Raw genomic sequence first — 69,860 nt, forward strand, 5'->3', positions numbered from 1 at the left:
TGCCCGACCCGGATCATTTACCTGTGCACAAAAAATAGTGCAAACCGGAGATAATATTAATAATAATACATTAAAAAAATATTGCATAATAAATAATTTATGCAAAGTGAGTAATAAAAAAAATGGCATGTGCGTCGAACACTCGATGAGGTAGAGCTCTCTCGGCGATGCCGAAGTCCCCGAGGCAACCGAACACGTCGGTATGGCAACTCGACCAACAAGGTGATCACGCGAGCCGATTGGGACGACGACGTCGGCTTGCTGAAGAGACCACGTGACGCAGTCGAAGTCCATTACCTGCACATGTAAAATAGTGCAGGCCAACAATAATAATATAAATATATAAAAATCCTCGCGTAATTAATTTATGCAAAATAATTTATTTAAAGATATGCGGCCTGGCGCCGAAGTCAATGTCGATGGAGGGCGTCGGTGTGATGCGGTAAAGGCGTGGCAAAACCTGAATTCACAGGTCGGTCCGAGTTCCGATTGCGGCATTCGTCGAACTATGTAGGGTGACTGACCGAACCACCACGCGACCGTCGTTAATGCGGCCACCATTTGATAGACCTATGTACAGATGATGGAACAAACCAGAGTGATAATTCCTTGGAAAAAATAAACCCAAACAAGCAAAAATTGCTAGGATTAATAGCACCTGGTTTATTTGTTGTAGCAGTCCGAAGAAAAGTGACTCCCAAAATTGGGACTCGACCCGCACACCCATTGCCTGATGGGTGGTGAAGCAATGGCATGGTGATGCTGGTAAAGGTTGGCTCGTCGAGGCAAAGCCCCCGGTCCAGCTAACGTGACGAAGCTGGTCGGCTGACGATGCCGAAGTCTCCGGACTAGGTTGATGAAGGGATGGCGAAGCCCCCGGTCCAGACGAGGTGACGGAGCAGGTTGGTAAGGAGACGTTGCAGCTGCCATGTCAGCCGAGGTGTTGAAGTAGTTCAGTGTGATGGACATCGGCTCGAAGAAGCAACAGTGCGGCCATGCCGGTGCAGGTCGTAACTCGTGACGTGGTCAATGCCGGCTTGATGAAGTAAACGTGCGGCGATGCCGGTGTGCCGGCTCCGTGTAATCCGTGGGGCGGTGATGTTGGTGATGATTTATCCTTCGCGATGCCGAACTCTTGTTCGGCTTGCCGAGATGATGATCCGAAGAATTTGAGCTCGGCTCAACAAAGCAACGACGTGTCTAGCGCAGGTCGGCAGCCGTGGAGCAACGTTGTCGGGCTGGTTTGACACCGGGGCGATGATGAAGATCATATTGGAAAAGACTTTGAAATTAGTGTGGGATGTGTTTGGGAACAAAACACAATACCCCATACAAAACTTCCTTCAAAAAGGATGTCCGAAATCCCGTTCATAAAAAAGATGAACTCGGGTCGGATTCGTTCTCGCGCAGAAAACATATCTAAAAAGTGATGCACTAATCGAAAGGTTCCCGGAGTTTGGACAGTCGGGTCGAGCTAAAATTTTGAGGGGTGGTAGATATAGGAATTCCGCAGCCGATCAACGGTGGGATCTTCCAAAGGACGTCCGAGCTAGATGCTGCACACCACGCTCCAAACTCGTCCAGATTCCCATCCAGATTTGATGGGGCTCCGTTATATCGGAGACCGACGGAGATTGCTCCATCAGAACGCGATGAAATTTTACAGTGTTCTTGTAGACTCAATTCCGCACAATTCCACCGAAGGAATCGTCAAAGCGATGCTCGAGGAGGTGGTGGTAATGGATACAAGTTTGCTGTTCGAAAAAACAGCACGGTCGCCCGAGGGCAATGTTGACGTTGAGCCCCCGAGCTCCATGGATGATTCCTCCATGATCTTGATAGAGATCGGAGTTGATGTTGATGAAGGCCCTCGTCTGAACATGATGATTGGAGGTAGGGCACAGTCCTCGGTCAAGCCAAGGTGACCAGTCGAGGCCGCGACGAAGACACCGATGTCACAGTTGATCTGCAGGCGAGCCATTGATCCTTTTGCCGACCACACAGCGGAACTCTCAATGAAAGCACCATTGTGGGTGTCAAAACTGGCAGATATCGGGTAGGAGGTCCCAAACTGTGTGTCTTAGGATCGATGGTAACATGGACACAGGATTTTACCCAGCTTTGGGCTCTCTCAAAGAGATAATACCCTACATGCTGCTTTTGATTGTATTCGATGTGTATGATTACAAAGTTGATCTACCTCGAGATCATATGTTGTGGTCTTCCTAGAGGTATGATGAGTAATGTCCTGATCCTCTATCGACTAGCCTGGCCTCGGCTTATATAATGTACCAGAGGCCTAGGATAACAAGAGTCCTAGTCGAATACGCCGATGGAGAGGAGTCCTTGTCTTGATCACCAAGTCTTGTGGAATCTTCCTCGTTTATACATCGGCTGTCCGAACTGGCCCATGAGTAAACGGCCATGGGGGTCCTTGGCCCAATCCAACTGACCGGGAGACGACGTGGTGAGTACCCCCTAGTCCAGGACACCGTCAGGGGGATAATATGAAAATTCAACGTTGTATCATACGGGCAAATAGAAAAATTAAAACTCAAATGAACCAATATGTTTAGAGTCTTCTACTTAAAAATTCAGAGAAAATGGAGGGGACCTAGATGGGGAGGGTCATTGCTGGTTGTCGGAATCATCTACCATCTGTAGATTCCCCTGATTGCAGTAGATATCATAACAAACAAATTGACTTTGCATGTCCCGCAAGCTTTTGTTCTCTGTCATTTACCTGAGTGTTTGATGAGCATAGAAGGAGATGACAATTTTGCTAGCGGGAAATGGAAAGCGGTAATTTAAATACCACAAAATGTTGAGATTGAGAAGATCAGGATGTCTGATTCGATAGCTGCTAATGAGGTTTTGGAGCTTTTTGTTCCTGAATTTAATCTGGAGGGTAATCCGAAGGTTGATGACAGTGGTGTAGGGGGAGGCAACAAGTCTAGTTTGGGAAAAAATGATGAGGGTTATGGGCCTGGGTGTGCTGGGCCTGGCAGAATGATATGGAATGGGGGCCCGAACAGAGCTAGATAGCTGGTGGTATTTAACACCTGGGATCCATTCCCAATCCTGCTAGAACCAGATATCCTCTCCTCACCAAACCCTAGCGAGCGGGCGATGGCTGGCAGTGCTGAGGAGGAAGATTTGTTGACAAAAGAGGGGAAGATGGCAAGAAGGCAAGACAATTGGCGCCCCAGACCAAGCAGAGGTGGCTTTGGGGGACAGGGAACTCATCTGGTAGATTTGGGAGCAACTACGATAGAGATTTCAACATGCAAGATCATAGAGAATTAGATAATTTTGATCGCAGAGGTGTACAGGGTGGTTTCAGAGGTGGATCTCGAACCAACAGTAGCAGATCTTGAAGTGAGGGGGCACCAAGTGGACAAGGTAATGAGTTTGCTGGCCAGATAGGTGGACAAAACCCTGTCAGGTACATGGGTCAATAAGATAGTTTGCAATTTGGGCCAAATGCAGCTAGGAGTGGTAGTGGTTTTTTGCCAGGGGTTACAAATTTTCAACATCCTAGTGGTCAGGGGAACAATTTGCGGATGTAAGGAGGTGTTTTTTTGTTATGCCTAACCAAAACTTCCCTCAAATTGTCCCTGTGGGTCTGGGTTTGAGTCAATTGGGATCAATGCCTCAGGACCAGATAGCTCAGCAATATCAATACTTGCTTGCAAATGTGCCCAACAAGACTGTTCTGCAAACTCAAGGTGATGGTAAAGAAAGTGGAGGCAAAGAAACAAACAAGAAAAATGATGCAAGTGGATCAAAAAAATGTTTTGTGCAAAGTGTAAGGGACGGGGGCATCTCAAAAGTCACTGTAAAATCAAAGTTTCCTGTGTGGTTTGTGAAAGGCCCTCACACAGTAAAGAGGTATCTACTATTCTGAAACAAAGTAAACCTGTTGTGAAATATGTGGGATATGGTGCTAGGGGGCTTGGTTGCTTGTTGGTGCAAAATACTAAAGACATTGCTACTACATAACATGCTAATCCTATGGCACTGATAACATTCTCTCAGGTCAACTAAATGGAACTACTGTGGCTCAAGGCTTCAACAAGATGTTTGAGTGGGGGTGGACATGAGGAGCTAAGTTTTAGAGTCCAAAAATTTTCTTAATGAGATTTCCTTGCAAGGCCAAGCTGGTAGAATTAAGGAATTTTGAGAAATTTACTTTACTAGGAATAGGAGCTATAGTGGAGGTTGTCTTCTGGAGCCCTAATGACAAGGCCAAAGGGAAACTACACTCTATTTGGATTAAAATGTTGGGAGTGCCTAATACCTTGAGAAATTACTTAGGGATATGTGAGATTGGCTTGGCCTTGGGGCCTATTGTGGAGGTTGATGTAGAGCACATTCACTCACAAGAAGAAATCAGGTTTAAGGTTGGAGTGACAAACCTACATAAGATTCGAGCTGGGAATGAGATCACCACGAAAGATCTGTCGTTGTATGATATTGGCTTTGAATTTGAGTCCATTGTAGAACAGTGGTGGTATAATTGTGATGATGGAAACAAAAGGAAAGTATTTGATTTCTTATCTTTGGAAGATATACCTGAGCAACAGGACAATGTTGTGCAAAAGAAGAACGAACAATCTGATCCTGGTAAAAATAATGCGAGTTTAGGGAGCATGGGATTGAAACAATATGAACAAGTTGTAAATAATGATGGGCAAAACAAACTCCTGATGTAAGGAGGTAGCAATGATATAGAGAAAAGGGTGGGGGAGGATAAGAGAGAGGAGCAGAATTTGCTTGTGAGGCTCCAATTGGCAGAAGAGATGGCTATCAGACAGGTTGCTCAGCTGATATTGGAAGAGAAGAAGAGGAAGGAAATGGAAATCATTAAGAGAGGCTCGGAGAGAGAGGTTAAAAGATAGCATGAACTATTACAAATCAATTTTAAACAGTTGATGAAGTGAGAGAATCTCAGTGTGATGAAAAAAAACCTGGAGAAGGATAATAGATCCGTGGATGGTGATGAGCTTGAAGGAGAAGGGGCAACTGAAGGCGAAAATATGACAGAGCTAGAAATGCTAGAAAAGGAGATAGGAATGGGATACTTGGAGCCAGTAGATTATTCTATTAATCAAGATCAGGAGTCCTTTGAGACCAAAATTAAGAAAGCTGAGAGCTGGGACTTGACCTAAAAGAGGAAGAGAGGCTTAGAAGATGTGAAAGACTCAAAGGAAAAGAAGATTGCAACGTCACTGATTTAGCAAAAGAAAGGGCCGCTAAGAAGGATAACTATGGTAACAATGATTCCCCTGATTTGTTTCTTGCATCACATAATTATTTACAGAATGTTGCAGATAGTGTGGGTGTTAGTTTAGGTGCAAATATTGATGTGATTGAACACAATATCAAGCTTATTAAGTGAGTGGAACAAGCTAAAGAAAGGGCCGCTAAGAAGGATAACTATAAAAAGCGGAGTATTATATAAATACAATGTGGTGAAGTACGCCAAGGAGTGGGGCATATGCCCGTGTCTAGCCGAGGATATTGTCCTGAGTGTCATTACTTACCTCTTGTAGCAGTTTGTGAAGGAAATATGCCCTAGAGGCAATAATAAAGTTGTTATTTATATTTCCTTATATCATGATAAATGTTTATTATTCATGCTATAATTGTACATGTGTGAATACATAGACAAACAGAGTGTCACTAGTATGCCTCTACTTGACTAGCTCGTTGAATCAAAGATGGTTAAGTTTCCTAGCCATAGACATGAGTTGTCATTTGATTAACGGGATCACATCATTAGAGAATGATGTGATTGACTTGACCCATTCCGTCAGCTTAGCACTTGATCGTTTAGTATGTTGCTATTGCTTTCTTCATGACTTATACATGTTCCTATGACTATGAGATTATGCAACTCCCGAATACCGGAGGAACACTTTGTGTGCTATCAAACGTCACAACGTAACTGGGTGATTATAAAGATGCTCTACAGGTGTCTCCGATGGTGTTTGTTGAGTTGGCATAGATCGAGATTAGGATTTATCACTCCGTGTATCGGAGAGGTATCTCTGGGCCCTCTCGGTAATGCACATCACTATAAACCTTGCAAGCATTGTGACTAATGAGTTAGTTGCGGGATGATGCATTACGGAACGAGTAAAGAGACTTGCCGGTAACGAGATTGAACTAGGTATTGAGATACTGACGATCGAATCTCGGGCAAGTAATATACCGATGACAAAGGGAACAACGTATGTTGTTATGCGGTTTGACCGATAAAGATCTTCGTAGAATATGTAGGAACCAATATGAGCATCCAGGTTCCGCTATTGGTTATTGACCGGAGATGAATCTCAGTCATGTCTACATAGTTCTCGAACCCGTAGGGTCCGCACGCTTAACGTTCTGTGACGATTTGTATTATGAGTTATGTGATTTGATGACCGAAGTTTGTTCGAGTCCCGGATGAGATCGGGGACATGACGAGGAGTCTCGAAATGGTCGAGACGTAAAGATCGATATATTGGAAGGCTATATTCGGAGATTGGAAAGGTTCCGAGTGATTCGGGTATTTTTCGGAGTACTGGAGAGTTACGGGAGTTCGTATTGGGCCTTAATGGGACATACAGGAAAGGAGAGAAAGGCCTCAAAGGTGGCCGCGCCCCTTCCCCATGGACTGGTCCGAGTTGGACTAGGGAAAGGGGGCACCCCCTTCCTTCCTTCTCCCTTCCCTTTTTCCTATTCCATGTGGGAGGTGGAATCCTACTAGGACTAGGAAGTCCTAGTAGGACTCCACACTTTGGGCGCGCCCTATGAGGGCCGGCCTCCTCCTCCCTCCATCCTTTATATACGTGGCTAGGGGGCACCCCATAAACATACAAGTTGATCATTGATCTTTTAGCCGTGTGCGGTGCCCCCCTTCACCATAATCCACCTCGGCCATATCGTTGCAGTGCTTAGGCGAAGCCCTGCGCCGGTAGCTTCATCATCACCGTCATCACGCCGTCATGCTGACGAAGCTCTCACTCGACACTCTGCTGGATCGTGAGTTCGTGGGACGTCACCGAGCCTAACGTCTGCAGATCGTGAAGGTGTCGTACTTTCGGTACTAGGATCGGTTGATCGTGAAGACGTACGGCTACATCAACCGCGTTGTCATAACGCTTCCGCTTATGGTCTACAAGGGTACGTGGACAACACTCTCCCCTCTCGTTGCTATGCATCACCATGATCTTGCGTGTGCGTAGAATTTTCTTTTTAAAATTACTACGTTCCCCAACAGTTTGTACATTGGATTTTTTGTAGTTTTTCCCCAGTTTACCTACACACATAGAAGGGGAGAAGTTAAAATTAGCAACTCATCGGAATTTTGAAGCTTGTTCTTCCTCTTTGTAATAAAAGATTGCAACTTGTTGGTTGAATCTGTTAGAGTATATAGGCATATCACTGTATATGGTAGACTATGATTTGTAATCATCTCCTGCCTTATCTCTAGAAGTGCCTTCTTGCCCTCCAAGCCATTTACTCTATATAAACCGTCCGAGAGGCTCAATACAACAACGATCGATTCCACAAAACCCTCTCTATCCCTTCTAACAGAATCAGTCATCTGCTAGACCACTGCCACATGTTGCTTATGTCTATTTATTTGTTAACTGATTTCTCCGTCTTGGAGATTGATAGATGGTTTTGATCTTCATTTCCATCTATCTACGCTATGGATGATTTTGCTACAACAAAGACATCGTGTATCTTTTTATTTTGAGTAAGTTCTTTGTCACTTAGTTCTTTGGTTCCGCAATTTTTGGATATATTCTATGGTCACTTTATTCATTGTCATGTTTTTCAATTTTGGCTTGCCTGGCTCTTGTAGAACGACAATCCCCTATTTTTAGGATTTTCACATATAGCGCGTTTTCCTGTACATAGTTCAAAACTAAGCACTTATAATCACTTTAGCATCAATGCTCTCTACCATATGCTTTCGTATATCTTCTCCAGCGTTTTATCGGTCTCATCAATAGTGTTTTAGTTTTTCTTTCATTTATCATTCTTCATTTTTTTAGTAAGCTAGCACAACTCTTGTAGGACGAGACCCCCCCCCCCCCCCCCCCTTTATTTTTAGTATCTCTTTTTTTCGACCATTTATCATTCTTCAGTTAGTCAGTAACTCAGTATGCTGGCACAACTCTCGTAGGACGAGAACCCACTATTTCCAGTATCTTCTTTTGCGCTAAGTCCTTGGTGTTTCGTTGTCACTCTATTTTTTGAGTCTTTGAGTTCTGTTTCAGTTCATTACAGTTTCTGTTTAGATTTTTGTTTCATTCTTCAGTCCATCAGTTTTTTACTTATTCCTTCTATCTTCAGTATTTTTGTGTGTTATAATTTTCTCTTATTTGGATAATCTTTGTGTATCATCATTGTTTTAATATTTAGTTTTAAGATTTTTTTTGTGTATTCTTCTGTGTTTACTTATTTAGTTTGAAGTTTTTATTCTTTCTTTTATGCGGGAGTGTTCAAGATTTTATTCATCTTCAGTAATCTCTGTGTATTACCATTGTTCATATTTTAGTATCTTCAATTTTGTTTAGTATTCTCATTTATCAGTTCATAAGCATGCAGTCCCTCGGTATGTATGTGTTTAGTCTTTCGGTCGTTCAGTGTCCTTCCTCGTTCCCAAGTGTTTGTATGTATGTCTTACTAAGCCACCTTATCTTGCGCGAACTAATCTTGTATTATTATTAGTTAAGCCGTATCAGTCTTCAATGCATTTGTTTCTAGTCGATCAGTTCAATCATGTTTCTACGAGCACAGAAATATGCTATGGCCCATGGAGACCATGCACAGTGGTTCATCTAGTTGTAGTTGCTTGTAAATCGTATTTTTCTTTGTCTTCCAACAGTTTAAACTCTTTAGTTCTTCGCCTTTTTCTTTCATTTTTCATTTTTTTACCTTAAGCTTGTCGTTCTTCTTTATTTCCGACAAAGTATGGTGAACTTTCTGGATCATTTTTTTTAAAGACCGTCAGATAATAGAGTAGATAGATAATGCGTAATTGACAGTCATATGAAGCCATCTTCATGGCTTATATCAATACAGAGATCACGGATGCAAATGAAATGCTTTGGAGCTACTCCTCCGTTCAAAATATAAGACGTTCTAACATTTTTTAGAATCGAACGCAGATAAACACGTTTTAGTATTTTTGATCACTCATTTCAGTATGTATCTAGTCTTTTCTTTGTTTGTTTTTTGCGAAAAAAGTATATATAGTCCATATTAAAATATTCAAAAATATCTTATATTCATGAACGGAGTAGTATGTAACTATCACATGAGGCATATAACTTTTTGTTTGATGGGACATAATGCATAGAACCTGGTGGGAGAAGTATGCAACACTCTGTTATAATAATTAAACATATAAGCAGCGTACATTTAGGTTCACTTGTTACCCAAAGGATCTTGTATCCAACAGTCAACAAATACACCTTCCACTGTCGGAAATTACTTCAACTGCTGACCTAATGTTGAAGTAACTGCTCCATAATCACCAAAATCCATCATCTCTTAAGCTAAAGTAAACCAAATTAAACCCCACATTACTAAGATCACTAGAAGACTAAACTTGTGGAATCATTTAGGATGAGGTCTTGTCGATACGAATGCGGAGCGAAACCATCCTGGACCTGGACGGCCCATCCCAAGCAAGCATCTTGGGCGGCACCGCCAAGAAGGTCATCAGCTCCTCCACGGCGAGGACGTCGGGCTCCTTGGTGCTCGTCACCTCGATTTCGGCCCTGACGGTGTTGACCCTACCGTTAACCGCCGACGGCGGCCCATTCACCCACACCTTGGCCGTGTAGTGCGGCGGTGGGGAGGCCCCGGCCCTGATGCAAACGACCGACACAGCTATAGGTGCGCTCGGACCGAGAGCGCCGCCGACCACGAGGAAAACGTGATTGTCCTCCTCCGCGAACAGCAGGCGCCGCGGCTCCAACACCGGCACCTGCAGCTGGAGAACCTTGCCATAGTGGATCGTTTGCACGGGCATGGGGTGGACGGCGGTGAGGTGGCGGGGGAGCGTCCGCGGCATGCATTCAAAGCCGCAGCCGGGGACGGGGCACTTGCAGGGCGCGAACCGGCACGCGTCCTGGTGGTCTTGGAGCTTGTGGTAGGTGATGAAGAGCCCGCAGCAGGTGTGCGCGCACCCTACCCTGGCCGCGGAGACCACGGCGTCCATCGCCGTGTTATGGACGTCGAAGCCGCCGCCGTGCTCGCACTTTTCACACTGCCGCTCGTTACCGGGGCGCTCGCCGCGGCAGTCGCCACAGGCCAGGTGCCCGCCATTGCACTGCACAGATTAATCAAACAACACCGCATCAAGAAACCGGCGCATTCCTCGGTCAAGTGAACGGAACAAATAGGGGAATCGACCGGGACGGGATATGGTGGAACCTGGTGGACGGGCGGCTTCAAGGGGCGGAAGCAGAAGTGGCAGTCGAGCACCGTGAGGTCCAGATGGACCTCCTTGGTCGGGGCCTGTACCGCGGGCACCATCTCGCCGGCATCGTGCACGACCACGACCATCTCTTGCTTCACCGGGGCCAGGCTGGCCAGCACCAGCTCCAGCCTCTGCTTCTTGGCGCTCTGGTCGCCGCCCGTCTCCATGGCCGACGGCGAGCCCCTGACCCTTTCCGACGAACTACCACTAGCAGCCTGCATGCTCAACCTCTCTGCTCGGCTCTTAAAGTTGCCAAGTAAGGAACTGGCTATACGCTGGACTGTGCAACTATGGAGGTACACTGGTACTACTAGTACTAGCTGATGAGAGCCAGGTCAGGCAAGCTATCAGTAGAACTGAAATCTTTAACACCTTGCCAAGAATAGAACCAGCTGGATCATCAAAAATACTTATGCAACTCCAGCTCCTAAGATGGACGTACTAGTATTTATCAGTGGACGCGTCTGCGGCCACTGATATGGAGCCGATCATTCAACACTTGTCTCGAACCTTCATCTGCAATTAAAAAAAATGACAGCAAACACCACGGAATTCATGCAAACGGACATAATTTGATATAATTTACATAAACTAAATGGTATTTCTTCCGTTGAAATAAAACATAAAAAATAAACTAATTTGTAGCGGGCGGTGACCTCGTATGCCTGATCAGACTAGCCGACAGCACCTCCAGCGTCGTCCGTCTCGTCGTCGACGGAGTGATCCTTGTAGCAGGGGAAAGGAGCGGGGGCGCAACAGGCCTACCATGCCGCCACCTGGTGCTCGCGGAGGAGCCGCACAACTACTTCTTGTGTCGTGCACAGGGCCCGCCTTGGCCAATGCCCAACATAGTTGGGGAGCCCTGACCTTACCCTTGTCGGGACGCGATAGTGTTGTCGCTCGGTGACCACTCCTCCTCGATCATAGCGAGCTCCCCCGTCGAGGCGACGCAATCGTCGCGAACGTCTCCGCGGTGGTCATGGACATGTCCCGGTCCAGAACATTTCTCCTTTTGATCGAGCTCTTAAAGTTGAGAATGTGCTCCACCTCCCAGTCCTTTTCCTGTTGGATGCTCATGGGCATCATCATCTCGGCTTCTTCGTCTGTATTCAGCGAATCAAAAAACTCATTTTGAATCATTTCATTAAGCTCTTTGTCCGACGAACCATCCGATCCCATCGGTTTGCCTATGAATAAATCACAAAAAACTGGTCGGGCAGTGTGTTGAACACGTACACAAGGTGAGGTCGAGAGTTGCTGGACATACCGCGGTCACTTCAGGACCGGTGACGATGTCCGCGATGGAGAGAACGGATGGGAGAACCGTTGTAGCAGGGCTAGCGGCGCTAAGAGCTCAGAATGGCGGTGGAGCAACCGTGGCGACGGAGCTAGGAGATGGTCGGCGCGGAGTAAGAAGAAGAGAGGAAAGGAGCAAATGGAATCAACTAGGTTGGGTGATTTGGTGCAATTTGTGGTGGCCTCGGGCTGTCTGGTCCGACGTGGCGGACGCCTTTCCATATCCGTCATTTATTTGGACTGGTTATGAGGGGTGTTGTACAGCCCGGTCGTTTAAGGCCGGTTCGAAGCGCAGGTTGGGTTCCTTTTTTACTTGTAAGTGATCGAGTAGTCTGACTGGGCATTTGAGACGGATATGAGGAGTCCGGCTGTAGATGCTCTTAGCGTACTACAGAAAAAATCAGACGTTCTATTTCGGGGTAAAAGAATTCATCGTTGAAACAGTTTTTGTGTAATTGCATTTTGTCCTTACTTAGCGTGTTTCTAAAACTTCTCTGTTTGTTTTTACATCAAAAAGTAAACAGACACGTCAGAAAGATTGTATCTCGTGGTTGCCCAAAGTTAAAATATATTAGTAGTACTATCTCCGTCTCGGTGAATAAGTCATTCGTGTGGTTCTTTTTTTTTGAAAAGAAGGATGACCCCCGGCCTCTGCATCCGGGAGATGTGTGTGGCTATTTTATTGATTATTCTCGAGGACTTTACAAAGTAGAACAACAAAATGCCTGAATCCGCCATCTTGAAAACATTTGCCGCTACTCCTATCCAAATGATGAAGGGGTGCAAGCTGGGCCACATACCCAGACCTCTAACCTAAGCCTAACATCTAAAGCCGGAGGCCCCGATCGAGCCATCTGCCGGGTCCGGGGCTCAAACCGGCCCGACGCAGTCACATGTGCTGTCGCCGCCATCTTCCACTTGTCCATCTTCAGAGCAGATTGAGGTGACAACCTTGGCAGGTCCTCCGCCATCGACGTCACCACGACGCCAAACGACAACCTCCACCTACGCGAGCCTTGGCAGGTCCTTCGTCATTGACGCCACCACAACGCCAGCCGACGACCTCTACCTATGCGAGTCCATCTCCAAGCAACGGACGTAAATCCATGCTAGGATAGGGCCGCACCACCGCCGTCGCCCACCACCCACAAGCGCCACCCAACTCCAAGGTTCCCAAAGCGGCGCCTTCAAGAAGGGAACGGCGCCGTGAGCGCCGCCGCCGCCCAACAAAGTTAGGGCTTTCGCTCGGGAGACCTAGGGGAAGGGGAAGTGAGGATATCAGTCCATACCGACGCCTCCAAGGAGGGGAACAGCGCCCTCAGGCGTCGCCGTCGGCGCGACCAGTCATGGCCGGCCAGGGATTTCGCCCGAACTAGATCCCCATCACCAGCAGCACCTCCTGTACAGAACCGGTGACCAAGAGGAAGCACGGCCCGACCAGGCTGACCCGCACGCCGAACATGGGACGAGGGGAGGCGCCAGATCACGTGCACCGACCGCCGCAGAAGCCGCCGTCGGCCGCCAACGACCACCGGATCCCACCGCCCGCACGACCGGGATGCCAGATCCATCGCACGCACGGCTGCCAGCCGGCCGTGCCTTGCCAATGGAGCCACCGCTCCAGATCCAGAGTTCCCCACGCAGAGGCAGGGCAACCGAAGCCCCGCCGCCGCCATCCTTGGCGCCCCGGGCTTGCCCGGCGACTGCCTCAGGCGGCGGCGAGGAAGGGAAGAGGGGGGGAGGGGTGGCTAGGGTTGAGACCCAAGTTCAACGCCTTAGGCGAATGGCGGAGCTTAAAATTTGGGGAGAATTTCACTTCCTCGGCCTCTGCACCAACTAGGGATGCGTACGGCCTTTTATGTATGAGTATTAGGATTTTTAATCTCGGTTACGCACTGAGCCTAGTCCTCAATAAATACATGAGTACTAGGAAAGCCCGGTCCTCACGAATAAATAGGAACCTCAATTTGCCTCCGTGAGGATTTGAACCTAGGTGTTGGGTTTGTACATCCACTCCCCCAATCAATTCGCGTAGTTCTAGGTCGACGATTTAACTACTCCCTCCATTTTTATATACAAGGCCACTATGGAATATACGTTTTGCATCTATACAAGGCCACTAACAGTAATCAAGGCAAAATTAATGATATTTCTCGTAAGCAATCTGTTTAATAGTTGCATGCATGTAGTCATAATGACAATCAACTGCTTTCTCCACTCAGATGTCTTGCATGCATGTGGGGTATTAATGATCCCAGTAAACGAAAAGAAAAGCTGACTTGCAAAGCAGGCATTAAATTTTACATTGGTATCTGTAATTTGAGTTTGTGGGCTTGTATATAAAAATGGAGGGAGTATCTAAATATGTATTGTATGTGACAAAAAATATATGTTTAGAAACTACATCCGTGTATAAATCTAGTGATATACTTTTCAGTGAAAATGAACAAATCTGGCCCTTATCTGAAACTTCAACACAAAATGACCCAAATCTGAAAATATTTCATGAAATGACCCTCTTTTCCATGACGCCCGGGGTTAGGGCGCCATGGTAGAGAGCATGACGGCCCGGGCTAGGGCGCCATGGTAGCAACATGAAGCATGGCGAGTATGATGCCCTAGCCCCGGGCATCATGCAAAATGGGTCATTTCGTGAATTGTTTTTAGATTTGGGCCATTTTGTGTTGAAGTTTCAGATAAGTGCCAGTTTTATCATTTTCACCACTTTTCATGACACATAACACATATTTAATTGCTTAAATCGATGACCTGAAACTACGCGAATGACTTATTCACCGGAGGTAGTACTAACTTTTGCCCGGATCTTAAATTTGGCTGCATCTTTGGGCTGAACAGTCAACCACAAATTTACCTTGTTACTAACAGATTTTTCTTTCTTCTTTTGCAATTACTTCTAGACCTTCAATGCAAGGGCGTGCGTCGCAAGGCGTGCCTGCCACCTGCCATAGCTGCACGGCGCAGCCATAGCCTCTCATGGGGGACTGTGTACGACTTTGACGCTGCGTTGACTACGGTAGAACCAGCTGAACTATAGACAAACTTGCTTGGACGGCCAGGATAATGATGCCGACGGCTACTTTCAGTACATAAAATATGATTGCTATGTTTCACAACCTTAGATCACGTAGGAGTAATAAGTTAAGTTTCGTTAGCCAAAGCATTAGTTTAGCTTCACTGCCTATAGCAATATGATCAAAGTTCACCGTACCATCAAACCTAGAAAAACTCCCGTATCACTTCGGTCAGTCGGATGTCTCCCTGTCCACCGGTTGTCCACGACACGATGACACCAAGCTGCACTGGGAAACAGCAAAATGAAGCGCAATAAATGTGGCGTGGCGTGCTTGCCTGGCCCTTGGGCAGTAAAGGCATTGGAGCAGTTGGGGAAAGAGATTCGGCGAACAGAGCAAATCTGTGAATTTACAGCCCAGTTCAAAGCACAAATAAACAACACGATAATAAAAAGCATGCTATGGTAATACAGTAAAAATGCAAACACATAATGGAAGTTAATTTATAAAACAAAATAAAGGAAGACCGTTTCAAAACCCACAAGTATGCAAAAATGTCTCGATTGTACAACAACTGCACTGAAAAAATAAAATGGTTGGAGTAGATGATCAGAATCGTGTGAAATTATAAGTTGTGTACACTCATGAAATCATAAAAGAGCGTCCAAAACTTTGTTCAAGTGCGATAAATATCTTGTATTCCAAAATTTGGGTTGTTGGATCAAAATGTAGCCTCTATTAACGGAAAAAGATTTCCCCGCTTTATATATGAAGCAACTATCATCAAGTTACCAATACAAACACACCGACACAACACACACCCGAGACATGATACAAATACGCTGAAACAGCCACACTACCCCATACAACTCCAAGCCAACAAACAGGTGAACAATATGCATCACTATGGAGTGTCGGGGCACACAACCATCGACATGACATCACAATGAGACGAAGCCTTGCATGACGAACCATGGGCTCCAAGGTGGCGCCCTCAAGAAGGGAACGACAACGAAGCGCCACCACCTCCCAATCCGAAGACCAGGGTTTTCTCGGAGGACCACAACGAACAGTGAGTACCCACGACGACGCATAGAAGAAGGGGACGACGCGAGGACACCGCCCCACTGGCCGACAAGTCAGGACAGTTTTTTCATTCCGGACGGCACTCACCGTCACCGAATTGATCTATGGTCTACCGCACCACCGCCACCGAACATCACACGCTGGCTACCATGCCGCCCACACGACCTAGTCACCAAACAACGGCTAAGCTGCATGCTCCGCCCCTAGCAACAGGGCTCCCAGCACCAAGGTCGCCACCCCGACAACCATGGCACCAACTCCATCCCCGCCCAGGCTCGTAACCAAGACGGCAGAAGAGACGGGCGGGAAGGCACATCCTTCCACACCCTTGAACAGCGCCTGGCCAGAGCTAGCCTGCACCGCCCAACCTTGCCCCACCCGGGAAAAGGCGAGCTCACCGGTGGCACGCCGCCACTAGACGGGAGGCAAGGATGACGTCGTGCCCCACACCCCCTTGACGACAGATCATCCCTCAATGGTGGATAGAATTGGGAAAAGTCCAACCCTTCAGTGCCTCCAGTACAAACACAACTTCATAATTGAGTGGAGACCACCACATGAACTGCTCACCAACAGACTAACGCTCGATCATGCCCTGCGGATGCAAACCGAACCGGAGCACCACCATGGGCTACCACCACGCCATCACAAAACCCACACCCGGAGGGTCCTTGTCACCATCCCGCGCCGCCCTTTGGCCACAAGTGGTCAAATCCGGACGGTTCTGATCAAACCGGCGCCCATCACGCAAGCTCCAACAGAGCCCCATCGCGCCGCCCTTTTTTGTTTTTCGATGTATGTTTCGAATTTTGATCTGAATTTTTTAGGGGTTATCTTAATATGTGCTGTGAACATGCATAATTTTTTCCAGATTTTCTCGCAATGTTTAGATTTGAATTCCGGCCGCAAGGCACACGGTGACATGCAAAACGTGCATGTCACCTGATCCCTGTGCCCCAACCACCCGCGCTCGCTATTAAAATGTACCTTTGATTGTAGAGGTAAACATGAAAAGACTCGATGGAAATGCATACTAAACATAATATTTTTTAGTAAGACTTCATGATTTCTCCTTTTTGGGATAACAAATAACAACACAACATTATCAGATAGTTGATAATGCATTTTTTAACTGAGCGACATTTGCCTTCATAAACTGCCACACAGCATTTTTAGGTCATCTAGCATCCATTAGATCGCATTATGCTACAAATAAAAATCGTCTCTAAACTGTCGTGTGTAGAGTAGTTCCGATCACCAAAATATACTACTACTACTTTTGATCACCAAAATACTAGTCATTTGTTCGAACACTAAACCTACATCTTCCATCATTAGATTTGGATTTGGATCGAGCGAAGAGCGTTAAATCTTGTCAATGCGGACATTGAGAGGCACTAGCTTGGAGTTGGAAACCCCAGCAGCCCCAACCCGATAATACCTCGGCGGCACCGTCAAGAAGGACGCGGCGGCCACCGCGCCGGGCGATGTGCTGCTCGTCACCTTGGTTTTCACCACGACGAGGTCCTGGCTGGGCGGCATGATCGACCACATCTTGCACAAGTACTGCGGCCGCAGGACGGCGCTGGCACGGACGCACACGACCGACACCGCGGTGGCCGCGCCGAGCGCGCCCGCGGAGAGGAGGAACGCGCGCCCGTCGTCTCCGCCGATGAGCAGCCGCCGTGACGGCTCCGACGCCGGCACCAGGAGCCGGAAGTCCTCGCCGTACTGGAATTTGTGCGCCGGCATTGAGTGCCGGACGAAGAGATGGACGAGGAGCACCCGCGGCGGGGCGGCGAAGCTGCAGCCGAGCTCCGGGCAGGAGCAGGGCGCGTGCCCGCACGCGCTCCGGTGGTCGCCGAGCTCGTGGTACGCGACGTAGGTCAGGCAGCCGTCGTGGGGGCACTGGACCCTGGCCGCGGAGACGACGGCGTCCATCGCCGTGCTGCGGACATCGAAGCCGCCGCCGTGCTCGCACCTCCGGCACGGCTCGGCCAGGCAGCCGCCGCAGGCCACGTGCCCGCCCTTGCACTGCACAGACCGGAGAAATTTGTACGGGTGGGATGGAACGGGCGGAAGATCGACCGAGTGCCGACTGCCGAGAAGAAAAGAAGGGAACCTGCAAGACGGGCGGCTTGAGGGGGAGGGTGCAGAGGGGGCACTGGACCACGCGCATGTCCATCTTTACGGCTGGCCAGGTGCCTGCCGCCGGCACGACGACCGAGCCGCCACTTGCTCCGCCTCCGGTTGCTTCGTGCATAGCTAGTTTGTCCACCGTCGCCGGCGAACCCCTGTCCCGTGCCCGTCCATCAGAGGAAGAGCAAGCAGCAACCTGCCGCATCCTCATCAACCACTGACACAGACGCAACCGCAGGATGGAGGAGGATACACACTGAAGATTGAAGAAGAAGAAGAAGATAATCTTTTGGTTTGAGATCCTAACCTTCTTTCCTGCCCAAATCACACCAGTTGTGGAACAGTGGAAGAGAAGAAGAGCGCCTGGGGAAAATGAGCGCTGTAAACTAAGCGGCTGAGTTAATGCCTGCTTCATTGATTGATTGACAGTGGTCACTGGTATGTGTAAGATTGTGGCGTGCGTCCCTTGCCCTGACGGAATGACAAGGCATGACTTGGAAGGGAAATTACACCTTTGTATTGCATGTGTATTTTTTAAGATGTTTTAAACATAATTGCTAAAACACATCTAGATGAAATTTAGTTATCTCACAACTAAGCTCAAAACCGTCTGGTCAGTTTTTTTGGGTATTCGCGCAATGCTCATCGCGACGTGTGTGTCTGTGGAGCCATCTAGCAGGTACCCTCGGGAATGTATCCAGTGCACCTGCACTTGTGGTGCTACCGGTGCACCGGATGCCATAGAATATTTTTTAAATCTAAAAAAAAATCTAGCACGTCAACGCAACATCAATGTATGATGTCATAAATTTTCGTACAAAAATATGAAATATTTTTTGAGATACAAAAATGACAAATCTGACATCAGTGTGATAATTGGCCAAATCAAAAGCCCAAGTTATGTTATGTACTATTTAGTGTTGAATTGTCATATTTGTTTTCTGAGTTATGTTTCGAATTTTGACTTGAAATTTTGTGACAACTTGCATTGATGTCGTGTGAGTGTGCTGATTTTTTTAGATTTTTTTGAACATTTTAAAAGCACAATGTGAGTTCGGTGTACTGGTAGCACCACAAGCTCCGGTGCACCAGATATTTTCCCGCGTACCCCCCTCTCCAGATCGTTCACACGGTGGGGCAGCCCATATTTCAGGATTTAGAAGCACCGGTTTTGGGAAGGTTTGAGAACCTTCCCTGAACCTAGTTTTTTTTCTGGATTTTTTTCTTTTCTTTTCTCCTTTTTCTTCTTTACCTTTTCACTTTTTTGTGAATATTCTTTTAAAATTCGTGAATGTTTTTTGTTCATCGAATTCAATTTTGGAATCGGATTTAAAAATGTTAATAAATTAAAATTTTGTTCATCAAATTTAAAATTTGCTCTTTCAATTTCAAAAAATGTTCATCAAATTTAAAATTTATTGACCCATTTAAAAAAATCTCGAATATAAATTTTGTTTCCAAGTTCTAAAAATGTTCATCCAATTCAAAATTTATTTATCAAATACAAAAAATATCGGTCGTCATTTAAAAATGCTCATAAAAATTGTTCATCAACAACAACAAAGCCTTTAGTCCCAAACAAGTTGGGGTAGGCTAGAGGTGAAATCCATAAGATCTCGCAACAAACTCATGGTTCTGCCATATGGACAGAAAGCTTCAACACACTCCTGTCTGTGGTTAGTTCGCTGATGCTGAGAAGGTTACGCTCCAACATTAATCTTTCGTGTTTCATCTTCATAAGAGTGGCTAAGTTTTGATGTTGGCTCGCCAAGCCTATCACAACATTCCTCCATTACCGGCGCTTGGGACTGGCTATGTTGAGACAACATAGACGAAGTTCAGAAAATGTTCATCAAAATAAAAAAAACATTAGAATTGAAAAAATCATTCTTTAAAATCGTGAACATTTTGAATTCAAGAAATATTTTTTAAATTCGGTGAACATTTTTCTGAATCCGTGATGTTTTTTGGAAGTCGGAACTTTTTCCGAAATCTCGAAAAACAAATAGGGTCACCTCGCCCCCACATGGGCCGGCTCAGAAGGGCGCGCAGGGGAGGGGTGCACACGCGGGTTGCGGAATAGGATTTTTCTAATGCCTCCCATGCGAGGCCTCCTTCAAATATCGACCCGCCTCACAACTTTGGGGTTTTTCTTTCCTTTTTCCTTTTTTTTTTTTTCATGAATATGATTTTTTGAATATTTTTATATAATTTGGAAACTAAATTTTAGTTTTGGTGAACACCTTCTAAATTCGCGCAAATGTTTTGTACATGATTGCTAAATCACATCTATATAATTTTTAATGATGTCTCATCTAAGTTGTGTGACTAGGATGTACGGTCTGGAAACATGAACGCTAAAAAGAAAAGATCAGAGAGTGGGCGATCGAATTCATACGTGATTACATGCATATAAAAGTAACCCGTGTGAATTTTTAGCATCAACCATACCATTGAAAACGAGCTTTTTTACAGTACAAAGTTTTATAGTATAAAAAAAACATACAATTCAGAGCCCGAGCTCATCTACACCGTATGAACAGTACAATCAAAATAAATACTAGCGAAGTTCAACAATTTTCTTTTTTTTAAGTGAAAGATGCTTGAGTGCGTAATGTCCGTGCCAAGTTTCAGTGCATTCGAACATCTAAGTAGCTCTGAGCGGAAAAAAAATCAGCTCAAAACAGTCAATTTTTCACAGACCCGAAATTTGTCTTTTTTGCTGAGAGCTACTCATATTTCCAAATGCTCTGATATTTGGCACGAACATTATGCAGTCAAGCATCTTTCATCACAAAAACATGCGGATTTTTTTTATTTTTTTAATGAATTTACAGTTCACTCCCGGGCTCATCTCAGCCGGGGAGCAAAAACGCCTCGTCCGCTTTCTTTACATGGAAACTGTACATAGTTGTACATTTGGTCGAAACTTTGTAAATAACTTGTGTCGCTTGAATCAAATGTTTACTGCAAATTTTGAGACCAAACGTGCCATCACCGGATTGGCCAAATGATATGCATATTCATATGAAAATTTTGATAACTTTTCTGGTTTACAAATTCATATGATGATGTTGTGCATACAGACTTTGTAAAGAACTCATCTCGCTTGAATCAAACAGGTGGGAGTCTACATATGAATCTTATTTCGCCATCGCAAGATGATATGCTTACATACATGCGCAAAAATGTTGACTCCTACTTACTACGTATTTGAGTCTGCTCATCTGGTTGGCATATCACATTGTGTATCCACCGGTGGGTCATCCATTTTTACCCTACGAGTGACCTAAACGTCGGAGATAAGGCGACGTCTGAAGCTCAAGTCCCCCAGAAGGTATCCAAGATTAAGCATATCTCCCATGAGTTCTCCAGTTCTCAGTCACAGTCCGGCTATCAAGTGGCTATCTGACAACTTATCAAACCACCCAGTGCAAACAGCACCTACCAAATACTCATTGCCCATGATTTTTATTTGTTTGCGATGGAAATAGGGTGTTTTATTCCAAGTTCACGGAATTACAATCCTTAGCAACAAGTTGAGAAATAAAAGGAGGGGATTGGTACTTTGCTTGATGTGTTTGCTTGCCCATGATTGGCCAATTTTGACTAGCAAAATGAAATATGGAGGGCAAGTTGGCATGTGCATACAAATAATGTTTTGCAACCATCCAAATATGGAGTAGTAGTGTAATAACTTTTCTGGTTCTGAATTTGAAAATTTGACATGATTGGTTTTGGACACAGGCCAAACATGCCCTAGCGGCCTACACAAACGCATACTGATAACAGGCCATTTAAAGCCAAAACATACACAACATCATCAAGAAGAAGAGCAGAGTTGTCACTGGAGCCTCCTGGTTGTTGTCCTAGCATTAGCATGGGGTGGTGGTGGTGGCGCTGGTGCCCTGGCCGCGACAGCAGTGGAAGCAGGAGGAGGAGGAGGCTGGAGCTGATCAATGCGGACGCTGATGGCGAGCACGTCGCCGGACATCAGCTCGTGCGGCACCGCCAAGAACATCCCCTGCCCCGGCACCGGCGGGCCGGCGGACAGGGGGCTGCTGCCCACGGCGGACGCCATCATGACCATCTCGTCCTTGTCGCCGCGCGGGTGCTCCACCGAGAGCTTGCACCAGAAGTGGGGCGCCGAGGGCAGCGCCGCGGCGCCGTCGGGCCTAACGCAGAGCAGCGACACCGCGGTGGCCGCCACGCCCAGGTCGGCCAGGGAGACGAGGAAGACGCTCCGGTCCTCCTGCCCGACCACCACGTGCCAGCGCTGCGCCAGCGGCAGGCTGAGGGTCCACGGCCGGCCGTAGCGCACCTGGATGATGGGCCGGGAGTGCTCGGCGGAGCAGTGGTCCAGTAGCGCCGCCGGGGGGCCGAGGAAGGCGCAGCCGGGCTGCGGGCAGGAGCAGGGCATCCACGGGCACACGCGCTTGTGCTCCGCGGCGCCGTGGTACACGAGGAACCGGTCGCAGCCGAAGTCCCGGTACGCGCACGGCACCTTGGTGGCGCCCACGACGGCGTCCAGCTCGGGGCAGTGCGTGTCGGCGCGGCCGCAGGCCTCGCCGTGCGCGCCGCGGCAGTAGCCGCACACCACGTGCCCGGCCTCGCACTGCGATCGGCAACGGCAAGATCGTCGGGAAAAATGCCAAGATTGCTCATGCCTTGTACAACTAATCTGGAAAGAAATCCATGCCGTACCTTGAACACGCGGGGCTTGAGGGGGAGGAAGCAGGCATGGCAGTGGAGCAGCGCCATGTCCATCCTCACGTCGATCTGCGGCGGCGCGGGCGCGGGCGCCGCCCCCACCAGGGCCTCCGACGCAGCCGCCGATCCCGAGCTGCCGCCATGGGACGTCAGCTCCCCCTCCTCCCACTCCTCCTCCTCCTCCTCCTCCTCCTCCTGCCGCGGCTCCTGCTTCACCACGGGCACCAGGGCCTGGTGCCGCGCCTTCTTGCCGCCGTGCTCGCCGTTGCACGCCGGCATCGACGGCAAACACCTCTTGTCCTGCCCGGCCATGTCTCCCTCGATCCAACTAACCTCCCCCCTGCGACCGAGCACACGCCCCCAACAAGATCCCACCGGTTTGCACGGAGTGGAGTACAGTGAAACGGCTTCCGCTACGAGAGATTGCGTCGTGCTATACTTATACTTGCACAGTACTCCCTCCTTCCCAAAAATATATAAGGCGCCGATTGAGATGTGACTGTTGAGCATTCGATGTCCGATCAAACAAACGGCAAGAAACAGGTTCTCTAACGGAAGGGGGGCTGTGATACCACCTAGGTTTAGCTACTCATCGATTGCTTAGCTGGACGAAACGCGGGACAGCCCACGTGTTGCTACCCCCTCCGTTCGGGTTTGTAATAAGACAAACGCGGAGCGAATTCAATTTCAACCCCCTTTCCAACTTTAGAGGAAAGTTAATGGCTCTTTGGCGCTCGAGCCGTTACTCTTGATTCGATTGGCAAGTAATTACTCGCCGTGGAGCGACCTCATGTATAATTCAAAATTCTATTGTCGATGTCGATTTTTGTCCTACCACGACACTTTATGTTTTTTTTTTCAATTTCAATCCCCTTCCCAACTTTAGTGGAAAGTTAATGACCCTTTGCGAGTGAGTCATTACTTGTGATTCAGTCGGTCTGATATTACACATTGTGTCATATATAGATTCTAGATAAAAACATGTTGATATGCACAACACGCTAATCCTATCAACACCACATGGATATATAAAACCCAACGGTGAAATGGTAGGAAATGGATCATGTGGTGGCAAGGCACGCTTCAGAACATTCAACTAGTAGTTTTTCGTTGATGATGTACCCAACATGACAATTTGCCCATTTTAATTACTTCAATGTATTTTAAGTTTCCAAGCAGAATATTATCAGCAAAAATGAAACTCCTATTGCATTTTTTCGCAATTTTTGAAACTTTCCCTTTCGTGCTAACCAGATGAAATTATAATTTTGAAATATAGATAATTTAAAGTTTGTATTTGCAAGGTGCTCGCTAAGGTGGGCTAATTTATAGCGTGCCACGTGCCCCCCCCGTTCCCTCTGCACATATTCACGATGCTCGATGTTGTGTAGCCGTCCCGAAATAGGCAAGGGTGGGCTTGGTTCTTGGTTTTCTCTTTGCTTTAAAATGTTGGCTAGTGACCCTTGAAATTGGTGGAAAGCTTGTATTCTTCGAGCTGAAATCGTCTCAACAATTTGAACCTGTTTTTTTTTCGTAATCTCCCTTTTAGTTGAGAAACCTGTAACATCCAACCTTTTGTGGTTGGGGGGGAGGTGGGGGGGGGGGGGGGGGGGGTAAACTTCAAATAATAAAACTTTCGCATTGCACATCAACGATCGCCAAATTTAATTTTAAGTGTGTGCTAACCGGCGGGTGAACCTTCCATTCGTGGGAATTCAATGCGTTGATTTGATTTCCCCCCTTTTTAGCAACTTTCGAAATTTGAAGAATGAACTTTCTGAAAACTTATTGAAGGTTTCCAACCTGAAACTTGTACAATCTCAAACTCAGGAGATGAGCCCAGAGACGGCGTCACAAGGCCGAAAGAGAGAGGGGGGGGGGGGGGGGGGGGGGGGGGGGTGCATGCAGCGTGAGCCACTGAGCCCCTTGTCCGGGTCCGGTGCTGCATGCAGCAGCGGCTACGTAGGCGTACAGCCCGTGGCTAGCAAAATTAAGATGCGCGCACGTACGCATGCTCGGCCAGAAGATGGTCGAAACACACGCATGTAAGTGAATTAGTGGCTGTAGACGAATGAAGATCGTGGGAATATCAAATATCCGCTCATGCATGCCTCCGGCTCCGGTGTATATCTGGTACGGAACTAGTGTGCATACAGAACGGATACTTCGGTGTACGATTTTCATGGCACCACCCTCCGATCGATGGCTCCAGCCCACACAACAGATGTGCTCGAGGGATGCCATTTGAGCTCGAGCGACTCCCATGTCCACAACACTCGAGTCATATCCCTGACTTGGATATAGTAATATAGGCTATTGTCATATGCATGACACTAGTCTACGCTAATCCCTAGTAGTCTCGAGAGTCGTATCATCAGTCTAAGATAATTCCTAGTAGTCCCGTGTATATCTTGGAAGAATCAAACATGTAAACACATGACCAAGTATTGGATCCAAACAGATCCACCGAAGACTAGCACTGACTAAATCCCTCGAGATCCGATGAAAACACACCTCTACACGCCCTCCAACATCGCTAGACGCACCATCGAAACAAGGTCGAACGTGAGAGATGTTATTCTTACAGAGGTACATCGCCGCCAGGGACAAAGCTCCCTTGTAGGCATTGGGGTCAATTGACCCCAATGAAATTAGAAAATGCTTCATTAATTTAGTACTAAGCACTATCTATTTATTAAGGATGACCCCACTGCCATAGACATGACCCCATTAAACTTTTTTCCTAGCTTCGTCCCTGTTCGCCGCCGCTTCACAACCTCAACCAAGATGTTAAACCTCACAAGAATGAGAGCGGGGTCCCTCCCGTCGGCAGAGGCCGAGGTCCTCCGCACCTCAATGGCCGATACTTTGCACCACAAGATAATAATATAGGCTATTGTCATATGCATGACACTAGTCTAAGCTACTCCCTAGTAGTCTCAGGAGTGGTATCATCAGTTGAATAAATAATGGAGCAGCTGTCCCCGTGATAAAAGAGTTTAGTGGAGGGCCGTTTTGGCTGTGGGGAGCATATGCTTTCGGATGAATAGTAAATTTTATGATAATAGTAAAGTAGTCTAACAAGGGTGCTTGAGAATTTCCATGTGGAACGGAATAGCAGTGCTTTGTCGGTGAAAAACCAAAACTTAGTGTAACATCTGATTTGATTTTTTGCACAGATCGAAATGGTTAAGCTTTTCCACTAGAAATTTACAGGTATCATTTGGGTGTGACAATGAACAAATCTAGTTTTTCTATAATTACTTGAACATTTGTGAAATCATTTTTGAGGAGCAGGAGCATATGCTCAGGCTCAGCCGTGAGTCCTGAATGTCGGGCGAAGGTGCGGGCCCAGCCGAAGCGCCACTACTGGCCGCGGGCGGAGGCATGGTGGGTAGGGGCGATGGAGGACGTTAGATTGTCAATCTGGTATTTCCGGATCAGGATGCTCTCTTTTTTTCATCGTGTGTTTCATGGCGTAAAACTTTATTTATCAATGTAAATATATATTGTTGCGAGGGTGCATAATGAGTTTTATTCATCTATTTTTTATTAGATTAGTTTGGATTGCTTACCGCATATTTCACGTTATAATCTGATGGTTCACCTCACATTCTGGTGGTTCATGCAACCACCATGATCATGTGTAGAACAATGGTGCACCCAGCGGCTAGAGATGATCCCGTCGAGAGCGAATTTCTAGTTCCTCATCCGGGTTGGCTTCTTCTAATAACGCTCAGCTCTTTCAACAGTCAAAAGAAAAGGGAAACACCCAAGGCTGCGTGCACGGCCTCAAATTATTGTCCTGTTTCTTTCCGTTTTGGGGTATGCTCTGCTGGGTCGCAGTGGCAGCCATGGCCCCTCCAGTTTCCCTCCCTTTCTTTCCATTTTTATTTCATCGTCATCTAACACACACGCTGCACCCAGAAATGAAATAATAACAATGGAGTGTGCGGAGAGCTGCGGCAAGAGCGTGACGAGTGAGCAGGAGGAGGTGAAGCCGGAGTGCGAGGAAGGCGAGGTGATGATGATGCAGGAGCAGGAGCCAGGAGCAGGAGCAGGACGGAGGTGCTGCGGCGGCGGCGGGGGAAGCCATGGCGCCGGCGCAGATCGACGTGAGGATGGACGTGGCGCTGCTCCACTGCCAGGCCTGCCTCCTCCCCCTCAAGCCCCCCGTCTTCAAGGTGATTTCTCCCCTCCTCTCCTCTTCTCTTACCAGAGAGTCATCCAATGATTCTGTTTGTTTGCCAGGATCACGAATTTGTTTGGAAGAACCAAACAACCCTCGTCCCATCTCACTTTTTGATTTGATGCGGCCGTGAGAGGATTTCTTAGTGTATTTATCTGGAAGAAATTCGTCATGTTTTCCCTATCCTCTTGCAAGCAGAATTATGGGAGTTGAATTTTTTTCAGCAAGAACCAGAAAACCCTCTTTCCATCTCCTCTTTTTGAGAGGAAGGATTTCTTTGCAAGCACAAGAAAGAAATTTGGGAGGAAGCTGATGGATGATTTGGGGGTGGTTGTTGCGTTTGTGGTCGCAGTGCGAGGCCGCCGGGCACGTGGTGTGCTGCTTCTGCCACGCCGGCCACGCCGCGCTCTGCAGCCGCGCCAGCGCCCACTGCGGCGAGCTGGACGCCGTGGTCGGCGCCGTCAAGGTGCCCTGCCCCTACAGGGCGTTCGGCTGCGAGCGCTACGTGGTGTACCACGAGGCCGCGGACCACCAGCGCGCGTGCCGGTGCGCGCCCTGCTCCTGCCCGGAGCCCGGCTGCGCCTTCGTGGGCTCCCGCGCCATGCTCCTCGGCCACTTCGCCGCCGGCCACCAGCGCCCCGCCGTGACGGTCCGCTACGGGCGGGCCTGGAACCTCGGCTTCTCCCTGGCGCACCGCTGGCACGTGCTCGTCGGGGACGAGGACCGCAGCCTGTTCCTCGTGTCCCTCGGCCCGCTCGGCGCGGCCACCGCCGTGTCGCTGCTCTGCGTCCGGCCGGACGGCGAGGCCGGGGCGGCGCCCCGGTTCCGGTGCAAGCTCTCCGTGGAGCGCCCGGCGGGCGACGACAAGGACAACCTGGTCCTCATGGCCTCGGCGGTGAGCAGCAGCGCGCTGTCCACCGGCGCGCCGGCGCCGGGGCAGGGGATGTTCTTGGCGGTACCCCATGAGCTGATCTCCGGCGACACGCTCACGCTCAGCCTCCGGATTGACCTGATCCAGCCTGCCGCTGCCGGCGGCGCTCCCAAGTCCGCTACACCGCAGGCCAGGACGCCGAGGAGGATGCAGTGACTCAAGTATCTGCACCTTAAGTTAGATGCTTCTGATGCAATAACAGTTAGTAGTATGGTGAACAGTTTAATTCAGTACTAGTGCAGCTCAGCTATGGATTATTGGTATGAGTTTATGAGACTATGAAATACTGTATGAATTTAGTAGGCTTGTTAAGCTACATGACTTCTGATCAGTACCAATGCAGCTAACAAGTGAGGATATGCTGTGTGAAAGTTTCAGGTTATGTTCATGGTTAGAGCTTCATGCAAGTAGCGTGCACCACAAAGCTAGGTTTCTTTTTAACGATGGAAAACCCACTTCATCTCCTCCGTTCTTATTTGGAGGCGTCGGTGAGGTTAAATTCTCTAAAATGACCCAGATTTTAGGCATGTTGAGTGGGTTTGACCAGGTTTGACACATGAACAATAAATTCAAAAAAAAAATAGCAAAATAAATCTGAAATTTTGTGACAACCAAGATGCTTGGGTTGCGCTAGGTGTGTGAAAATTTATGTGGTATTTCGACATCCGAGGAGCTCCTGGCAAAAAAAAAAAACAAGCTTTGGCTCACAAAAAAAGCCAAAATTTGTTTTTTGCTAGAGCTCCTCCGATGTTATTTGACCACAAAAATTTACACGCACCTAGCGCACTCAAGCATGTTGGTTGTCACGAAAGTTCAGTTTTTCTTATTTGTTTGCTATTTTTCTGAATTTACTGTTCATCGGTCGAACCTGGTCAACCAGGTCAACGTGCTCAAAATCCAGTTTTAGGCCAAACTTATCCGGTTTTGAGACTTGAAAGACCAAATATATACCCAAAAAATTCGAGGGACCAAGTCTATATTTTTGGGGAACTTGTGATGCCAAAAACATACTTTTCTCAAAAATCAAGTATGTACAAGCTCTACTGCCCATAACATATTAAACTGAACTCCATAATCTTAAGAGATACGCAAGAAGGTGTGAACACAGTGCTCAGAGTAGAGAGACAAGAGAGACAAGGCGTGCTCGCTCCGAACAAGCAAACAACACAGCCACACCCCCTAGCTTGAGGGGCATTCCGAACCTACATGACGTCCTACATCTACAAGTCCGACATCGGGGATGCTGCGAGCACACAAGATGACGCCAGGCGCCTGCCGCCGTCCGATCTGACGAATGAAACCTAGGGTTTCCCCTGGTGCTCAAAGAGGGGCTCAAGGAGAGTCCATGACAATGCTTCCAAGATGTGGACGACACTCGTGAGCGTCGCTGCTGCCAGCATCGGCAAGCCAAGCAGGGATTTCTCCCTGGCCTGGGTCTGAGGAATCCCATAGCCACCGAATCAGAAATCAGGAGTCGAAAGTAAAACGTAGGTCGAAAAACCACCACCAAGAAGGGGAGCCACACCAGACACGCGGGCCTTGACATGACAGGCGCAGGGCAACAAGGCGTCCTGGGTTGGGGAGGCGGCGGGGCGAGGGGCCAAAGCAGGGGACGTGACGACCGATGACGCCAGCAAGCCAGGAACTAGAGGGGGTGCATCACAATTTTGAGGGAATTCGTTAAGCAGGAAGAGTGGATGCAGTTCACAAGGAAAACCAGATCAAAAACATCAGATAGCAGCGATGTTTTTAATTACAAAATTGGGCTAAAAGCGGGTGTCGCAGCTCAATTATTTTCGCTACATCGCACGCGCATCTACGGCAGGTGTAGCGGCGTAAAAAATCTCACCAAGCAAACGCTCGAGGGCGAGAGCGTCCGAGACAACACCAAGGTGAGACATATTGGCAATCCTGATGGACCTGTAGTGCTCCTGCCTCGGGTCTCCACCCATCACCGTGTCCAGCGCAAGTATGCTCGCCAAGTTCACGACGCCGTCGCCGTCTCCGTACACCACCTCCGGGGCCGCGCCGAGGCCGCCAGGCCCCCGGTAGACGAGCTTCTCCACGGTCGGCACGCCACCGCCGTTGATGCACGTCATGGGCACTAGCGGCGGTCCGAGGCTCAGCGCCACGGGAAGGGCCCGCGTCTCGTAGAGCCATACCGCTTGTGGCGGCAGCCCCGCCGCCGCGAGGAACGCCGGCATGTCACGCGCGGCGTAGCTCCGGTTCGCCGTGACCACCAGCGGCGTGTCGTCGCCGAAAGCGACGGGAGACGGTAGTGCCGAGAAAGTGCCGGGGAAGATCATCCTGACTTGCGGCGGCGAGAGGACGTCGGCGGGCGAGGCTGAGGTGGAGGTGCCGCTTGAGGGGAGGAGGGTCTGCATTAACAGCACGAACCCGCCGGCGCCCGTGGAGGCCATGACGAAGTGCTTCACGAACCTCCTGCGCCACGGCAGCGGGCTCCGGTTGAGGAAGTCGAGTGCGAAGTAGCCACCCTGGCTGTGCGAGACGAGGATGACCGGCTTGTCACCGTTTGTCCTGCTCGCGCGCTCCACCAGCTCCCGGAGCCGCTGCCGGAACCGGGACACCACCCTGTTCGCCGTCCCCGGCGGGGCGGGCGCGTACCGGAAGTCGTAGGGAGCGCCGAAGAGGGTCTCGCCGTCGCGGTACCCCGCTCGCTCCAACACCTCCACCAACTTCCCCATGCACAGCTCCCTGGCAGGTTAACCAAGTTGCCGTTTATTGATGTGAATATGTGATGTCGTATGTGAGAGCATAGTTTGGGATACTACTTCCATCCTAATTTGTTGGTCCTTTTAGTATTTGATGCATAGATTTAATAACTAAAAAATAGTAATGCATGTAACCAAAAATTACATTGTTGAATTTCATATTTAAACTTAGTTTTGAATTATATTTTTTTCTACATACATTAATATTTTTTAGTTAAATCTAAGATTAAAATTTAGCATAAAATGTGAAGCGGACCAATAAACCATGACGGAGGCAGTACTTACTTCTCGGCAGAGTCGTCGGCAAGGAAGCCGCGGGTGGAGCCGAAGGAGACGGCGCGGGTTTCGACGCCGGGCGCGTTGTGGTAATCGCCGGCGGCATCGTCGTAGACCAAACTAAACTGATCGGCGAAGCACGTGGCGTCGGCATCGGGAGCAGCCGCGTTCTTCCATAGCCGGTGCCACTGGCCGTCGCCCTTGTGCACGGCGCAGAGCGGCGACGGCGGCTCGTAGGCGTCCGTGAGGCGGGCCTCGATCTGGCTGCACGTGCTGCCGGGCAGCAGCACGACTGGGTGGAGGCCGGAGGCATGGTCGAGTGTCAAGGCGGTGGTGTGGCAGACGAGGAAGAAGGTAGAGTGGATGAGCAGGAGCCATGGTAGACATTGGAGCTTCGTGGCCATGGCCATGGCGAGAGATACGTGGCCTGTTGCTCAGAAAGAGCGAGGGTGGATAGGGCTCCTGCTTTATCGGCACCTCACACCACACGTCTCCCTCCTATCAAACTCCTGCGCTGTGAGTGAGCTTCTGCGCGGTGCAGCCGGATCCAACGCGTCGGGGCCCTGGAACTTTTGTTGGAAATGTCACTAAAAATTAAAAAGAAATACCACCAAAAATTGTTGAACGTGGCCCTGGACTTTTCATTGCGAGTATGACACTGATTTTTCTTTTTGGAAATGCCACTATTTTTTAAAGGGTGTGGCTAGGTCTTAGTCGACTAAGACTTAATCAGTCAAGTGATATAGTGTATAAAAAGGAAAAACAAACTGAAAAGAAATTTTTTGTACGAATCTTCATGCAAGATCAAAGGAATATAGTATCGACTGAGACATAACGAAGTCTCGGCTATACAACGTGGAGCGAATGAATGAATTAACCAACATGTAGAGCAACAAGAAGCAAAACTTACGATCTTCATGGTTGACAAGCTCAATGGCCACATTGTCTCCACTCGGTGAATCGTACTGCAACACTTCATGACAGAGTTGCAGATGGTGTACCACCAACCACCAACGCGATAACGACTTTATATTGTGTTCATGAATGACGTGCATGTTGTGGGGTGTGAAGTTCTTTTGCTCATGAAACGAAGGATGCACATTGTGCCCAAAGGCCGAACCCCTTGCCTCATGCCTACAAACTCCGCATATATGAAATCCTTAAACTGTTTGATTTCTAATCTGGGCAGCCTGAATGCCACGTCGGATGACACGTCATCGACGGGTGGCGTCTTCTGGTGGTGGTGCTAGGTTAGGCTCGGTCGCCTCCAAGTCGCCTCGGGCGAAAGTGACACAGGGGGTGCATATTTTGCAAAAAGAAAAAAACTTACCTGTGTGATTGTGTCGTTGGATAGCTTTTATTTGTAATAAATACAATGATCTGCGCCGGCGCGTGTGCCGCCCCCACCAGGGCCTCCGTCGCAGCCGCCGATCCCAGGCTGCCGCCATGGGACGTCAGCTCACCCTCCTCCTCATGCGCCTCCTATCGCGGCGATGGATCACAAGCCGGCCACAGGAGTGCAGAGGCGTTAGCGAGAACCAGTGGCGTAGCCAGAATTTTGTATTAGGGTGGTCCAATTAAATTTTTACAAACTAGCAAATGCCAGGCTATTTAGCTAAGGGGGCAATTGCTCCCCCACTCTCCCGTTTGACCAAACAAATTTTGATATTTTTTGAAGTTTGTAAAAAATAAAAATAAAATGAAAAAGGGGGAAAATAAGAAAAGTAAAATAAAAAGGAAAGAAGGAGGAAAAGGAAAAATAGTAGACCAGAAAACCCGGTTCAGGAACCTTCTAAAAGGTTCCCAGAACCGGTAAAAAATGCAAAGTGAGCTACCCCATGTAGCATCGAAGGTGTGCGATACGTCTACAACTTAACGCATAATGTGTTTCTGTAGGAAATGGGCCCGAACATTGAAGAAACTCATCATACAGAAGAAAACACCAAATGTGGGAGCAAACATCACTCAAATGGAGGTGTCCCAAGGACAACAGATTGACTCAAGTATGAATTTTGACATGACCTTTGCTCATTTTTTAGTATTTGGTTCACAATTCAAATAGGATATAGGTTAAGGACCTAAGTGCATAAGTACAACTCCATATTACAGTTGAAGTAGAATTAAACAAATAAAGAATAGGATGAGAATTAATAATGAAATTCTTTTTACAAAGTTATATGACAAAAGTTTGCTCCAAAAAGGAATAAAAACTTTATTAATAAGTAAATTAGTACAAAGTAATATTATGAATCCTACAATCTGGATAATGAAACAATAAGCTTTACTTATATAAATACAATTACAAAATCATTATATTGAATAAAAAGAAAGGAAATAGAAGTCCTAAACTACATCTTCATCTTCATTTCTTCTTCTTTTTGATCAAGACCTGCAAAGCAATCAGGAAACAAAAGGGGTGTTGATGATTAAAATGTTGGAAATTCTCCAAAAGCCTTTGAAAACCGAAACACTTTTTGAAAACTTCGGACAATTTTTGCAAAAAACAATTTTGTTTAAAACTTCGAACAAATTTTGTAAAATCTTAACATATTTGGCAACGCAAGCAAATTTTGAATATTTTGAACATTTTTTGAAATTTGTAAAAAAATAAGAAATAAATAGAAAAAGGAACTAAAAGGGTAAAATAGGAAAAGGAAAAAGAAAAAGAAAATAAGAAGGAAAAAGAAAAAAAATAAACCAGAAAAACTGGTTCAAGAACCTTCTGAAAGGTTGAAAGATGTGAGATACGTTGACAACTTATCCCAGAATGTAGCAATTATGGTTTCTGGCAACCGATCATTGTCCGTGGACACGTCCAGACACGTCCGTGGATGTTTTAAGAGGCTTGATTAATTAGATCTGATATGTAAATTCTAGGTTTATAGTCCATCATCATACTTGCGCGCAACCCAAATTAATGTGCTCCAGTATCCACAGTTAAACGCGGAAATTGCTTTTGGAGGCCGAGCTATGTGTAGGCCTCCAAATGCAAAATATAAAATTCGTGAAAATTCATATATTTAAATTTCAAAAAATTCTGAAAAAAAAATCCAGAGATAGATGAAGGCATAATGCACAAGTGTGTAAATTTTCAGGACGAAATACGTTGGACAAAAAGGACAAATCTGATACTTTTTAACACATGATACTATTGATCCTCCTAAACCCTGAATTTGTCTTTTTTGTACAGGTCACATTTCAACGTATTTCATCCTGAAATTTTGCACACGCACGCCTCACATCCTTGTTTACTTGCACAGACTTTTTCAGATTTTTTTGAAATCAAATTTTTTGAAATTTTTCAAAAAAAAAACCGGTCTTCATGGTGGCAGAGAGCCAAAACGACATTATCATCTAAACGCTTTTATATTAGTTTATAGAGGGAGTACTAATACTGTTGCGAGCGGAAGCAGCATGTGCTAGGGCAAAAGAGGACCACGTAGGAGCTGAGATCCAACGGCTGTAATTGGCCTGTTGGCCTAATCGTGCAGTGCCGAAGCTGACCGATCGGAGCTCGCGCCGGTTGGCCGAGGGAGAGCGTCGTCCAAATTAATTTTTTCGAGACATGGCAATTTCTGCCTTCGCCACGAACCCTCGCTCTTCTTCCCCCCTTTTCTTCCCCAGCCGCGCCGCTCCACTCCACTCCAGTCGCCGGCGGCCGGCGCCGCAGCCCGCCGCTGCCTGCCAGACGGCGGATCCATTAACTGGTAGCGAGAATCCGCTCCTTTCCTGCTGGATTCCCCCCCGTTTGGCCGCGCACAATCTCGATCTCGAACCCTACCTAGCTACGCAGGCAGCAATGCGCTCCAATCCCGCCACGCCTGCGAATCCCAGCGGGAGCAGAAAGCGTGGGCATTACAATTCCGCCAACAAGTCCCGCCGGAAGGTAAATCCCTCCCCTTTTCTTCTTCCCGCATCTAAATGGGCTGGACTGGATTCAGCTCAGTTCAGTTCAGTAAATCCCTCTGCTTTATTCAGTTCAGCTCAGCTCACATCTCGAGTAAATCCCTTCAGTCAGTCGCTTGTTTAATCCACTCACTCATACTACCTTGTGTGCAGGGAGACACGGCGTACAGGTGCTCGCCTCACCTCATCCCACCGATGATGAAGCTTCTCAGCGACGAGCAGAGAGGCTTTGTGAGAAAGATTGGGTTTGGGAGCCTGCTGTCCATGGCAGACTTCGAGATGGACAGGGCCCTCACCCTGTGGCTGATCGACAGGTTCAGCTGCGACACCGAGGCGCTCGAGTTCGAAGGCGACGTGTCGGTTCCGGTAAGGCCGCTCGTGGCGTCCGTCCTCGGGATCCCTTCGGGCCCCATCCAGGTCGTGGCGGGCCTCCACGTCGGCGACGCTCTCCGCACTCGGCACCGCTGTCTTAAAGGGAAGAACGCCGAGAAACTGGCCGAAGAAATGCGCGGCATGACCGAGGAGGAACCCTTCTGTATGGCCTTCATGATGGTGATACTTGCGATCTATCTCGCGCCGAACACGACCAAGCTTGTCAACCGGTACTTGTTTGGAGCCGCTCAACAGGTCGGCAGCCTCAAGCAGATGGACTGGTGCGGCTTCGTTGCTGACTATCTCTTCAGAGGAATCAGGAAGTTCAAGGAATCGGAAGCACCCTTTGTTTTTGTAAAGGGCTGTGTGCACATCCTGAACGTAAGATACATTCCGGCCGCACTTGTGGAAATTACAAACTGCTTGAATGTGCTGATGTCGCTTGTTTATTTATAAATTTTGTTTCCATTCATTGTCCTTGAAATGCAGGTCATTTACGTTGATCTTGTGAAACACGCTGCATTTGAAGTGCCAAACGGCTTTCCACGCTTGGGCGTTGTCACCACAGAGCATAACAAATGGGTAGCTTCACATCCCTTTGGTAGCTTGCTGGTAATTACTCATGTACTAAATTCTGCAATCAAACTCACTGTGATACACTATTTTTTATTATGTGACATATGCCTTGTTCAAAATAATGGCATGCTATATGCTGCTACAAGCATTACCAGTCTTGTAACCCACATTCATCCAGCGAGTAGCATTTATTTACCAAATCTTGACCGATCAAGTTTATTACTCATACGGAATTACATTTGAGTGACCTCTTTCAGAAGTATTTTTCTTTTTATGAAATGGCATATAATGTTTGCTCAATCAGTAACTTAATGCGCATTCTGATGCAAATAGGTGCGTCGTATAGAAGAGTCTGTCTATGCTCCCGTGCTCAATAACATGGGAAATGGTAGCATTGTTGAAGGCGGAACATGTGCTGATTCTGATACAAATACTGACGCTCTGGCCAATCAGTTTGCTATCACTGTCACCCATCAAAATAACCCGCATCCGATTTCAGCATACCCTGGCCCTGCCAGAACAACCCCTGATGTAACAAGCTTGGCCGGTGTTGAACATGTAGCTTTAGAGACATCAGCTCGATCTGCAGGTACGAACCAGATACTTACTCCTATTACATTATCTATAGCCAGGTTATAACAGATATTACACAAGCATTTTCAACCATTAATTGGCAAGGCTTGTTCCGGACAACATGTATGTAACATGCTGTAAACTCTGTATTCTTCAACTTTGTTACCCTTGTACAAGATCTCTACATATTCATGAAATGGAAACAGCTGTTTTCTTTAACATTATGTTTGCATATCTCAGACAAAATTGTAACATGTATTCTTTTTTTCTTTTGCACATAATTCTACAGTGTATTCATTTAACACTCACAGAGTTGAGGGGTGCGTTTTCTTGGAAGAACGCGTAGGTTTTCCAAGAAGCCGCGAGCAATTGCAGTCTGCTGGGCCTTCTTCACCGTGTTCTGCACAAGTTTGTTGACACTTCACTTCTGTGACATTATTATTTTTAATTACGCTACGTTATGGGTTCCAATTCCACACGGCATGGCATGGCATGGCAGTAATTCAAATAATGTGTTTCCCTCTGATACCCTTGCAGATTGCGGAGAAGACGCAGCTTGCGCCAGAAGCCACTTTGGGAAGGAACAGGGGTTCGCCGAAGGACGATCGGACGCCCGAGAGGGCGAGGGTGGAGCTGCCCAACAGTGGGCAAGTAAAGCGAGCCGGAGAAGGCACCATAAGGATGGACATGAGTTTGCTTAGTTGTCGCGTCTGCTACCACCCCGTCAAGCCCCCTGTCTTCCAGGTTAATTTCTTTCCTCAAAGAATGCTCGAATAATTTCCTGTTCCATTCAGCTGAGGTCTGAGCATGGCAGTATCTGATACAATTTTGCGCAGTGCAATGTCGGGCATTTAGCTTGCGGCACATGCCTCGCGGAGCTCCCCGGCGAACAGTGCCCGATCTGCGAGCATGGCGGTGGCTTTAGCCGCTGTCCAGTGATGGACGACGTCGTCTTGTCGAGCGAGATGAAGTGCTCCTACGACGGCTGCCAGAGCTACGTCCCCTACCACGAGCTCGACGGCCACCAGAGAGTGTGCCCACACGCGCCCTGCTTCTGCATGGAGCCCGGTTGCGGCTTCTGCGGCCCTCCACCGGCGCTCCTTGGCCACCTCAGTGTGGTGCACTCGGTGCCAGTGCAGAAGGTCCAGTACGGCAATGTTCACCGGCTCCGGTTGTCGGAGGCGCAGTGCCTGCTCCATGCGGAAGAGGACGACAGCGTGTTCCTCCTGGCCGTGGGCGCGCTCGGCATGGCCACCGTCGTGTCTGCGGTGTGCATCTGTGCGGGAGCGTCACTGGAGCCGCGACACGCGGTCAAGCTCCGGGCGAACGGTCCGCCGCCACCGAGCAGCGCGGCGGGCAGCATTCTGTTGGACACGAAGGCGGTGACGAACAGCAACAGACCCGGCGAGGTGGCCGTGGAGGAGCTGCCGTCTTTCTTGATGGTGCCGCCTGCATATCTGGCTGGATCTGGCGCGTCCGAGGTGTCCCTCGACGTTCGCATTGACAGGGTGTGATATGGTCCATGCTGATGCAAGTGTTTTGCATAATTTCTTCATGCTGGTGTAATGTAATCGCTGCTAGCTGCTACTCCTGATGGAAGATATGCACCGAACTTGCCGAGTGGATGGAAAAACGCGGTGAAGGTGTTATCTTTTCACCATCGGTGCAAGGGAGATTCACCATGAAATATCTTCTTTTTAGAGAACCATGGGGCCAACAAGCTTCCACCAAAACGGGGCTGCGCGCGCCACCCACACGAAAAGGGGAACCTTCTCCCCCTTCAAGGAACATTGTGTTTTGGCGCAAGAGGCGTCCCCTCCCCTCCGGAAAATTTCGGGATGTTCCAAAACTTTTTTGACACCCCACCAAAAACTAGGGATGCATTTCGAAACTTTTCTGCCTTTATGGTTTACTCCGAAACGATTCTAATTCTTGGTTTCTTCAATACATTTTCTGTTTTCTCTCTGAAACATTTCCAGTGTCTTCGAAATTTTTCCGTTCACTTTCTCTCAGACTCCTTTTCTATTACTCAGCAGATATATGACACTTGTGCCAAAACACAGGTTTGGAACAAAATAGGGAAAATGGAAAGGAAGTGAGATGCAAAACAGCGGAAAATAAAACTTTGTAGGAATCTACACAGTCGTGTCCGGAATGCAGGACAAGAAACCCACGAAATCAACATATGTGGGTCCCCTGCATTGATTTTTAAATGCTTGCTGCATGCTGCCTGTGTGGCCTCGATGTGTACAGATCAATAATTTTTATAGCCGATGTGGGTCCTAGGATGCATGGTTCGGTGCCCTTTTCCTTCCACTGTCTCGGGCCTCCGCGAAAAATTTGGCTGCCCAGAAACCTTTCCTGCGGATCGGTAACAAAAGTATCCTTTATTCTCAACGGTTGAAAAGGGAGCAGTTCTTTAGGAATAGCTTTCCTTTGGTTTTCCTACGTTTTTTCTCTATCCCGAACAGGCCCTAAGCGTGTGATCATGTAGGTACGGTGAAATATATACATGAGCGAAACTCTTTTTGATCAATGATCAATAGTGAAACCGTGAACATATATATTGACCTTTATACCCACACAAATATATATTCAAATGAACCTTTAGTTACCGTGTGCTATTCCTGTTGCTTAGCGATATGTTACAAAAACCTGAGGTGAGATTTATCAGCATCCCCGTGAATCGACAAGTTGCTCAGTATGCGAGTTTTCTCGTTACTGGTTTTGCTCTTTCTTCTCGTCCCGTGCTCTGGCATCCACGTAATCAAATCACGATGTGTCTGGCTAGCCGATGATATATACCGTAACACAGAGAGGGCCCCAAGAATATATCTTCATCGTCGGAGGAGCAAATCACAATTTTAACCTATCTAGTCCTTTGTCATACTTTTTCATGAACCCGTAAGCTGCCGTAATAGCCACCCAATTACAAATGATGTTAAGAAAGTCGATGATTTAAGGAATATGCAAACGTTTAACTTTCTTTGTCTTATAAACCATTGACGAAAGGATCTCATAGCATAACAATAAGTTAGTCGGTTCAACACAAATGTTCTTCTAACATTGCGTCCTCAAAGTTGCTGGCATTCTCATGCCCATGATTAGGAAAACGTGATCATCATATAACACTTGAGCTAGTCTTAAAGGCATGACTAAGAACCTATATTACCATTTATTATTTCACACATGCACATAAGGTTTTCTCCGAGCCTCTTTGATATACAGACTTAAGGACCATTGCAATTATAACACAGAACATAAACATAACTATGAACATGGAAATGAATAATAAAATTTATTATTTGCCACTAGGTCATATTTCCAACACAGACTACCAGAAAGAGGAGAACAGCGACGGGTCAGACGGCTCCGACGATAAGCAGATCTGGCTTGATCCATTTTGCGGTTTAGAGCGCTGCTTCCGCGAGAAAGACGGCAAGGGCAAGGGCAGGGCAGCCTAATCTTTGTCCATAGCTAGTATATGTAGGTAGACATGCCAATTTTTGGTAATCCAATTCCAATGGCACGTGCTGTAATCTTTGTCCATAGGTAGTACATAGGTAGAACATGCCATTTTTTGTAATCTAATTCCAATGACACGTGCTGATGTAGTAGCCAAACGATTGTTGTTGCACCGTAGAGATAGTTTATGTCGCACGAGTTTATATGGATTTGAGGTTTACTAGTTAGCAAAATTTCAAATGTGAACGCTTGAGGGGCCAGATTAGGTGTATCCGGTTGTAGATGCTCTTAGCATTAGAGAAAAGATTCTTGTTCCAAGAGAGAAGGCACACAGGCGTGCGCTTAAGCTTGTGGAAGAGGAAGAGGCACTATTCTACTCCCTCCGCCCGAAAAATCTTGTCTTCCAAATGGATGTATCTAACACCAAGTTTGAAGAATAAGCTTGGGACAAGTTTTTTCGGGAGGGAGTATTTGACAATGGATGGCGGCAATAGTGGCACTAATAGTTTTCCGGTCAGGACAATTCAGGCCTCTCACGTTCCAGCACAGACATCAACATTTTGAGCATGCATTGGGAAACCAGACGACAAGTCACCTACAGGCTAGGAAGTTTAATTAGTGTCACCTACTCCCATCAGCAATGGCATCTAAGCAGCGATTACAACCCAAGTTACGCCATGAAGAAACGATGCAAAATACTTGCATCAGCAATGAACCATGTCACATCCTGTCAATGCGAACGTCGAGGGACACCTCCTTGTACGCCCCACAGTCAACCAGGTATGCCGGCGGCACCATCAGGAACGACGGCAGCTCCTCCACCGCCACCTCGCCGGGCCTGCTGATGCTCGTCACCGCCTGCATGTCCAGCAGAATGCTGCCCGCCGCGCTGCTCGGCAGCGGCGGACCGTTCGCCCAGAGCTTGACCGCGTATCGCGGCTCTGGGTATGCTCCCGCTCTGAGGCACACCACGGACACGACGGTGGCCATGCCGAGCACGCCCACGGCCAGGAGGAACGCGCTGTCGTCCTCTTCCGCGTGGAGCAGGAACCGTGGCTCCGACACCCGGAGCTGATGGACACTGCCGTAGTGTACCTTGTGCACTGGCACTGAGTGCAGGGCGGCGAGGTGGCCGAGGAGCGCCGCCGGTGCGCCCGCGAAGCTGCAGCCGGTCTCCGTGCAGAAGCAGGGCCCGTGCGGGCACGTGCTCTGGTGGTCGTCGAGCTCGTGGTAGGGGACGTAAATGTGGCAGCCGTCGTGGGAGCACTTCATCGTGCTCGACAGGACGACGTCGTCCATCACTGGACAGCGGCTAAAGTCACCGCCGTGCTCACACATCTGGCACTGTTCGTCGGGGAGCTCGGCAAGGCATCTGCCGCAAGCTAAATGCCCGACATTGCACTGCACAAAATTGTATCAGATACTGCCATCCTCAGACCTCAGCTGCAAGAAATTAATTGAGCATATTGGAGAAAGAAATTAACCTGGAAGACAGGGGGCTTGACGGGGTGGGAGCAGACGCGGCAACTGAACAAACTCATGTCCATCCTTATGGTGGCTTCTCCATCTCGCACCATTTGCCCATTATTGGGCAGCTCCACCCTTGCCCTTTTGGCGCTCCGATCATGCTTCTCCATCGTCGACGGTGAATCCTGGTTCCTGCTCTCGGCGGCAGCCGCAAGAACCTCCAGCCCGTTCAGAATCTGCAAAGGAAAAACATCACATCATGAATTGGTACCCATAATCTACAGATGTTTCTTCTGCGCAATTCAAAGAATAAGGCATAGACAAACTTGTGCAGAAAACGGTTCAGAAGAAGGCCCAGCAGACTGCAATTGTTCGCCGCTTCTTGGAAAAATAATGTGTTCTGCAAAAGTTACATCAAATACATGGAAGAATTTTGTCTCAGATACATATAACCAATGTTGAAGAAAAAGAATTGCTTTCGATTAATGGCTACGTGCTTTACATCTTTTAGGCAAGCTTCTGAATGTAGAGATTTGTACAAGGATAACAGAGTCAGGAGAATACAATACATAATTTATAGCATGTTACATACATGACATGTCAATTAACGGTTGAAAATGCTTGTGTAATATCTTTTATAACCTGGCTATAGACAATGTAATAGGAGTCAGTTATAATGGTTTGTACCTGCAGATCGAGCTGATGTCTCTAACCCTGTAACAATGAGCAAGCTGCCAGGACCTGGTGAAACCGGATGCTGGTTATTTTGATCATTGTCGGTAGCAGACTGATTGGACAGAGCATCAGTATCTGTATCAGAATCAGCACATTCTCCGACTTGAACAATGTTACCATTTCCATTATTAAGCACAGGAGCATAGACAGACTCTTCTAGACGACGTACCTATATGAATGAGAATACGCGTAAAGTTACTGATTGTAGCAATCGTTATATGCAACTTAGGAAAAAGAAAATTACTTCTGAAAGAGGTCACTCCAATGTAATTCCGTGTAAGTAATAAACTTGATTGGTCAAGATTTGGTAAATAAATGCTACTCATTGGATGGGTGTGGGTTACAAGACTGGTAATGCTTGTAGCAGCATAGAGCATGCCATTATTTTGAACAAGGCATGTCACATAATAACGAATAGTGTACAACAACAACCACAAATCCTTTCAGTCCCAAACAAGTTAGGGTGGGCTAGAGTTCAAACCAACAAGATCTCGAAACCCATAATAATGAATGGTGTGTTTCAAATAAAAATAGCGTATCACAGTTTGCTTGCAGAATTTAGTGCATGAGTAATTACCAGCAAGCTACCAAAGGGATGTGAAGCTACCCATTTGTTATGCTCTGTAGTGACAAAGCCCAAGCGTGGAAAGCCGTTTGGTACTTCGAATGCAGCATGTTTCACAAGATCAATGAAAATGACCTGCATTTCAAGGACAGTGAATGGAAATAAATTTATAAATAAATAAGCGACATCAGCACATTCAAACAGTTTGTAATTTCCGTAAGTGCAGTCGGAATGTTTCTTACGCTCAGAATGTGCACACAGCCCTTTAGACAACCAAAGGGTGCATCTGATTCCTTGAACTCCCTGATTCCTTTGAAGAGATAGTCAGCAACGAAACCGCACCAATCCATCTGTTTGAGACTACCGACCTGTTGAGCAGCTCCAAGAAAGGACCTGTTGACAAGCACGGTTGTATTTGGTGCTAGATAAATCGCGAGTATCGTCATCATGAAGGCTATACAGAAGGGTTCCTCCTCGGTTATGCTGCACATTTCCTCGGCCAATTTCCTGGCGTTCTTGAATTTAACAGTGCAGTACTGACTGAAGAGACCATAGTCAACATGGAGACCCTGCACGACTTGGATGGGGCCCGAAGGGATCCCAAGGACAGACTTGACGAGTGGCCTCACCGGAATCGATAAGCCGCCTCCAAACTCAAGCGCATTGGTGTCACAACTGAACTTACCAACCAACCAGAGGGTAAGGGCCTTGTTCATCTCGAAATCCGCCATGGACAGCAGGCTCCCAAACCCGATTTTTCTGACGAAGCCCTTCTGCTCCTCACTGAGAAGCTCCACAATCTGCGGAATGAGGCGAGGGGAACATCTGTAAACCGCGCTCCCGCTCTACAAGGTATGAGCGGATCAACTCAGGAGATTCAGGCGTAATGTAAACTGAAAAACGCAGAGCAGAGGAGTGGAGGGATTCCGGGATCGTACCTTCCGGGGCCTCTTGGCAGATCTACTTGGTGGACTACCACCATCCATGGCACTCCCCTGTTTTCCATTACTGCTGGGATTAGCATGCGCAGCAGGAATGGAACCCATGGCCCCGTGAAGATGGTTTGTACCTGCAGATTGAGCTGATGTCTCTAACGCTACAACAATGGACAAGCTGGCAGGACCTGCTGAAACCGGATGCTGGTTATTTTGATCGTTGTCGGTAGCAGGCAGATTGGCTAGAGCATCAGTATTTGTATCAGAATCAGCACATTCTCCGCCTTCAACAATGTTACCATTTCCATTATTAAGCACAGGAGCATAGACAGACTCTTCTAGACGACGTACCTATATGAATGAGAATACGCGTAAAGTTACTGACTGTAGCAATCATTATATGCAACTTAAGAAAAAGAAAAATACTTCTGAAAGAGGTCACTCAAATGTAATTGCGTGTAAGTAATAAACTTGATTGGTCAAGATTTGGTAAATAAATGCTACTCATTGGATGGGTGTGGGTTACAAGACTGGTAATGCTTGTAGCAGCATAGAGCATGCCATTATTTTGAACAAGGCATATGTCACATAATATCAAATAGTGTACAACAACAACAAAGCCTTTCAGTCCCAAACAAGTTGGGGTAGGCTAGAGTTGAAACCCATCAGATCTCGAAACCCATAATAATGAATGGTGTGTTTCAAATAAATAGCGTATCACAGTTTGATTGCAGGATTTAGTGCATGGGTAATTACCAGCAAGCTACCAAAGGGATGTGAAGCTACCCATTTGTTATGCGCTGTAGTGACAACGCGCAAGCGTGGAAAGCCGTTTGGTACTTGGAATTCCGCGTGTTTCACATGATCAATGAAAATGACCTGCATTTCAAGGACAGTGAATGGAAATAGATTTATAAATAAACAAGCAACATCAGCACATTCAAACAGTCTGTAATTTCCATAAGTGCGGTCGGAATGTTTCTTACGCTCAGAATGTGCACACAGCCCTTCAGAAGAACAAAGGGTGCATCCGATTCCTTGAATTCCATGAGTCCTTTGATGAGGTAGTCAGCAACGAAACCGCACCAGTCCATCTGTCTGAGGCTACCAACCTTCTGAGCAGCTCCAAGCAAGGACCTGTTGACAAGCATGGTTGTGTTTGGTGCTAGATAAATCGCGAGTATCACCATCATGAAGGCTGTACAGAAGGGTTCCTCCTCGGTTATGCCACACATTTCTTCGGCCAGTTCCTTGGCCTTCCTCACTTTAGTAGAAGAGAAGTGACTGTAGGGAGACTGCACGACTGGGATGGGGCCTGAAGGGATCCCAAGGACAGACTTGACGAGCGGCCTCACCGGAATCGACACGCCGCCTTCAAACTCGAGCGCCTCGGTCTCGCAACTGAACCTGCCAACCAGCCACAAGGTAAGGGCCTTGTTAATCTCGAAGTCTGCCATGGACAGCAGGCTCCCAAACCCGATTTTTCTGACGAAGCCCTTCTGCTCCTCGCTGAGAAGCCCCACAATCCGCGGGATGAGGTGCGGGGAACATCTGTACGACGCCGTCCCGCTCTGCAAGGTATGAGCGGATTCAGCTGAGGAGACTCGGATGTAATATGAATGAACTGAATGAATAAAGCAGAGCAGAGGAGTTCCTACCCAGCCCTTTGGGAGAAGAGCAGAGGACTTCTTGGCAGATCTGCTTGGTGGATTGCCACCATCCATGGCATCCCCCCGCTTTCCGGTCCTGCTGGGATTGGAACGCGCAGCAGGACTGGAACCCATGGCCGTGTGGCTAGGGTTTGAGATGGAGACGGTGACCAGCCAAATAGGCGGGGAAATCGATCAGAAAAGGAGCAGATTCTCGCTACCAGTTAGTGGATCCGCCGTCTGGCAGGCATGGGCGAGCTGCGGCGCCGGTCGCCGGCGGGGTACGCCGGCTGGAGTGGAGCGGAGCGGCGGCGGCGGGGGCGGGGTTGTGGGGGGAAAGAGGAGAAAGGGGGGAAGAAGAGCGAAGCCAAAAAATGCCAATGCCTCGAAATATTTGGACGACGCTCTGGCGCGAGATGGACTGCTTCGGCACAGCAGGCCAACTCGAACCCCAACGCACGACGCCGATACACGACCCTAAATGGTTGGTCGTTTGAGGCTCAACGGACGTAAAACGCAACCCAACACGCGGAAGTAAACAGACAAATGTTTGATTTTTGTCTGCTTTCGACTTATTTCTGGTTTAAATTTGGGTTGCGTTTGCGTCGAAATGGATAGAGCGTCTGTGGCACAGACGCCCCTTTTCTCTTCCCCTGCCCCTCCCTCTGCCCCCGTCATCGCCACATCACCCGTCGGCGCCCATTTTCCCGGCCGCCTTCCTCGCTTTCCTGTCAGGCCGCCCAAATCACCACCACGCCATGCCATAGCCGGCTCAAGCCCGCGACTCGGAGGGCTTTTTGGCGGTGTTCGTGGTTCTTTGTTGCTGCAGCCCGTGGGAGAGAAGTTGCGCCCGCTGACGACGCCCATCAACCTCAACACCTCCCGGCAGGCGCTGCATAGCCGCAGGGTGCCGCCCGCTGATACGTCCATTTTGCATCATGTTTTTATATCAATATTTATTGCATTATGGGCTGTTATTTCACATTATGGTACAATACTTATGCCTTTTCTCTCTTATTTTGCAAGATTTACATGAAGAGGGAGAATGCCGGCAGCTGGAATTCTGGACCGAAAATGAGCAAATCTGATATACCTATTCTGAACAACTCTAAATGTCCTGAAACTTTATGGAGAATTATTTTGGAATAAATAAAAAATATTGGGCGAAGAAAATACCAAAGGGGACCCACCAGGCAGCCCCAAGCCTGGGGGCGGCCTACCCCCCTGGGCGCGCCTCCAGGGCTTGTGGGCCCCCTGGCAGGTCTCTGGTGCCCATCTTTGGCTATATGGAGGGTTTTGACCTAGAAAAAAAACAGACGATAGCTTTCAGGACGAAGCGCCGCCGTCTCGAGGCGGAACCTGAGCAGGAGCAATCTAGAGCTCCGGCAGAGCGATTCTGCCGGGGAAACTTCCCTCCCAAAGGGGGAAATCAAAGCCATCGTCATCACCAACGATCCTCTCATCGAGGGGGGGGGGGTAAATCTCCATCAACATCTTCATCAGCACCATCTCCTCTCAAACCCTAGTTCATCTCTTGTATTCAATCTTTGTCTCAGAACCTCAGATTGGTACTTGTGGGTTGCTAGTAGTGTTGATTACTCCTTGTAGTTGATGCTAGTTGGTTTATTCGGTGGAAAATCAAATGTTCAGATCCTTAATGATATTCAATACCCCTCTGATCTTGAACATGAACATGCTTTGTGAGTAGTTACTTTTGTTCCCGAGGACATGGGAGAAGTCTTGTTATAAGTAATCATGTGAATTTGGTATTCGTTCGATATTTTGATGAGATGTATGTTGTCTTTCTTCTAGTGGTGTTATTTGAACGTCGACTACATGACACTTCACCATGATTTGGGCCTAGGGAAAGGCATTGGGAAGTAATAAGTAATAATGGGTTGCTAGAGTGACAGAAGCTTAAACCCTAGTTTATGGTTGCTTCGTAAGGAACTGATTTGGATCCATATGTTTCATTCTATAGTTAGATTTATCTTAATTCTTCTTTCATAGTTGCGGATGCTTGCGGGAGGGGTTAATCATAAGTGGGAGGCTTGTCCAAGTAAGGACAACACCCAAGCACCGGTCCACCCACATATCAAATTATCAAAGTAACGAACACGAATCACATGAGCATGATGAAAACTAACTTGACAATAATTCCCATGTGTCCTCGGGAGCGCTTTACTTTATATAAGAGTTCGTCCAGGCTTGTCCTTTGCTATAAAAAGGATTGGGCCACCTTGCTGCACCTTTGCTACGGTTATTACTTGTTACCCGTTACGATTATCTTATCACAAAACTATCTGTTACCAACAATTTCAGTGCCTGCAGAAAATACCTTGCTGAAAACTGCTTGTCATTTCCTTCTGCTCCTTGTTGGGTTCGACACTCTTACTTATCGAAAGGACTACGATAGATACCCTATACTTGTGGGTCATCGAGACTCTTTTCTGGCATCGTTGCCGGGGAGTGAAGCGCCTTTGGTGAGTGGAATTTGGTAAGGAAAAACTTATATTGTGTGCTGAAATTGACTGTCAATTGTTACTATGGAAAATAATCCTTTGAGGGGCTTGTTCGGGGTATCTTCACCCCGACCGGAAGAACAAAGAGTTGCTCCTCAACCTACTGAACCTACTGAAAATATTTATTATGAAATTCCTTCGGGTATGATAGAGAAATTGCTAGCTAATCCTTATGCAGGAGATGGAACACTACATCCTGATATGCACCTAATCTTTGTGGATGAAGTTTGTGGATTATTTAAGCTTGCAGGTTTGCCCGGAGATGAAGTCAAGAGGAAGGTCTTCCCTTTATCTTTGAAGGGAAATGCATTGACATGGTATAGGCTATGTGATGACATTGGATCTTGGAATTACAACCGATTGAAATTGGAATTCCATTAAAAGTTTTATCCTATGCATCTGGTTCATCGTGATCGAAATTATATATATAATTTTTGGCCTCGTGAAGGAGAAGTATCGCTCAAGCTTGGGGGAGGCTTAAGTCAATGTTATATTCATGCCCCAATCATGAGCTTGTTGGAAATATGCCCTAGAGGCAATAATAAATAGGTTATTATTATATTTCCTTGTTCATGATAATCGTTTATTATCCATGCTAGAATTGTATTGATAGGAAACTCAGATACATGTGTGGATACATAGACAACACCATGTCCCTAGTAAGCCTCTAGTTGACTAGCTCGTTGATCAATGGATGGTTACGGTTTCCTGACCATGGACATTGGATGTCGTTGATAACGGGATCACATCATTAGGAGAATGATGTGATGGACAAGACCCAATCCTAAGCCTAGCACAAGATCGTGTAGTTCGTTTGCTCAGAGCTTTTCTAATGTCAAGTATCAGTTCCTTAGACCATGAGATTGTGCAACTCCCGGATACCGTAGGAATGCTTTGGGTGTACCAAACGTCACAACGTAACTGGGTGGCTATAAAGGTGCACTACAGGTATCTCCGAAAGTGTCTGTTGGGTTGGCACGAATCGAGACTGGGATTTGTCACTCCGTGTAAAGGGAGAGGTATCTCTGGGCCCACTCGGTAGGACATCATCATAATGTGCACAATGTGACCAAGGAGTTGATCACGGGATGATGTGTTACGGAACGAGTAAAGAGACTTGCCGGTAACGAGATTGAACAAGGTATCGGGATACCGACGATCGAATCTCGGGCAAGTAACATACCGATAGACAAAGGGAATTGTATACGGGATTGATTGAATCCTCGACATCGTGGTTCATCCGATGAGATCATCGTGGAACATGTGGGAGCCAACATGGGTATCCAGATCCCGCTATTGGTTATTGACCGGAGAGGCATCTCGGTCATGTCTGCATGTCTCCCGAACCCGTAGGGTCTACACACTTAAGGTTCGGTGACGCTAGGGTTGTAGAGATATGTGTATGCGGAAACCCGAAAGTTGTTCGAAGTCCCGGATGAGATCCCAGACGTCACGAGAGGTTCCGGAATGGTCCGGAGGTGAAGAATTATATATAGGAAGTCAAGTTTCGGCCACCGGGAAAGTTTCGGGGGTTACCGGTATTGTACCGGGACCACCGGAAGGGTCCCAGGGGTCCACCGGGTGGGGCCACCTATCCCGGAGGGCTCCGTGGGCTGAAAGTGGAAGGGAACCAGCCCTTAGTGGGCTGGGGCGCCCCCCCTTGGGCCTCCCCCCATGCGCCTAGGGTTGGGAACCCTAGGGTGGGGGGGTTTCTGTTGGAAATATGCCCTAGAGGCAATAATAAATAGGTTATTATTATATTTCCTTGTTCATGATAATCGTTTATTATCCATGCTAAAATTGTATTGATAGGAAACTCAGATACATGTGTGGATACATAGACAACACCATGTCCCTAGTAAGCCTCTAGTTGACTAGCTCGTTGATCAATAGATGGTTACGGTTTCCTGACCATGGACATTGGATGTCGTTGATAACGGGATCACATCATTAGGAGAATGATGTGATGGACGAGACCCAATCCTAAGCCTAGCACAAGATCGTGTAGTTCATTTGCTCAGAGCTTTTCTAATGTCAAGTATCATTTCCTTAGACCATGAGATTGTGCAACTCCCGGATACCGTAGGAATGCTTTGGGTGTACCAAACGTCACAACGTAACTGGGTGGCTATAAAGGTGCACTACAGGTATCTCCGAAAGTGTCTGTTGGGTTGGCACGAATCGAGACTGGGATTTGTCACTCCATGTAAACGGAGAGGTATCTCTGGGCCCACTCGGTAGGACATCATCATAATGTGCACAATGTGACCAACGAGTTGATCACGGGATGATGTGTTACGGAACGAGTAAAGAGACTTGCCGGTAACGAGATTGAACAAGGTATCGGGATACCGACGATCGAATCTCGGGCAAGTAACATACCGATAGACAAAGGGAATTGTATACGGGATTGATTGAATCCTCGATATCGTGGTTCATCCGATGAGATCATCGAGGAGCATGTGGGAGCCAACATGGGTATCCAGATCCCGCTGTTGGTTATTGACCGGAGAGTCGTCTCGGTCATGTCTGCGTGTCTCCCGAACCCGTAGGGTCTACACACTTAAGGTTCGGTGATGCTAGGGTTGTAGAGATATTAGTATGCGGTAACCCGAAAGTTGTTCAGAGTCCCGGATGAGATCCCGGACGTCACGAGGAGTTCCGGAATGGTCCGGAGGTAAAGATTTATATATGGGAAGTCTTATTTTGGTCGCCGGAAAAGTTTCACACTTTATCGGTATTGTACCGGGAGTGCCGAAAGGGGTCCGGGGGTCCACCAGCCCCGGGGGGGGCACATGGGCTGTGGGGGGTGCGCCTTGGCCTATATGGGCCAAGGGAACCAGCCCCAAGAGGCCCATGCGCCAAGAGATAAGATAAACGGAGAGTCCTAAAGGGGGAAGGCACCTCCGAGGTGCCTTGGGGAGGAAGGACTCCTCCCTGGCCGCACCCTTCCTTGGAGGAAGGGCCAAGGCTGCGCCCCCCTCTCCCTTGGCCCTATATATAGTGGGGGGAAGGGAGGGCAGCAGCAATCCAAGCCCTGGCGCCTCCCTCTCCCTCCCGTGACACACCTCCCTCCTCCCGCAGCGCTTGGCGAAGCCCTGTTGGAATCCCGCTACTTCCACCACCACGCCGTCGTGCTGCTGGATCTCCATCAACCTCTCCTCCCCCCTTGCTGGATCAAGAAGGAGGAGACGTCGCTGCTCCGTACGTGTGTTGAACGCGGAGGTGCCGTCCGTTCGGCGCTAGGATCATCGGTGATTTGGATCACGACGAGTACGACTCCATCAACCCCGTTCTCTTGAACGCTTCCGCTCGCGATCTACAAGGGTATGTAGATGCACTCCCCTTCCCCTCGTTGCTAGATTACTCCATAGATTGATCTTGGTGATGCGTAGAAAATTTTGAATTTCTGCTACGTTCCCCAACAGTGGCATCATGAGCTAGGTCTATGCGTAGTTTCTATGCACGAGTAGAACACAAAGCAGTTGTGGGCGTAGATGTTGCCAATTCTTCTTGCCGCTACTAGTCTTATCTTGTTTCGGCGGCATTGTGGGATGAAGCGGCCCGGACCGACCTTACACGTACGCTTACGTGAGACAGGTTCCACCGACTGACATGCACTAGTTGCATAAGGTGGCTAGCGGGTGTCTGTCTCTCCCACTTTAGTCGGAACGGATTCGATGAAAAGGGTCCTTATGAAGGGTAAATATAAATTGGCATATCATGTTGTGGTTTTTGCGTAGGTAAGAAACTTTCTTGCTAGAAACCTATACAAGCCACGTAAAAACTTGCAACAACAATTAGAGGACGTCTAACTTGTTTTTGCAGCATGTGCTATGTGATGTGATATGGCCAGAAGATGTGATGAATGACATATGTGATGTATGAGATTGATCATATTCTTGTAATAGGAATCACGACTTGCATGTCGATGAGTATGACAACCGGCAGGAGCCATAGGAGTTGTCTTTATTTTTTGTATGACCTGCGTGTCATTGAATAACGCCATGTAAATTACTTTACTTTATTGCTAAGCGCGTTAGCCATAGAAGTAGAAGTAATCGTTGGCGTGACAACTTCATGAAGACACAATGATGGAGATCATGGTGTCATGCCGGTGACAAAGATGATCATGGTGCCCCGAAGATGGAGATCAAAGGAGCAAAATGATATTGGCCATATCATGTCACTATTTGATTGCATGTGATGTTTATCATGTTATGCATCTTATTTGCTTAGAACGACGGTAGTAAGTAAGATGATCCCTCACTAAAATTTCAAGAGACGTGTTCCCCCAAACTGTGCACCGTTGCGAAGGTTCGTTGTTTCGAAGCACCACGTGATGATCGGGTGTGATAGATTCTAACGTTCGAATACAACGGGTGTTGACGAGCCTAGCATGTACAGACATGGCCTCGGAACACATGCGAAACACTTAGGTTGACTTGACGAGCCTAGCATGTACAGACATGGCCTCGGAACACAAGAGACCGAAAGGTCAAACATGAGTCGTATAGTAGATACGATCAACATGGAGATGTTCACCGATGATGACTAGTCCGTCTCACGTGATGATCGGACACGGCCTAGTTTGACTCGGATCATGTATCACTTAGATGACTAGAGGGATGTCTATCTGAGTGGGAGTTCAATAATCAGATGAACTTCATTATCATGAACATAGTCAAAAGGTCTTTGCAAATTATGTCATACGCTTTAGTTCTACTGTTTAAGATATGTTCCTAGAGAAAATTTAGTTGAAAGTTGGTAGTAGCAATTATGCGGACTGGGTCCGTAAACTGAGGACTGTCCTCATTGCTGCACAGAGGGCTTATGTCCTTAATGCACCGCTCGGTGTGCTGAACCTCAGCGGCGTCTGTAGATGTTGCGGAACATCTGACATACACGTTTTGATAACTACGTGATAGTTCAGTGCGTAATGCTAACGGTTTAGAATTGTGGCACCAAAGACGTTTTTGAAACGTCGCAGAACATATGAGATGTTCCGAAGACTGAAATTGGGATTTCAGACTAGTGCCCACGTCAAGAGGTACGAGACCTCTGACAAATTTCTTAAACCTGCAAACTAAGGGAGAAAAGCTCAATCGTTGAGCATGTGCTCAGATCGTCTGAGTACCACAATCGCTTGAATCGAGTGGGAGTTAATCTCCCAGATGAGATAGTGATGGTTCTCCATAGTCACTGCCACCAAGCTAGTAGAGCTTCGTGATGAACTATAACATATCAGGGATAGTTATGATAATCCTTGAGCTATTCGCGATGTTTGACACCGCGAGAGTAGAAATCAAGAAGGAGCATCAATTGTTGATGGTTAGTAAAACCACTAGTTTCTAGAAGGGCAAGGGCAAAAGGGATACTTCATGAAACAGCAAATCATTTGCTGCTCTAGTGAAGAATCCCAAGGTTGAACCCAAACCCGAGACTAAGTGCTTCTGTAATGAGGGGTACGGTCACTGAAGCAGAACTACCCTAGATACTTGGTAGATGAGAAGGCAGACAAGGTCGACAGAAGTATATTGGATATACATTATATGAATGTGTACTTTACTAGTACTCCTAGCAGCACCAGGGTATCAGATACCGGTTCGGTTGCTAAGTGTTAGTAACTCGAAATAAAAGCTGCGGAATAAACGGAGACTAGTTAAAGGTGAGATGACGATATGTGTTGGAAGTGTTTCCAAGGTTGATGTGATCAAGCATCGCATGCTCCCTCTACCATCGAGATTTGGTGTTTGCGTTGAGCATGATTGGATTATGTTTATCGCAATACGGTTATTCATTTAAGGAGAATAATGGTTACTCTGTTTATTTGAATAATACCTTCAATGGTCTTGCACCTAAAATGAATCTCGATCGTAGTGATACACATGTTCATGCCAAAAGATATAAGATAGTAATGATAGTTCCACATACTTGTGGCACTGCCATTTGAGTCATATTGGTATAGAACGCATGAAGAAGCTCCATGTAGATGGATCTTTGGACTCACTCGTTTTTGAAAAGATTGAGACATGCGAACCATGTCTATTAGTATATATGCATGAAGAAACTCCATGCAGATGGATCGTTTGGACTCACTTGATTTTGAATCACTTGAGACATGCAAATCATACCACATGGGCAAGATGACTGAAAGGCCTCGTTTTCAGTAAGATGGAACAAGAGAGCAACTTGTTGGAAGTAATACATTTTGATGTATGCAGTCCAATGAGTGCTGAGGCATGCAGTGGATATCGTTATGTTCTTACTTCACAGATGGTTTGAGTAGATGCTGAGTGTATTTACTTGATGAAACACAAGTCTGAATTATTGAAAGGTTCAAGTAATTTCAGAGAGAAGTTGAAGATCGTCGTGACAAGAGGATAAAATGTCCGTGATATGATCATAGATGAGTATCTGAGTTACGAGTTTGGCACACAATTGAGACATTGTGGAAAGTGTTTCACAATTAATACCGCCCGGAACACCATAGTGTGATGGTGTGTCCGAACATCATAACTGCACCCTATTGGATATGGTGCATACCATGATGTTTCTTATCAAATTACCACTATCATTTATGGGTTAGGCATTAGAGACAACCGCATTCACTTTAAAAGGGGCACCACGCAATTCCGTTGAGACGACACCGTTTAGAGAAACCTAAGTTGTCGTTTCTTAAAAGTTTGGGGCTACGATGCTTATGTGAAAAAGTTTCAGGCTGATAAGCTCGAACCCAAAGCGGATAAATGCATCTTCATAGAATACCCAAAACAGTTGGGTATACCTCCTATTTCAAATCTGGAAGCAAAAGTAATTGCCTCTAGAAACGAGTCCTTTCTCGAGGAAAAGTTCCTCTCGAAAGAATTGAGTGGGAGGATGGTGGAGACTTGATGAGGTTATTGAACCATAACTTCAACTAGTGTGTAGCAGGGCACAGGAAGTTGTTCCTGTGGCAGCTACACCAATTGAAGTGGAAGCTTATGATAGTGATCATGAAACTTCGGATCAAGTCACCACCAAACCTCGTAGGACGACGAGGATGCGTGCTACTTCAGAGTGGTACGTGATCCTGTCTGAGATATCATGTTGTTGGACAATACTGAACCTACGGGCTATGGAGAAGCGATGGTGGGCCCATATTCCGACAAATGGTTAAAAGCCATGAAATCCGAGATAAATGGATCTTTAAGAAGAAGACGGACGTGGACGGCAATGTTACCGTCTATGAAGCTCGACTTGTGAAAAAGGGTATTTTCACTAGTTCAAGGAGTTGACTACGATGAGATTTTCTCATCCGTAGCGATGCTTAAGTCCGTCGGAATCATGTTAGCATTAGATGCATTTATGAAATCTGGCAGATGGATGTCAAAACAAGTTTCCTTGCCAGTTTTCGTAAGGAAAGGTTGTATGTGATACAATCAGAAAGGTTTTGTCGATCCTAAGGATGCTAAAAGGTATGCTAGCTCCAGCGATCCTTCCATGGACTAGAGCAAGCATCTCGGAGTCAGAATATATGCTTTGATGGAGTGATCAAAGTTTTTGGGTTTATACAAAGTTTGTTAGAAACTTGTATTTACAATAAAGTGAGTGGGAGCGCTACAACATTTCTGATAAGTATATGTGAATGACATATTGTTGATCCGAAATGATGTAAAATTTCTGGAAAGCATAAAGGGTTGTTTGAAAGGAGTATTTTCAAAGGAAGACCTGGATAAAGCTGCTTACATATTGGGCATCAAGATCTATAGAGATAGATCAAGACGCATGATGATACTTTCAAAGAACGCACACCTTGACATGATTTTGAAAGAGTTCAAAATAGATCACCAAAGAAGGAGTTCTTGGCTGTGTTACAAGGTGTGAGTATTGAGTAAGACTCAAGACCTGACCACAGCAGAAGAGAGAGAAAGGACGAAGGTCGTCCCCTATGCTTTAGACATAGGCTCTACAGTATGCTATGCTGTGTACCGCACATGTAGTGTGCCTTGCCATGAGTTGGTCAAGAGGGTACAATAGTGATCCGGGAAAGGATCACATGACAGCGGTCGAACTTATCCTTAGTACCTAGTGGACTAAGGAATTTTCTCGATTATGGAGGTGAAAGGGAGTTCGTCGTAAAGGGTTACGTCGGTGCGAACTTTGACACTAATCCGGATGACTCTGAGTAGTAAAGCGGATTCGTATAGTAGAGCAATTATTTGAAATGGCTCCAAATAGCGCGTGGTAGCATCCACAAGATGACATAGATATTCGTAAAGCACACACGGGTCTGAAAGGTTCATACCCGTTGACTAATAACCTCTCTCACAAGCATAACATGATCAAACCAGAACACATTGAGTGTTAATCACATAGTGATGTGAACTAGATTGTTGACTCTAGTGAACTCTTTGATGTTGGTCACATGGTGATGTGACCTATGAGTGTTAATCACATGGCGATGTGAACTAGATTATTGACTCTAGTGCAAGTGGGAGACTGTTGGAAATATGCCCTAGAGGCAATAATAAATAGGTTATTATTATATTTCCTTGTTCATGATAATCGTTTATTATCCATGCTAGAATTGTATTGATAGGAAACTCAGATACATGTGTGGATACATAGACAACACCATGTCCCTAGTAAGCCTCTAGTTGACTAGCTCGTTGATCAATGGATGGTTACGGTTTCCTGACCATGGACATTGGATGTCGTTGATAATGGGATCACATCATTAGGAGAATGATGTGATGGACAAGACCCAATCCTAAGCCTAGCACAAGATCGTGTAGTTCGTTTGCTCAGAGCTTTTCTAATGTCAAGTATCAGTTCCTTAGACCATGAGATTGTGCAACTCCCGGATACCGTAGGAATGCTTTGGGTGTACCAAACGTCACAACGTAACTGGGTGGCTATAAAGGTGCACTACAGGTATCTCCGAAAGTGTCTGTTGGGTTGGCACGAATCGAGACTGGGATTTGTCACTCCGTGTAAAGGGAGAGGTATCTCTGGGCCCACTCGGTAGGACATCATCATAATGTGCACAATGTGACCAAGGAGTTGATCACGGGATGATGTGTTACGGAACAAGTAAAGAGACTTGCCGGTAACGAGATTGAACAAGGTATCGGGATACCGACGATCGAATCTCGGGCAAGTAACATACCGATAGACAAAGGGAATTGTATACGGGATTGATTGAATCCTCGACATCGTGGTTCATCCGATGAGATCATCGTGGAACATGTGGGAGCCAACATGGGTATCCAGATCCCGCTATTGGTTATTGACCGGAGAGGCGTCTCGGTCATGTCTGCATGTCTCCCGAACCCGTAGGGTCTACACACTTAAGGTTCGGTGACGCTAGGGTTGTAGAGATATGTGTATGCGGAAACCCGAAAGTTGTTCGGAGTCCCGGATGAGATCCCGGACGTCACGAGAGGTTCCGGAATGGTCCGGAGGTGAAGAATTATATATAGGAAGTCAAGTTTCGGCCACCGGGAAAGTTTCGGGGGTTACCGGTATTGTACCGGGACCACCGGAAGGGTCCCGGGGGTCCACCGGGTGGGGCCACCTATCCCGGAGGGCCCCTTGGGCTGAAAGTGGAAGGGAACCAGCCCTTAGTGGGCTGGGGCGCCCCCCTGGGCCTCCCCCCATGCGCCTATTGTTGGGAACCCTAGGGTGGGGGGGTTTCCCCCTTGCCTTGGGGGGCAAGGCACCCCTTTTCCCCCTTTGGCCGCTGCCCCCCTTGAGATCCCATCTCCAGGGGCCGGCGCCCCCCCAGGGGGCCTATATAAAGGGGGGGAGGGAGGGCAAGAACTTACAGCCTTGGGCGCCTCCCTCCTCCCCTGCAACACCTCTCTCTCTCTCTCTCGCAGAAGCTCGGCGAAGCCCTGCCGGAGACCCGCTACATCCACCACCACGCCGTCGTGCTGCTGGATCTCCATCAACCTCTCCTCCCCCCTTGCTGGATCAAGAAGGAGGAGACGTCGCTGCTCCGTACGTGTGTTGAACGCGGAGGTGCCGTCCGTTCGGCGCTAGGATCATCGGTGATTTGGATCACGACGAGTACGACTCCATCAACCCCGTTCTCTTGAACGCTTCCGCTCGCGATCTACAAGGGTATGTAGATGCACTCCCCTTCCCCTCGTTGCTAGATTACTCCATAGATTGATCTTGGTGATGCGTAGAAAATTTTGAATTTCTGCTACGTTCCCCAACAGAGCTCTCAAGAGAAATTATTATTCAGAATTTTTATGCTCGGCTTTCTCGTAATGATCAATCTATGCTCGATACCTCTTGTACTGGCTCCTTTATGAAGAAGATTATTGAATTCAAATGGGATCTCTTGGAAAGAATTAAATGCAACTCTGAAGATTGGGAGCTCGACGAAGGTAAGGAGTCAGGTATAAAGCTTGAATTTGACTGTGTTAAATCTTTTATGAATACCGATGCTTTTCGTGAATTTAGCATTAAATATGGACTTGACTATGAGATAGTAGCTTCTTTCTGTGAATCATTCGCTGCCCATGTTGATCTCCCTAAGGAGAAGTGGTTTAAATATCATCCTCGCATTGAAGTGAAAATAGTAGAACCCATTAAGGCTGAAGAAGAAATCGTTAATTATAATGTTGATCTTGTTATTCCTACTGCTTATATTGAGAGACCACCTTTTCCTGTTAGGATAAAGGAACATGCTAAAGCTTCAGCCGTAGTCCGTAAGAGTTATACTAGAACACCTACTCCCCCTAAACAAATTAAAGTTGAACCTAGTATTGCTATTGTTAAAGATCTCTTGGTCGATAATATTGATGGGCATGTTATTTATTTCTGTGATGAAGCTGCTAGAATTGCTAAACCCGATGAAAAAGATAAACACATAACCGTTGTTGGCATGCCTGTTGTCTCTGTTAAAATAAGAGATCATTGTTATCATGGCTTATGTGATTTGGGTTCTAGTGTGAGTGCAATCCCTTTTACCTTATACCAAGAAATTATGAATGATATTGCACATGCTGAAATAGAAGATATTAATGTTACTATTAAGCTTGCTAATAGAGATACTTTCTCACCAATTGGGATCGTTAGAGATGTTGAAGTCTTGTGTGGGAAAATAAAATATCCTACTGATTTTCTAGTTATTGGTTCCCCACAAGATGATTTTTGTCCCATTATATTTGGTAGACCTTTCTTGAACACTGTTAATGCCAAGATAGATTGTGAGAAAGAAACTGTTAGTGTAAGTTTCGGGGATGTGTCTCTTGAGTTTAATTTCTCCAAATTTCATAGACAACCTCATGATAAAGAATTAACTAGTAAAGATGAAATTGTTGGTCTTGCTTCTATTGTTGTGACTCCTACTGATCCTTTAGAACAATATTTGCTAGACCATGAAAATGATATGTTCATGAATGAAAGAAACGAAATAGATGAAATATTCTTTAAACAGATGCCTGTTTTGAAACACAATTTGCCTGTTGAGACTCTTGGGGATCCTCTACCACCCAAGAGTGATCCCGTGTTTGAACTTAAGAAATTACCCGATACCTTGAAATATGCTTATCTTGATGAAAAGGAGATATATCTTGTTACTATTAGCGCTAAACTTTCAGAGCATGAAGAAAAGAAATTATTGAAAACTCTGAAGAAGCACCGTGCCGCTATTGGATATACTCTTGATGATCTTAAGGGCATTAGTCCCACTCTATCCTATTGCTGATAGTAGATGGGTGAGTCCTGTTCATTGTGTCCCTAAGAAGGGAGGTATTACCGTTGTTCCTAATGATAAAAATGAGCCTATCCCACAGAGAATTGTCACATGTTATAGAATGGTAATCGATTTTAGAAAACTAAACAAAGCTACTAGGAAAGATCATTATCCTCTACCTTTTATTGACCAAATGCTAGAAAGACTATCAAAACATACACACTTTTGCTTTCTAGATGGTTACTCTGGTTTCTCTCAAATTCCTGTGTCACAAGAGGATCAAGAAAAAACTACTTTTACTTGCCCTTTTGGTACTTTTGCTTATAGACGCATGCCTTTTGGTTTATGCAATGCACCTGCTACCTTTCAAAGATGTATGACTGCTATATTCTCTGACTTTTGTGAAAATATTGTTGAGGTTTTCATGGATGATTTTTTCGTTTACAGAACTTCTTTTGATGATTGTATAAGCAACCTTGATCAAGTTTGCAGAGATGTGAAGAAACTAATCTTGTCTTGAATTGGGAGAAGTGGCAATTTATGGTTAATGAAGGTATTGTCTTGGGGCATAAAATCTCCGAAAGAGGTATTGAAGTTGATAAAGCTAAAGTTGATGCTATTGAAAAAATGTCGTGTCCTAAAGATATCAAAGGTATAAGAAGTTTCCTTGGTCATGTTGGTTTCTATAGGAGATTTATTAAAGACTTCTCTAAAATTTCTAGGCCTCTTACTAATCTCTTGCAATAATATGTTCCATTTGTTTTTGATGATGATTGTGTAGAAAGCCTTAATCTCTGCACCTATTGTTCAACCACCTGATTGGAACCTACCCTTTGAAATTATGTGTGATGCTAGTGATTATGTTGTTGATGCTGTACTAGGACAAAGAGTTGATTAAAAATTAAATGTTATCCATTATGCTAGTAAAACTCTAGACAGTGCTCAAAGGAATTATGCTACTACCGAAAAGGAATTTTTTTTGCAGTTGTGATAAGTTCAGATCCTGTGTTGTTGATTCTAAAGTTACTGTTCACACTGACCATGCTGCTATTAAATACCTTATGGAAAAGAAAGATGCTAAACCTAGACTCATCTTGTGGCTTCTCTTGCTACAAGAGTTTGATTTACATATTATTGATAGAAAGGGAGCTGAGACCCCGTAGCAGACAATTGTCTAGGTTAGAAAATGTCCTTGATGAACCACTACCTATTGATGATAGTTTTCCTGATGAACAATTAGCTGTCATAAATGCCTCTCATAGTACTCCTTGGTATGCTGTTTATGCTAATTATATTGTTGCTAAATTCATACCACCTACTTTTACATACCAACAAAAGAAAAAGTTTTTCTGTGATTTAAGACATTACTTCTCGGATGACCCACACCTTTATAAAGGAGTAGATGGTGTTATTAGACGTTGTATACCTGAGCATGAACGGGAACAGATCCTACGCAAGTGTCACTCCGAGGACTACGGAGGACACCATGCTAGTGATAGAACTGCACACAAAGGTATTACAATTTGGTTTTTATTGGCCTACTCTTTTTAAGGATGCTCGTAAGTTTGTCTTGTCTTGTGAAGAATGTCAAAGAATTGGTAACATTAGTAGACGACAGGAAATGCCTATGAATTTTTCACTTGTTATTGAACCATTTGATGTATGGGGTTTTGATTACGTGGGACCTTTTCCTTCCTCTAATGGGTATACACATATTATAGTTGTTGTTGATTACGTTACTAAGTGGGTAGAAGCTATTCCAACTAGTAGTGCTGATCATAACACTTCTATTAAAATGCTTAAAGAAGTTATTTTCTCGAGGTTTGGAGTCCCTCAATATTTAATGACTGATGGTGGTTCACATTTTATTCATGGTGCTTTTCGTAAATTGCTTGTTAAATATGATGTTAACCATAGAATTGCATCTCCTTATCATCCTCAGTCTAGTGGTCAAGTAGAAATACGTAATAGAGAAATAAAATTGATCTTGCAAAAGACTGTTAATAGATCTAGGAAGAATTGGTCTAAGAAACTTGATGATGCACTATGGGCTTATAGAACTGCTTATAAAAACCCTATGGGTATGTCTCCGTATAAAATGGTATGGAAAAGCATGTCACTTACCTCTCAAATTAGAACATAAAGCTTATTGGGCAATTAAAGAGCTCAATTATGATTTCAAACTTGCCAGTGAAAAAAGGTTATTTGACATTAGCTCATTTGATGAATGGAGAACCCAGGCCTATGAAAATGCCAAGTTGTTTAAAGAAAAGGTTAAAAAATGGCATGACAAAAGGATATGAAAACGGGAATTCAATGTAGGTGACCATGTCTTGCTATACAATTCTTGTTTAAGATTTTTTGCAGGAAAACTTCTCTCTAAATGAGAAGCGCCTTACATTATTGAGGAAGTTTATCGTTCTGGTGCCATCAAAATCAACAATGCCGAGGCCACTAACCCGAAGGTGGTAAACGGGCAAAGAATCACTCAGGTACTCCCTTAAATGTTGAAACCATTATTATTAATACCATAACACCGGAGGAGTACATAAGGGAAACCTACCAGAACACGCCAGAACCCTGGTGTAGGTATGTGATACGGTAAGTAAACCGACTCCAAAAGTCTTCTAAAGGCAATTTACTCCGTTTTGGAATATTTAAAAAATTAGGAAAATAAAAAGTAGTCTGAATAGTGCACGAGGAGGCGACAAGCCTTGGGGGCGCGCCCTACCCCCCTAGGCGCACCTCCTAGGCTTGTGGCCACCTCGTGTGCCCTCCGGACTCTGTTTTCTTGCATGATACTTCTTTTGGTCGGTAAAAATTCATTATATAATCTCCTGAAGGTTTTGACCACTTTACCACGGCAATATCCTCTGTTTTTGTTTTTAGCTATTTCTGCAACAGATTTAGAGCAAGATGTCTTCGCAAGAATCGGTCGGTGAGAGTCGGGTCTCTCACCCGATACCGGACCCAAGAGCATACATCGAGGCTGATCACTTTGGGTGGTCAACAGAGGAAGAGATGGAGGCCGACCTGAAAAGAGTGGATGCCATGGAGGAGGATCAAGAAGTCACCTCTCGCCTTAATCCTGGAGCCATTCTTGAGGAACTACAGAGCTCAGCAATACCATATTAGGTCATACCTCCCAATGCTAAATTTCTCTCTTATAATAACATGAAAAAGAGTGTTGCTTTCAACCCCGCAGCCAAAAAGCATCCATGGGTGAATGGTGCTCTAACCGTCACAGGCAAACTCCGTAAGGAAATAATGGATCTCAAGCAGCAAACCAATAGGCTCGAGGAGGAGAATCACATTCTGAGAGGCATCATCGCCAAGAATACCACACCACCACCTCTGAAGAAGGAGACATGAGTACACGGGTATGGGCACTCCCCTTGGCATGTGCCAAGCTTGGGGGAGGTGCCCCGGTATCGTATCGTATCACCATCACATCTTTATCTTTATCATTAACCTTAGTTCGATCCTTTTGGTTATATCTTGATCTAGTAGAATAAGAGTTTTAGTATGATCTAGTTTCTGAGTTTTGCTTTGAGTTCCCTCTATGTAATCGAGTCTGAGAGTTATATAATAAAGAGTAGTTTTGAGTAAGGGCTTTGCTTTCTCGTTTTGATCTTGGAAAAGAAGAAAAAGAATAAAAGATTATATAATAATCTTATGGAGAGTGATGACTTCAGATATAAGAAGTATGAGGATTGAAACTTGTTGTGGGTTGACAAACATAGTTTTGGTCATTGTTGCAATTAATAGGAAGTAATAAAGAGAGAGAGAGGTTCACATATAAATATATTATCTTGGACATCTTTTATGATTGTGAGCACTCGTTAAAATATTATATGCTAAGAAGTTGATGTTGGACAAGGAAGACAACATGATGAGTTATGTTCCGAATAGAAGTTACATTGTTATGGATCCTCTAACACGTGACGCTTGCTTCCACCTCATACTAGCCAAAACTTCTGCACCAAGTAGAGATACTACTTGTGCATCCAAACACCCTAAACCCAGTTTTGCCATGAGAGTCCACCATACCTACCTATGGATTGAGTAAGATCCTTCAAGTAAGTTGTCATCGGTGCAAGTGTCGGTGTCAAAACCGGCAGACCTCGGGGTAGGGGTCCCGAGCTGTGGATCTGAGATTGATGGGGAACAAGGGACGATGAACACAGTGTTTACCCAGGTTCGGGCCCTCTCGAAGAGGTAATACCCCATGTCCTGCTTGATTGTATTGAATGTATAGTATGATTACATAGTAGATCTACCTCGAGATCAACATGAGCTAAACCCTAAGGAGATGAGGTGATGGATGTAGCTCTCCCCCTAAAGACTACAACCCTCGGTTTATATAGACACTGGTAGGGCTAGGGTTACCGAAGATAGATTACAATGAGAGGTAAAGAGATCCTGCCTATCCTTGACTTGGAGGTCACACCACGGCTTCATAGACCTTCTATCGTTATGCGGCTTCACTAGTCCGACCCACATTCGATGGGCCAACGCCCTGAGGTCCCCTCAATCCATAACTCCCTTAGTAGCCCCCGAACTAGCCTCCAATGCCCGGGATTGTCCTCTAGAATCTTCATATCATTGGCTTGCGAGACGAGTTCTTCCATTCCTTTATTTGATTTGGAGCCGCATAAATCTCGTCGGATACTATGCGGAACCCGGACTAATATCGTGTTCGGGCCTGGACAGTCTCAAGAATTCGGGATCTGAAGACATCTAGAGATTGAGGTGGGACCGTCAGAGTTAATCACCATACCTCAGGGCAAGGGCTTCGTGCACCTTTTCAGAAGGCGTGCGGCCCAATGCCATCTTTCCACGAGTCCGTCCTTCCAGCTTCAAGGTGATACGCCTATTTATAGATCCAAAGGCGTGGGGGATAGTTTACGTCCCCCTTTCACAAGGAACAACACTGAAAAAATTCCCAGGCGCCATGACCGACCTCCCAGGTTCATCCTCGCGCCCGCACGGCCCACTCCCAGGCGATTGGTCGAGCTGTTCAGTTTCACACCTTCAGCTGAGTCGCCTGCAGACGCAGGGCTTCCTCCCTCCAGCAGATTTGGTTTCCGTCCGCGCCGGTCTTATCTTCGTCGATGGCCACGCCCTCGCCGAAAACTCCCCTGCTCCGGGCAAGGAGGAGAGGGTATGTCTCGTGCCCTTCCTTCTAAGAGCTTTGGGCTTCCCCATCCATCCCTTTTTACGGGGTTTGTTGGAGTTCTATGGGATCCAGCTCCACAACCTCACCCCGGGGTCCATATTGCACATTTTTGGCTTTGTGGCCCTTTGCGAGATATTTTTGAGTTGCGAGGCTCACTTTGACTTGTGGAGGAAGTATTTCTGTCTTGTCCCTCACCTTCGGGGAGGATCCATATTCGAGGTGGGCGGCGCCGAAGTATGGCGGATAGCCGAGACAGGGTACCTAATCGGAACTCCACAAAAAGATCCCGAGGGATGGACCTCGGAGTGGTTTTATATTGAAGGCGCACCTCTCATCGATCTGATTCAGCAAGGGTTGCCTGAATACTCAAAGGACCCGCCTATAAAGAGGTTCAACTGGCGGCCCAAAGGCCCTTCCCAAAAGGTCAGCGAAGAGGTGCACTCGTTGGCGACCAAAGTCATGCTGCTAGCTAGCAGTAAGCTGACCATGATCAAAGTGATGGCTATTGCCATTACCCGATGCGTGCAACCCATCCAGCAAAGGGGCATCCTTTATGGTGCTATAACGGGACTAGTGACGTAACCCGCTACGAGCGACAAGGGCTAGACGATAAGGCGGCTCTGGCCAAAATATTGGACGATCTCTTCAAGGGAGAGGAGGCAGATTTTGCTCAAATGAGTATCCAGGAAGGTTGCTCCAGATACAATCCGACAGAATGGGTAAGCCACAATCCACTGTCTTGAGATCACAGATTACGCCCGAACTCTGACTGGTTGTATTTGGACAGGGATGGAGGCGGCAAGTTGCATCCATTAATTGCCCTCCTCCTCAACCGGAGGATCATTCCCGTGACGACGATTCGGGGTATCATGACGACCCAGAGACGCGGATCGATTTTGAAGACGGGGTGTTTTATCAGGAGAGCCTTGACGGCGCCAAGGTCGCTCTACCAGCCGATCACCCAGGGGCTCTTCTCTCTTCCACAGTAAGTGAAAAGAGGACCTTCTCCTGAACTAGGCGCTCATCTCACGCTATTCCCAATGTGCTGACTTCTGGTCCCAAGGTTGTCGTACTACGCATCAGACCGTCTTGGGAGGAGCGCGGACCACGCCAGCTTCGACCCCTAACGGGAGATCAAAGCGGAAAGCCTCCGCCGAAGCGGGAGCACCTGCCTCCCCGGCCCAGAGGTGACGCATTTCGAAATTACATCGAGGGTTGCTTTTAACACCCTTTTATTAAAGCTTGCTTAATTTTGCAGAAGAAGAATGCCACTGCATGAGTCCAAAGACTCCCCGGATACGCTGAATCGCAGCTCCGGTCCTAAGTCTTTGGCACGAGCCGGAGCTTCCTCCGAACACACGGAAGCCGGCGTGCCTTCAACAGATTCCGATGATGTTTCGGTCACCAACTCCGAAGTCGAGAGCGTAATGAATCATCATCGCCGGAGGGAAACTTTACGTCATACTGCCTTTGCCGACCAGGAATTTAGTGCCTTTAATTCGGTGGATGTGTACCTTGGAGCGGCCCGGACAGGTCTGAAGGGATCACCGGACTTTTTGCCGCCATAGTGTATGTACGTAACTAAAAATAGCTCAAAAGCATATCGTGTTCCCTAACCAACTAGCCCCCAAGCCTTAATTTGGGCGGGATGACCGAGCTAAGGATTTTTAATGATATGATTTTTGTAGGCCGCGAGAGAGCAGAGCAAAAGGCTATCCGAGGAACTTGGGGTAAGCCGGACACAGTTGGTCGAAACCAGGGCCGAACTAGATGCGGCTTGAAAAGCCAGCAGCGACTTGTCCGGTAAGTAGAAAAAAAATTGTTTCTCAATGCGTAGAAAGGTGTACGGTGTGTTCAATGTATTAACACCTTTTTCTCCATATAGCCACAGAAGCCGTAAGCGGGTCGCGGAAGGAGCTAGAGGCTGGTAATGATACGTCTCCAACGTATCTATATTTTTTGATTGCTCCATGCTATATTATCTTCTGGTTTGGACATTATTGGGCTTTATTATTCACTTTTATATTATTTTTGGGACTAACCTATTAACCGGAGGCCCAGCCCAGAATTGCTGTTTTTTTGCCTATTTCAGAGTTTCGCAGAAAAAGAATATCAAACGGAGTCCAAACGGAATGAAACCTTCGGGAACGTGATTTTCGGAACGAACGTGATCCAGAGGACTTGGACCCTACGTCAAGACATCAACCAGGAAGCCACGAGGTAGGGGGGCGCGCCTACCCCCCCAGGCGTGCCCTCCACCCTCGTGGGCCCCACGTTGCTCCACCGACGTACTCCTTCCTCCTATATATACCTACGTACCCCCAAACGATCAGATACGGAGCCAAAAACCTAATTCCACCGCCGCAACCTTCTGTACCCACGAGATCCCATCTTGGGGCCTGTTCCGAAGCTCCGCCGGAGGGGGCATCCATCACGGAGGGCTTCTATATCAACACCATAGCCTCTCCGATGAAGTGTGAGTAGTTTACCTCTCAGACCTTCGGGTCCATAGTTATTAGCTAGATGGCTTCTTCTCTCTTTTTGGATCTCAATACAATGTTCTCCCCCTCTCTCGTGGAGATCTATTCGATGTAATCTTCTTTTGCGGTGTGTTTGTTGAGACCGATGAATTGTGGGTTTATGATCAAGTTTATCTATGAACAATATTTGAATCTTCTCTGAATTCTTTTATGTATGATTGGTTATCTTTGCAAGTCTCTTCGAATTATCAGTTTGGTTTGGCCTACTAGATTGATCTTTCTTGCAATGGGAGAAGTGCTTAGCTTTGGGTTTAATCTTGCAGTGTCCTTTCCTAGTGACAGTAGGGGCAGCAAGGCACGTATTGTATTGTTGCCATCGAGGATAACAAGATGGGGATTTTATCATATTGCATGAATTTATCCATCTACATCATGTCATCTTGCTTAAGGCGTTACTCTGTTCTTTTGAACTTAATACTCTAGATGCATGCTAGATAGCGGTCGATGTGTGGAGTAATAGTAGTAGATGCAGGCAGGAGTCAGTCTACTTGTCTCGGAAGTGATGCCTATATACATGATCATACCTAGATATTCTCATAACTATGCTCAATTCTGTCAATTGCTCAGCAGTAATTTGTTCACCCACCGTAAAATACTTATGCTCTTGAGAGAAGCCACTAGTGAAACCTATGCCCCCTGGTCTATTTTCCATCATATTAATCTTCCAACACTTAGCTATTTCTTTTGCCGTTTTTATTTACTTTCTTTACTTTGCATCTTTATCACAAAAATACCAAAAATATTATCCTATCATATCTATCAGATCTCACTCTCGTAAGTGACCGTGTAGGGATTGACAACCCCTTATCGCGTTGGTTGCGAGGATTTATTTGTTTGTGTAGGTGCGAGGGACTCGCGCGTAGCCTCCTACTGGATTGATACCTTGGTTCTCAAAAACCGAGGGAAATACTTACGCTACTTTGCTGCATCACCCTTTCCTCTTCAAGGGAAAACCAACGCAGTGCTCAAGAGGTAGCAGTAAACGAGTGCTGACGCGAAGTCATGAAGAGAAAAATGAGCTCAAGGCAGATTATCAGCGGAAAGCCGAGGAAATTGAGAGTTTGAAAACTCAGTTGGCACAAGCCTTGGAGGAAAACCAGAAGCTAAAAGGTGGCATATTTGGTAAGCACTGATCTTGCTGTTCTGTTAGCAAGAACCATTGGTGTTTTAATAACGAAATACAATATCTGCTTTCTAGGTCTCCTGACTGGGCGGCCCGAGGAAGAAGTCAACACCTATGGCGGGAACCTTTTAAAGGAGCTGGCGAAGACTCATGAGAGGGCCCGGAAGGCCATGAAGAGCATGGTCAAGGCGTTATGGCCATCAGATGTGCCGCCGGAGAGTATGGCCGAACTGGCTGAACGCTTTAAAGGAGTCCGGTGATGTTTTGAATTGTGGAAGATCTCAGCTTGTCGAGAGGGGGTGCACGAGGCCTGGGCGATGGTAAAGACCCGTTACACCAAACTAGTCCCGAAGCATATGGCTCAAGTTGGACTAGTGGGCCCTGACGGTCAAGAGATACCCCTCAACTTGGTATATGAAGATGTGATGCCTGCCGCTCGCTATTCTCAGCAAGACTGTGCTTTGGACCGGCTGATAGACAATGTTGATCGGGAGTAGTTTTGTCAACTGTATGTATCTATGTACTTTACATTGACTGAGCTTGATCCACATTTTTTATTTGTAAGGAATGTTGTCTTAACCGGTCATTGGCTCCTACCTCCCTGATCAGTGATCGAGAAGTGTTCCGTACTACGTGCCTCAGGAAACAAGGCAACACTTCGGGGGAACCAGGCAATCCGCCCATCTGGCTTGAACAGACGAAACATGTGCGGAGAGTTATGTTATATTACTGTTTGACGTAAGAAACATCTTCCGATGAAAATAGTTCCTCCAAGGGCTCCTTTCTTCGGCAAAATTATAGTCCGGATACGTAAGATCAACGGAAACCAATGGCTTCATAAAACCCTGGTGGTGAACGCGAGGCCATATTCACTTCCCTTGGGCCGACTTATTATATTCTGTAAGAATGGTAGCTTTCGGCTTCACCCGTCTGAGTTACGGTCCCGGATGACCCGGTTGTAACAATCGGAGGTGCTCCCTTTACTCCCTAGCTGAACAATCGGGAACGTAGGGGTAACCACAGGAGCCAGGCAACCCAGCTTGGCAAAGATCTTAAGTCAAATAAGTGCATATGTTGGCTTACCATGTGTGAGAAGGATGCAATCAGTACAAATGTGATTTATACATTATTCGGCTCTTCTAAGGGAGCCCCCATGCAAAGCTGGGTGGTACATTCAATGATGTATATAGTACGAGCTTGGTACGGTTCGGTTTAGCCGAACGCTCACCATGTCGAAAAGAAAGAAAGAAAAACAGAAGAAGGAAAAGGTAAGGATGTATGTTAAACTCATGCGTAAAAGCGCCGCAGCCGGGCTGCGTTCCACGGGTTCGGCTCGAGGCAGTCATCGGACGGGCGGCGAAGGCGATATGCTCCTCCTATAAGTACTTCATCGATGATGTACGGTCCCTCCCATTTGGGTGATAGTTTTTTCTTCTCTTTTTCGGGGAGTTGGAGGATGAGGTCTCCCACGTTGTATGTCTACGCCGGAACTTCACGGTTGTGGTAACGCCGTGCTTGCTATTGATAGAACGCGGATCAATCCTGAGCTATATCCCATTCTCCTTCCAAAGCATCCAGATCATCCTGCCGATCCAGCCCGGCTTCCTTTTCTTCGTACATGCGCACTCTAGGCGCGTCATGGATAAGGTCGCATGGGAGGACAGCTTCCGCATCGTATACC

General features: G+C 46.7%; 6 protein-coding genes and 1 pseudogene across 8 annotated transcripts; 2 read left to right on the forward strand and 5 right to left on the reverse strand.

The window, feature by feature from the left end:
* Positions 1-9,377: 9,377 nt before the first annotated feature.
* LOC109760671 (putative E3 ubiquitin-protein ligase SINA-like 6) lies at positions 9,378-11,184 on the reverse strand. Of its 2 annotated transcripts, XM_073495848.1 has the most exons (3): positions 10,444-11,184; positions 9,665-10,339; positions 9,378-9,607 (listed from the first exon to the last, which is right to left on the reverse strand). In XM_073495848.1, the coding sequence occupies exons 1-3, from the start codon at positions 10,708-10,710 to the stop codon at positions 9,536-9,538; spliced, it is 1,014 nt and encodes a 337-aa protein (XP_073351949.1). In that variant the 5' UTR covers positions 10,711-11,184; the 3' UTR covers positions 9,378-9,535. The 2 variants fall into 2 exon arrangements, with proteins under 2 accessions (XP_073351949.1, XP_020175069.1); XM_020319480.3 differs by having other exon boundaries at positions 9,378-10,339.
* Positions 11,185-17,268: 6,084 nt separating this feature from the next.
* Positions 17,269-18,088, reverse strand: LOC109760679 (E3 ubiquitin-protein ligase SINA-like 10). Its single transcript, XM_020319485.1, has 2 exons — positions 18,026-18,088; positions 17,269-17,937 (listed from the first exon to the last, which is right to left on the reverse strand). Exons 1-2 carry the CDS (start codon positions 18,086-18,088, stop codon positions 17,269-17,271), a joined length of 732 nt encoding a protein of 243 aa, XP_020175074.1.
* Positions 18,089-21,701: 3,613 nt separating this feature from the next.
* Positions 21,702-23,064, reverse strand: LOC109760680 (putative E3 ubiquitin-protein ligase SINA-like 9). The gene is made up of 2 exons (XM_020319486.2): positions 22,747-23,064; positions 21,702-22,657 (listed from the first exon to the last, which is right to left on the reverse strand). The coding sequence occupies exons 1-2, from the start codon at positions 23,062-23,064 to the stop codon at positions 21,887-21,889; spliced, it is 1,089 nt and encodes a 362-aa protein (XP_020175075.1). The 3' UTR covers positions 21,702-21,886.
* Positions 23,065-26,576: 3,512 nt separating this feature from the next.
* On the forward strand, positions 26,577-28,243 carry LOC109760673 (putative E3 ubiquitin-protein ligase SINA-like 6; annotated as a pseudogene).
* A 1,332-nt stretch (positions 28,244-29,575) lies between these two features.
* LOC109760674 (lecithin-cholesterol acyltransferase-like 1) lies at positions 29,576-31,418 on the reverse strand. Its single transcript, XM_020319481.3, has 2 exons — positions 30,890-31,418; positions 29,576-30,587 (listed from the first exon to the last, which is right to left on the reverse strand). Exons 1-2 carry the CDS (start codon positions 31,288-31,290, stop codon positions 29,672-29,674), a joined length of 1,317 nt encoding a protein of 438 aa, XP_020175070.1. The 5' UTR covers positions 31,291-31,418; the 3' UTR covers positions 29,576-29,671.
* A 3,045-nt stretch (positions 31,419-34,463) lies between these two features.
* On the forward strand, positions 34,464-38,012 carry LOC109760675 (uncharacterized). Its single transcript, XM_020319482.4, has 7 exons — positions 34,464-34,766; positions 34,940-35,539; positions 35,648-35,770; positions 36,068-36,323; positions 36,597-36,715; positions 36,845-37,051; positions 37,144-38,012. Exons 1-7 carry the CDS (start codon positions 34,680-34,682, stop codon positions 37,819-37,821), a joined length of 2,070 nt encoding a protein of 689 aa, XP_020175071.1. The 5' UTR covers positions 34,464-34,679; the 3' UTR covers positions 37,822-38,012.
* Positions 38,013-40,320: 2,308 nt separating this feature from the next.
* Positions 40,321-45,542, reverse strand: LOC109760681 (uncharacterized). Of its 2 annotated transcripts, none has more exons than XM_020319488.4 (10): positions 45,133-45,542; positions 44,461-45,045; positions 44,231-44,353; positions 43,478-43,825; positions 42,782-43,384; positions 42,552-42,674; positions 41,927-42,143; positions 41,566-41,639; positions 41,257-41,475; positions 40,321-41,173 (listed from the first exon to the last, which is right to left on the reverse strand). In XM_020319488.4, the coding sequence occupies exons 1-10, from the start codon at positions 45,256-45,258 to the stop codon at positions 40,493-40,495; spliced, it is 3,099 nt and encodes a 1,032-aa protein (XP_020175077.1). In that variant the 5' UTR covers positions 45,259-45,542; the 3' UTR covers positions 40,321-40,492. The 2 variants fall into 2 exon arrangements, with proteins under 2 accessions (XP_020175077.1, XP_020175078.1); XM_020319489.4 differs by having other exon boundaries at positions 42,782-43,339; positions 45,133-45,510.
* Positions 45,543-69,860: the final 24,318 nt, after the last annotated feature.

Source organism: Aegilops tauschii, chromosome 3 (assembly GCF_002575655.3).
Source record: "Aegilops tauschii subsp. strangulata cultivar AL8/78 chromosome 3, Aet v6.0, whole genome shotgun sequence".
Classification (NCBI taxonomy): domain Eukaryota; kingdom Viridiplantae; phylum Streptophyta; class Magnoliopsida; order Poales; family Poaceae; genus Aegilops; species Aegilops tauschii.

Excerpts from the sequence above, each read along its gene's own strand:
- LOC109760681 (XM_020319488.4), bottom strand. The coding sequence starts at position 45,258 with ATGGGTTCCAGTCCTGCTGCGCGTTCCAATCCCAGCAGGACCGGAAAG. Across the intron at positions 45,046-45,132 it reads CTCTTCTCCCAAAGGGCTGG|AGCGGGACGGCGTCGTACAG; the intron begins GTAGGAACTCCT and ends CATACCTTGCAG. Across the intron at positions 42,675-42,781 it reads GCTGTGTGCACATTCTGAGC|GTCATTTTCATTGATCTTGT; the intron begins GTAAGAAACATT and ends CTTGAAATGCAG.
- LOC109760680 (XM_020319486.2), bottom strand. The coding sequence starts at position 23,064 with ATGGCCGGGCAGGACAAGAGGTGTTTGCCGTCGATGCCGGCGTGCAAC. Across the intron at positions 22,658-22,746 it reads TCAAGCCCCGCGTGTTCAAG|TGCGAGGCCGGGCACGTGGT; the intron begins GTACGGCATGGA and ends TGCCGATCGCAG.
- LOC109760679 (XM_020319485.1), bottom strand. The coding sequence starts at position 18,088 with ATGGACATGCGCGTGGTCCAGTGCCCCCTCTGCACCCTCCCCCTCAAG. Across the intron at positions 17,938-18,025 it reads TCAAGCCGCCCGTCTTGCAG|TGCAAGGGCGGGCACGTGGC; the intron begins GTTCCCTTCTTT and ends CGGTCTGTGCAG.
- LOC109760671 (XM_073495848.1), bottom strand. The coding sequence starts at position 10,710 with ATGCAGGCTGCTAGTGGTAGTTCGTCGGAAAGGGTCAGGGGCTCGCCG. Across the intron at positions 10,340-10,443 it reads TGAAGCCGCCCGTCCACCAG|TGCAATGGCGGGCACCTGGC; the intron begins GTTCCACCATAT and ends TAATCTGTGCAG. Across the intron at positions 9,608-9,664 it reads GGCCGTCCAGGTCCAGGATG|TCTTCTAGTGATCTTAGTAA; the intron begins GTTTCGCTCCGC and ends CCACAAGTTTAG.
- LOC109760674 (XM_020319481.3), bottom strand. The coding sequence starts at position 31,290 with ATGGCCATGGCCACGAAGCTCCAATGTCTACCATGGCTCCTGCTCATC. Across the intron at positions 30,588-30,889 it reads GCCGACGACTCTGCCGAGAA|GGAGCTGTGCATGGGGAAGT; the intron begins GTAAGTACTGCC and ends TTAACCTGCCAG.
- LOC109760675 (XM_020319482.4), top strand. The coding sequence starts at position 34,680 with ATGCGCTCCAATCCCGCCACGCCTGCGAATCCCAGCGGGAGCAGAAAG. Across the intron at positions 35,540-35,647 it reads GCTGTGTGCACATCCTGAAC|GTCATTTACGTTGATCTTGT; the intron begins GTAAGATACATT and ends CTTGAAATGCAG. Across the intron at positions 35,771-36,067 it reads ATCCCTTTGGTAGCTTGCTG|GTGCGTCGTATAGAAGAGTC; the intron begins GTAATTACTCAT and ends TGATGCAAATAG.